The 72,089-nt window shown below is 43.9% G+C and overlaps 1 protein-coding gene and 1 pseudogene across 4 annotated transcripts; both read left to right on the forward strand.

The window, feature by feature from the left end:
- Nucleotides 1-11,765: 11,765 nt before the first annotated feature.
- Nucleotides 11,766-42,177, forward strand: LOC140479181 (lactosylceramide 4-alpha-galactosyltransferase-like). Of its 4 annotated transcripts, none has more exons than XM_072573195.1 (4): nucleotides 11,766-12,038; nucleotides 28,449-28,507; nucleotides 32,055-32,563; nucleotides 38,538-42,177. In XM_072573195.1, exons 3-4 carry the CDS (start codon nucleotides 32,081-32,083, stop codon nucleotides 39,126-39,128), a joined length of 1,074 nt encoding a protein of 357 aa, XP_072429296.1. In that variant the 5' UTR covers nucleotides 11,766-12,038; nucleotides 28,449-28,507; nucleotides 32,055-32,080; the 3' UTR covers nucleotides 39,129-42,177. The 4 variants fall into 4 exon arrangements, with proteins under 4 accessions (XP_072429296.1, XP_072429298.1, XP_072429297.1 ...); XM_072573196.1 differs by lacking the exon at nucleotides 11,766-12,038 and adding an exon at nucleotides 25,881-26,268; XM_072573197.1 differs by lacking the exon at nucleotides 28,449-28,507.
- Nucleotides 42,178-71,241: 29,064 nt separating this feature from the next.
- Nucleotides 71,242-72,089, forward strand: part of LOC140479184 (lactosylceramide 4-alpha-galactosyltransferase-like) — a 16,293-nt pseudogene continuing 15,445 nt past the window's right edge.

Here is a 72,089-nt window from a genome sequence, read left to right on the forward strand (position 1 = left end):
GTTGACATCTTCAGCTTTCAAAGGACAAAGTGATTTGTAGAGCCACTCTCACGGCAGAGGCGTGACCATGCCTGAACATAATGGACTGTTAGAGTAAGGAAGCAACTTGGTGTCAATAGTGTCTCAGTAGGTAGCACTGTATACTTCTGGGTTTGATAAATATCCACCCCTTGGGTTTGTGCAATTAGTCTAGGCTGACGCTCCAGTGGCACTGAGGGAAGGCCTTCTTTTGGATGAGGAAACCATGATAAAGAGAGAGTTAGAGTACATCAGCCTTACTGGCCCAGAAAATAATCCAGTGGCATCAATTTTCTCAATTTCTGGCAGTGTTTCACTCAGTGAGATTCATGTTGAATGGTCTACCATGACCCTTGTCAGTTTTTCACAAACAATCTTCAGCCTGTTAATGATGCAACCAGTCTCCCTGACATCCATCCCATTGGAGTCAGGTGATGGGAGAAGTGGAAGTTCTCCCAGCTTCTGGGACTTTGCCAGCATTTGGAGCCACATCAGTTCCTGCAAGCTGGGAACAGCCCCTCACTCTGTGGTTCTGCCTCATTATTCCAGAGGGAAGTGCCCAGAAAGGGAAGCTCACACCCCATTTCACTGACAGGGATTGGGAGGTGCTGGTGGACAGTGCCTTCTCCTGCTGGCATCCTCTCACCACAGACATGGTCAGTCTGGATGTAGTTGGAGGCCTAGGGAGTGCAGTCTCTCAGGTTGAATGTAATGTCTGGGAGTACAGACAGAGCTGAATGATCTTCTGTACTTTGCAAGGATAAGGGCATATTTTGTTTCTGCTACACACTGTCACAGGGCAATCACTTACTTTAAATATGTCACTGCATACGTCTCTCATCAGGGCTCGTGGATCACCACGCTAACTATTGTAAGGCTCATTTTTCCCTCAATAGCTCCCACCTACCACATTGTCCCAAACTATTAGCCCTTCCTGCTATCTGTGCTTCCGACTGTCTCACTTGGGAGACTGCAACACCTCTCCTACCCCAGCATCACAACTAACTGTCTTCTCGTTCACTTCCATGGTACTAAATACCTCCCTTTGTCTCAAAGCAGATGAAAGCAAAGTTTCATAACCAGGTAGAGAAGGTGAAGACTCAATATGGATGATGAAATAAGGCTCATTTGAGGAAAAACGTTACTTGAGTTGGCTGACTGAGACCATGATCACTGCTATAGGAGGTGTGGAGACCTCCCTGCACTCATTGTGCTCATCTTTCTAATCTCCATCAAGTATAGTCCCAGAGATCACAAACATTCCTCACATGATGTCTCGAAATCACCATTTTGCAGTTTGTTCCAACTTTCCAATTCTCCACCAAGATATTTTCTCATAATGCTGGGGGTTGGGACCTGGCTAGTTCCTTCAGCTTGATGAAAATGTATTGTATTTGGCCTATGTCCCCAGAGTCTGAGGCTAGAATCTCTCAATCCCTCCCCTGTCCACCCACCCCCAGCCCTGTCACCACGACCACCATACCATCCCACTTCACTAAGGCTCAGGGCACATTGCTCACCCCATTCTCTTTATCTCTGCTCCTCCTTCACCTCATCCCAACCAAATTTCACATTCCTCTGTCCCTCTCCCAGACCCATGGCTCTCTCTCAAAGTTCAGCGAGGTGTCTTCCTTGCCTGGCATAGTGGTCTCTTGGTGGCCTGGCAGGATAGTCTTTATTATTTCATTTTTGAATGCATTTTTCTCTAGGGCGGCACGATGGCTCAGTGGTTAGCACCGTTACGTCACAGTGCCAGGGACCCAGGTTTGATTCTCGCCTCAGGCGATAGTCTGTGTGGAGTTTGCACGTTCTCCACGTGTCTGCATGGGTGTCCTCCAAGTCCTCTGGTTTCCTCCCACAATCCAAAAATGTGCAGGTCAGTTGAATTGGCCATACTAAATTGCCCATAGTATTAGGTGCATTAGGAGGGGAATGGGGCTGGGTGGGTCACTTTTTTGGAGGATCAGTGTGGACATGTTGGGCTGTGAGTCCTGTTTCCATACTGTAGGGAATCTAATCTAGTGTCCATGGATGTGCAGGCGAGGTGTATTAAACTTGGGGAATGCAGGATCAGAAGGGATAAGGTGGATTGGGGCGGTGGTGGTGGATCTGGATCGGATACTCTTCAGAGGATCACCGTGGATTTGATGGGCTGGATGGCCAGCTTCCACACTGTAGGGATTCTAAGAATCTGTACTTCGGCACCTTTGTACCAATGACGGCACCATCAGTGATGATCTTTAACTTCTATATAAAACAGTGCAGCACAGTGTTATGACACACGGTAAACCCTCCTGTTTAATTTAATACCAGCGGCACAAAAAAGATTTATCCCATGCAGTAATCTGTAAAAACACAAGTGGCCAAGGCCTGTGTAAAGTAAAAATGGCTAACTTTATTTCTGAAAGTATAATAGAGAATAATTATCTAACCACTATTTAATTTTTTTTTCTCTAACCTAGTTTTACCTTCCCTTCTATAATACTAGTCCAATAAAACTTCCAATAAAGAGTTACAAAACAACACTTTTTATCTCAAAACGAGGCAGCTGTTGGTTCTTGTCTTTGGAACTTCCTGTGTCTTCTTTTCTCCTTGCCAGGAATTTCTGCATCACAGGATACTGATCAAAAAGGTACTTTTAAGAGAGATATTTTTTCAAGCAGTCTGTTACATGCCAGGGCTTGGCAGTTCTCCTCTCAACTGTTCAATTTCCCTTGGTCTTATACCCCCAAAGCATTGGATTGTCATTGGCTTTTAAAATTGTCAATATACTCAATTCAAACTGGATTGGAGTTTGATATTTTTTGAGGTACAGTTTAACCTGGCTGGCCGAATTTGAATTTGTCTTTTGTCTCCAGGCAACAAACTATCAAGTTGTTCGACCCTGTGTTACATTGTTGCCTTACTGAGAACACTGGGTGCTGTGTCCGGTAGTTCTCCTGCTTTTAACTCTCTGAAAGGCACACTTATATCTTCATAACAACAGGAATGGGCTCTTCACTGAACATGACACAAAATGAAACTAAATCTCCTCTGCCTGGTGTCGGTCCATCTCCCTCCATTCCTTGTATATTCATGTTCCTCCTGAAAAACCCCTTAAGTATCCCCATAGTCCCTTCCTCCATCACTACCCCTGGTGATGCATTCCAGATCCCTACTATTCTCTGTGTAAAAAACATGCCCCTCACATCTTCTTTGAACTTTCCCTATCTCATCTCACGTCTCCTAATATTAGACATTTCAGCACTGGGAGAAAGATTCAAAAGTAAACCCTATCTATGCATCTCATAATTTTATAGACTTCCATCAAGTCTCCCCTCAGCCTCTGCCATTCCCGAGAAAAGAAAACCTAGTTTTTCAAGCCTCTCCTTATTGCTCAGACCCTTTAATCCAGTCAGCATCCTGGTCAACCACTTCTGCACCCTCTCCAAGCCTCCACATCCTTGCTGTAATGTGGCAACCAGAATCGAATACAGTGTGGTCTTATAAAGCTGCAACATAACACTTTGACTCTCGTACTCAGTGCCCCAACCAATAACAGCAAGCATGCCATAAGGCTTCTCGACCATCCTATCTAATTCGGTGGCTCCTTTCAGGGAGCGATGGACTTGAACCCCAAGATCCTTCTGAACATGAATACAGTTCAGGATCCTGCCATTAACTATATACTTTTCCTTAATATTTCTTCTCCCAAAGTTCAGCACCTCACACTTTTCACTGTATTCATTTGAGTGTACGTGACAATAAAGTTAATTCAAATGCAAAGAGATTGGTGAGCAGAGTAGTGGGTGCAGGTCAGGGATAGGGGAGAAGAGGCAGAGTGGAGGAGGATGGGGATTGTGTAAGACTAGATTGGGCAATGACTTACGTTTCAAAGATATCATCTCTCATTCTTCTGAACTCTAGTGAGTAGACTCCCAAATTGTTTAGTATTTGCTCATAAGACAATCCCTCCATACCAAGAATCAGCCTAATGAACCTTCTCTGAGCTACCTCCAAGGAAATGGTATCTTTCCTTAAATAAACGAACCAAAACTGCTCATAGTACTCCCGATATGGTCTCCCCAGCACCATGAAAAGTTGCAGTAAGACTTCCGCACCCTTATACTCCAACTCCCTTGAAATGAGGGCTGACTTCCATTAGCCTTCCTGATTACCTGCTGCACCTGTGTACTAACTTTCTGTGTTTCATGCTTAACTACTCCTAACCCCTTGTCTGCAGCATTTCTGTATTTAAATAATACTCTATTCTTTCATTCACCCTTCTAAAATGAACCACTTCACATTTTCCGACATTATAATCCATTTGCCAACTTTTTGCCCACTTGTTATCAATACCTCCCTGTAAACTGTTTGTATCCTACTTGCAACTTGCCTTTCCACCTATTTTTGTGTCATCTGTAAATCTGGCCACAGTCTGTTCACTTCCTTCCACTAAGTCATTAATGTACAATGTAAAGAGTTGTGGTTGCAGCACTGGTCCCTGTGGAACCCCACTAGTTACAGGTCACCAACCTAAAAAAGAACCCCTTTTCCCCACCTGCTGTTTCCTGCCCATTACCCAGTTCTCTACCCATGTCAATATAATAACTCCAACACTGTGAGCTCTTATCTTATGACTTAACATTTTGTGAGATAGCTTGCTGAATCCTTTCTGAAAATCCAAATAGAACACATCTACTGTCTCCAATTTGATCAAGACTTCCTTGATAAACTCAAATCATTTAGACACAATTTTCCTTTCACGAAATGATGCTGATCCCACTTGACTCCATTATGATTTTCCAATGTTTTGCTATCCTCTCCTTGGTAACTGATTATAATACATTTATAACTAAAGATATTAGGTTAATCAGCCTATGGTTACAGGCTGTTCGAACATAATGCTGTTTTGTTTAGGCGATTTCACTAGAATGTGATTGACCAATTGGGGACACTGTTCCTAAAGTGCAAACTTTTAAAATATGTGCTTGCTGTAATGCGATTGCATCACCAACACTTTAAGTGCTGTTTCTAAAGCGCAATTTTCCTATAACACAGGATTGCACAAGAATGCAACTATCATGTTATAGATGAACTACCTGTATCTGCTTTTTGCCTCCATCCCCTTTGAATGGGGTGTCACATTGGCAGTTTTCCAGTACTTGTCTAGAATTCAGAGTTTTGGAAAATTGGAACCAAAGCATCCATTGTCTCTGTTGCTACCTCTTTTCGGATCCAAGGATGCAAGCCATCATAGCTTGGGGGTTTACCTGCCTTTAGCCCATTAGTTTGTCTATTACTGCTTTGCTAGTGATGATGATGATGCTTAATTCCTCCCCCATATTGTTTAATATTAATGATGTCTTCAAAATATCTTCCACCATAAAGACTCGTGCAAAATATGTGCTTCCCTTTTCTGCCATTTCCTTGTTCCCCAAAGCCATTTCCCCAGATCATTTTCTAAGGGGCCTATGTTCACTTTGATCCCTCTCTTCCTTTTCATTTATTTCAAGAATCTCTCACTGTCCGTTTTTATATTCCTCACTAGTTTGTCCTCATAGTTTGTTTTCTTTTCCTTTATTATTTTTAAGTCCTATTTTGCTGGATTCTGAATTTACCCAAGTCTTTGGTGTGATCCCTGACATTTGCCTCCTCATGTGCATTTTGATTCAACTTTATAATCTCCTTAACTTCCTTGGTTAGGCATGGCTGGCTTAACTCTTTTAGAAATTTTCCTCTTTACTGGGATGTATATTTTTCTGGAGAGTTCATGAATTACCTCTTTAAATGTCTGGCACTGCTTGCTTCCTGTCATTCCCGCCAATCTATCTGCCAGTTCACTTTAGTAAATTCTATCCTCAATTCATTGCAGTTCCCTTTACTTCAGTTAAACACAGTCGTTTCCAGCCCAAGTTTCTCACTCTCTAACTCAATATTAAATTCCATTCTGTTATCATCACTGCTGCGTAGGGGGTCTTTTCCCTGAGGTCATGTGTTAAACCTCCGTCATTATCCATTGCCTGTTCCTGGGTCAGCTCCATGACAAATTGCTCTAGGAAACTATCCAACAGTGCACTCTATGAATTTGTTGTCATAGCTACTTCTTCCAATTTGATTAACTCAATCAGTATGAAGATTAAACTCATCTATAATTATTGCTCTATTATTTTAACATGCCCCTAGTATTTGATAATTTATAGCCCTTCCTGGTCACAGTTTGGGGCCTATATTCTTATCAATTTCGTCACACACTTGCTGTTTCCTAACCCTCTGCCCAAAAGGATTCTAGATTATCAGAGTCAAGAGTGTGGTGCTGGAAACGCACAGCAGGTTAGGCAGCATCTGAGGAGCAGGAGAATCGACATTTCGGGCAAAAGCCCTTCATCAGAAATGAGGCTGGGAGCCAATTTCTCATTATATATGAATTCCTCCATCTCCACCACATCTGCACCCAGGAGGACCAGTTCCACCACAGAACACACCAGATGGCATCCTCCTTTAAAGACTACAATTTCTCCTCCCAAGTGGTTGATGATGCCCTCCAACACATCTCATCCACTTCCTGCATCTCCGCCCTCAAGCCCCACCCCTCTAACTGCAACAAAGACAGAACCGCCCCAGTCCTCACTTTCCACTCCACCAACCTCCGTATACATCACATCATCCTCTGCTATTTCCATAACCTACAAATGAACCCCATCATCAGAGATATATTTCCCTCTCCACCCCTATCTGCTTTCTGTAAAGACCATTCCCTCTGTGACTCCCTTGTCAAGTCCATGCTTCCCAGCAATCCTCTGCTCCCGGCACTTTCTTCTACCTTCGCAGGAATTGCAAAACCTGTGGCCATACTTCCCCCCTCACCTCCGTCCAAGGCACCAAAGGAGCCTTCCACATCCATCAAAGTTTCACCTGCACTTCCACACATGTTATTTACTGTATCTGTTGCTCCCAATAAGGTCTCCACTTCATTGGGAAGACAGGTCATCTACTCGCAGAATGCTTCAGAGACAATATCCAGGACACCCGCATCAACTAATCCCACTGACCCGTGGCCAAACACTTCAACTCTCCTTCCCACTCTGCCAAGAACTTGCAGGTCCTGGGCCTCCTCCATCACCACTCCCTAACCACTCGATGCCTGGAGGAAGAACGCCTCATCTTCACCTCCAACCACATCGGATCAATGTGGATTTCACTAGTTTCCTCACTTCCTCTCCCATCATTTCCTTATCCCAGATCCAACTTTCCAACTTGGCACGCCCTGCATAACATGTCCTACCTGTTCCTCTCCCTTCCCACCTATCTGCTCCATCCTCCCCTCTGGCCTATTACCATTACCCCCACCTCCATCCACCTATCACATTCTCAGCTAAGCTCCCCCAGCCTCACACCGCCCACAGCCCCCCCCCCCCCCCCCCCCACCCCACCCCACTTATCTCTCTCCACCCACTTGGCTCTCAGGAATCCTTGGTTGAGGAGAAAGCTGAACATTTCTGAGGCTTCCCCTCCCAAAGGTAGCTATATTAGAATTGATCCAACAGTGATGATGAAATTGCGAGAATGGAATGCCACCCTTACATGAAGCAACTTGTGAGGATTTATAGCCAAGCTGATCTCAGACAGAAACATTGGCAAGGAGCCCTGTATCCAATCTGTCACAACTGTTTTCATGTTACACAAATCCCTTCCCGTTCTTCTGAACACCAGAGAATACAGACCCAATCTTTCTCATAAACCTGCCATCCCATAGCGCATCCAGGGGACCTTTGCTGCACCCCCTCACAAGCAATATTATCCTTCCTTGGGTAAGGGGATCATATTGTATACAGTACTCCAGGTGCGATTACACTGAGGCTGTTGGAACCTCAGTAAGATTTCCTTGCTCTGTTTCTCAAACTCTCTTGCAATGAATCATCACAGAACCAATCAGAAGCACTAATACATTATCTGGAACCTGGAGCTTTAAAACAGAGAAAAGTCAATGCTAGAAATGCAACAGAACTGTGTCAATACTTGTAGGTGATTGACAGTGGATTAAAAAGGGTGAGAATCAAAACGTTTTGGTGGCTCAGTCATGATGCATGAGGTTAGGGGCCATAAAGAAGAACTGCTAAAGTTTTTCCCCAGTTCCAAATGAAATAGAACTGTTAGAGTTGTACTGAATAGGTAGCCAACTGAAATGTGTCTGGTTTTCATTGAAATAGTTAAATTTTTTAAAGTGTTTCTCTTACTCCAATTGAGCACACATTGCAAAACAATAATAAGCTTCATGAGGAAGTGGGATTGACTGAACCATTTGCATGGATCTGAATGAGAATGTGAAGTGTATCTGGTAAATAAAAATCAGCTGACCACAAACTTCAGAAAAATATGTGACGTTTTTTGAACTAATTTTTCTCATAACATATCTACCTCTTGGCCAAATCTATGTTGCACACCAAACAGGTTCTAGAATCATAGAGTGGTAGAGATTGACAGCACAAAAAAGACCTTTTGGCCCATCTCATCCATACTAGTCAAAAATAACCATCGTTCTACTCTAAACCCATTTTCTAGCACATAGCCCATAGTCTTGCATGCCAGGGCATCATAAATATGTTGCCGATGTTTGCTTATTTATGACAGGTGGAACTGAATATAGTTCTCGTAGTTTGAGACACATTATGCAATGTTCATGCAAATACTGCAAGTGCTCATAAAGTAATCGATTGTAGAGCATGACGTGGAGGTTCCAGTGTTAGACTGGGGTGGACAAAGTCAAAAATCACAAGAAACCGTGTTATAGTCCAACAGGTTTGTTTGAAACTGCAAGCTTTCTATAATTTATAATAACTGTAGTAATGCACTGATTAAGAAAGAAATACCGGAAAAATATTTTCATCATGTTTTTTGAACATTGCTTGAGGTTGGGCATGTTACTGACTTACTGGACAATGGTTGAGCTCACCTCTCAGGAATGTGAATTTACAAACAAGAAACAACTTCCAATTTCATTTTACTGATTGGTAACACACTAATTGCCAATTCATAATAAATAATTACCAATTTCCTGTCTTTCAATGTAACCTCGAATTCAACCAATAGATCTGAGTTTCACAAAGAATGAGATATTGCTGCAGGAAAGATTAAATGAGAAAGTCAATTACTCATGAAGGCACAATACAGAGCTTACAATCCATTCAGACATTAAATGTTGTCATTTTTAATGTGGCTTTTGCTTGGATATCAAGGGAAAGTGAAATATTGGGGAGAATTTGGAAGAACTAGCTCCCCAGTGTTGTATTTAGTGAAAATTCTTCTGACAGCAAAGATTTTGAAGATTTATGGAAACACCTGGGCCAAATATATGATTGGAAATCGTGGAAATGGTAAATGCTATGAGTGAATGTGTCAAAGGTGAGGAAGCAGACCAAACAGAGATCACAGAACAAGAAGCAGAAAGCAAATGGAAACATATGAAAGAGATTATAGAACATCTCGCAAAGGATGAACTGGCTCGAAGATTGGAGACAGGGAGCGGTGGTGAAGGGTTGCTTTGCAGACTGGAGGCCTGAGAAAAACGGTGTGTCTCAAAGACCAGTGTTGGGTCCACTGCTTTTTGTCATTTATATAAATGATTTTGATGTGAACATAGGAGGTATGGTTAGTAAGTTTGCTGAGGACACCAAAACTGGTGATGTAACGGACAGCAAAGAAGGTTACCTCAGAGTACAATGGGGCCTTGATGAGATGGGCTGATGAATGGCAGTTGGAGTTTAACTGAGATAAATGTGATGTGCTGCATTTTAGAAAAGGCAAATCAGGGTAAGATTTAATGGTCAGGTCCTGGGGAGTGTTGCTGAACAAAGAGACCTTGGACTGCAGGTTCATAGTTCCTTGAAAGTGCAGTCACAGGTAGACAGGATAGGGAAGGCATTTAGTATGCTTTCCTTTATTGGTCAGTGCATTGAATATAGGAGTTGGGAGGTCATATTGCGGCTGTACAGGCCATTGGTGAGGCTGAATACTGCATTCAGTGTTGTGGTTCTGTTCGCCGAGCTGGGAATTTGTGTTGCAAACATTTCGTCCCCTGTCTAGGTGACATCCTCAGTGCTTGGGAGCCTCCTGTGAAGCGCTTCTGTGAAGCTATAAATCTTCTCCCAAACTTTGAACTGCATTCAGTCCTGATCTCTCCACTATAGGAAGGATGCTGTGAAACTTGAAAGGTTTCAGAAAAGATTTTCAAGGATATTGAGAGGGTTGGAGGGTTGGAATGTTTGAGCTACAGGGAGAGACTGAATCGGTTGGGGCAGTTTTCCTTATGGTGTTGAAGGGTGAGGGATGGCCTTATAGTAGTTTATAAAATCATGAGGGTTATAGATAGGATGAATATACAAAGTCTTTTTCCCATGGTAGTGGAGTCCAAAACTAGAGGGCAGAGGCTTCTGGTGGGAGGGGAAAGAACTAAAAGGGACCTGAGGGCAACATGTTCACGCACAGGGTGATACATTTATGGAATGAGGTGCCACAGGAAGTGTTGGAGGCAGGAACAATTACAACATTTAAAAGGCATCTGGATGAGTATGTGAACAGGAAGGGTTTGGAGGGATATCGGCCAAATGTTGGCAAATGGGACTACATTAATTTCAGATATCCGGTCAACATGGACAGTTGGACGGAAGGGTCTGTTTCCATGCTGTACATCTCTGTGACTGTAAATACCAGATTGACAATGTAGACAATGATTGAATGGCAGATAAGAAAGAGCAGCACTGATGATAAAAGTGGAACAATAACTGCCTGGTTAGGGAATGAATTATGTGTAGGAGGAGTGTTCACAATTGTATGTGGATCCAACCTTGTTCCATTGATACTACAATAGAAACCTTTCAGGAATATTTTATGATGCACATGGATAATTTCTTTATGTGGGGCCAGCATCAATGTGTTGGAGGAAAATAAATGTTCAATCGAATTAGGAAGGGATTCAAAATCAGCAGTCAATCTTCTAGATGTTTTGAATATATCATTACCTGATACTTGTATGGTGACAATGTTACCTCCAAACTCCAACATTGCCCGGTTTGAGAGCAAAGACAGCCTCATTATCAGAGGAGTTGTCAATGGAACTGACCATTGTACAGCAAACACGAGCAGTCCCCTTCCCAAGGTGTGGGTGCAATGTCGTCGCTGGGAATGGTTGAATACCATTCGGACTCTTTTGTTCTTTGTCCAGTCTTCCCCATTCCACATAATTCAAACCTGAATCATCTTCCTTCTCAGAGCTAACGTATGAACCTTCCCCATCTCCCTCCACAGAAACTGTCCAACCTGCTCCTCAGTATTTCCACCATTTTCTGCCAAGATACAATTTAAAAGAAGTGCTTAAGACATTGCACCCGCAACCAGTCCCATGTTCCTGAGTAAATTACCCACCGTTTGGAGCTGGCGTTAATTTCCTCATTCAGCAGGAGATTTGTTTTAGAAATTCGGAAATTCTGCTTTAACTGTTCCTTACTTATTCCCAATATACATTCGCAGTCATATGGGAGAAGGGAAAATCATAATTAAAGGCGGATGCTGAGAAAGACAGGTGTACGGGCACACAGACACAAAGACAGATACAAAGACAGACACACAAAGACAGATACAAAGACAGACACAATCACACAAACGCGCATCGCACAAAGACAAAAACAGACAAAATTACTGCAATACACAACACATGCAGCCAGAGAGAAAAACACACACTGACATGAATGATTTTCAAATATCTTTCTCACTCCCGCTCCTTTCCCGAGAGAAGCAGCTCTGTTTATAATTCCCTACGTTTTTGTTCCCAAACTGATTAATCTCGATTTCCGTCGTTTGCAAATTGTCAATAACATTGCATAGACAGAGTTTCCTAAAAGCTCGTCACAGTTTTGGGTCGAAATTCTGTTTTCTCTTGACAATCAGGTGTTGAACGTGAATGTTTGCTCTCCCATCCCCAGCACTTCCTGGATACGAAAACGATTAGCTCCAACCATCCTGGATCACGGACACGTTTCAGCAGGGTAAGGTCACGCTGATGTTCAAAATGTTTCCTTTGGAAGTTTGTTCGTATCCTTCCTTCCTCTTTTCAGCTTCTTTTCACGTTGCTCAGGAACAACACAATGTGTGTCGATCAACTTCATAACGACCACCAGTTTTGGATTAAAGTGAAATGGGTTTTTTTTCAGTGAATGTCCTTCCGGGATTAATCTCTCGCTATTTCTCCATGATTTGGAGATGCCGGTGTTGGACTGGGGTGTACAAAGTTAAACACCACACAACACCAGGTTAGAATCAATGAGGTAAAAACAATGACTGCAGATGCTGGAAACCAGATTCTGGATCAGTGGTGCTGGAAGAGCACAGCTGTTCAGGCAGCATCCAAGGAGCAGCGAAATCGACGTTTCGGGCAAAAGCCCTTCATCAGGAATAAAGGCAGTGAGCCTGAAATGTTGGGCCACGGGGCGGTTTGGTTGATTGGTGCGGGTGTCTCGGAGATGTTCCCTAAAGCGCTCTGCTAAGAGGCGCCCAGCCTCCCCAATGTAGAGGAGACCACATCGGGAGCAACGGATACAATAAATGATATTGGTGGATGTGCAGGTAAAACTTTGATGGATGTGGAAGGCTCCTTTAGGGCCTTGGATAGAGGTGAGGAAGGACGTGTGGGCACAGGTTTTACAGTTCCTGCGGTGGCAGGGGAAAGTGCCAGAATGGGAGGGTGGGTCGTAGGGGGGTGTGGACCTGACCAGGTAGTCACGGAGGGAACGGTCTTTGCGGAAGGCGGAAAGGGGTGGGGAGGGAAATATATCCCTGGTGGTGGGGTCTTTTTGGAGGTGGCGGAAATGTCGGCGGATGATTTGGTTTATGCGAAGGTTTGTAGGGTGGAAGGTGAGCACCAGGGGCGTTCTGTCCTTGTTACGGTTGGAGGGGTGGGGTTTGAGGGCAGAGGTGCGGGATGTGGACGAGATGCGTTGGAGGGCATCTTTAACCACGTGGGAAGGGAAATTGCGGTCTCTAAAGAAGGAGGCCATCTGGTGTGTTCTATTGTGGAACTGGTCCTCCTGGGAGCAGATATGGCGGAGGCGGAGAAATTGGGAATACGGGATGGCATTTTTGCAAGAGATAGGGTGTGAAGAGGTGCAATCCAGGTAGCTGTGGGAGTCGGCGGGTTTGTAAAAAATGTCATTGTCAAGTCGATCGTCACTAATGGAGATGGAGAGTTCCAGAAAGGGGAGCGAGGTGTCAGAGATGGTCCAGGTAAATTTAAGGTCAGGGTGGAATGTGTTGGTGAAGTTGATGAATTGCTCAACCTCCTCCTTCGCATAAACCAAATCATCCGCCGACATTTCCGCCACCTCCAAAAAGACCCTACCACCAGGGATATATTTCCCTCCCCACCCCTTTCCGCCTTCCGCAAAGACCGTTCCCTCCGCGACTACCTGGTCAGGTCCACACCCCCCTACGACCCACCCTCCCATTCTGGCACTTTCCCCTGCCACCGCAGGAACTGTAAAACCTGTGCCCACACCTCCTCCCTCACCTATAACCAAGGCCCTAAAGGAGCCTTCCACATCCATCAAAGTTTTACCTGCACATCCACTAATATCATTTATTGTGTCCGTTGCTCCCGATGTGGTCTCCTGTACATTGGGGAGACTGGGCGCCTCTTAGCAGAGCGCTTTAGGGAACATCTCCGAGACACCCGCACCAATCAACCAAACCGCCCCGTGGCCCAACATTTCAACTCCCCCTCCCACTCTGCCGAGGACATGGAGATCCTGGGCCTCCTTCACCGCCGATCCCTCACCACCAGACGCCTGGAGGAAGAACGCCTCCTCTTCCGCATCGGAACACTTCAACCCCAGGGCATCAATGTGGACTTCAACAGCTTCCTCATTTCCCCTTCCCCCACCTCATCCTAGTTTCAAACTTCCAGCTCAGCACACTCTCCTTGACTTGTCCGGACTTGACGAACCTGCCTATCTCCTGTTCCACCTATCCACTCCACCCTCTCCTCCTTGACCTATCACCTTCATCTCCTCCCCCTCTCACCCATTGTACTCTATGCTACTCTCTCCCCACCCCCACCCTCCTCTAGCTTATCTCTCCATGCTTCAGGCTCACTGCCTTTATTCCTGATGAAGGGCTTTTGCCCGAAACGTCGATTTCGCTGCTCGTTGGATGCTGCCTGAACTGCTGTGCTCTTCCAGCACCACTAATCCAGTAACACCAGGTTATAGTCCAACAGGTTTAACTGGAAGTAAACCAGCGAGCTACTTTGAGCTATTTCTCCAGGCTGGGGAACACCGACCCTCTCTGTAGCTCGGGCGGTGGGACTGGAACATGTTTAGGATATTCTTCTCAAAGGCGAAAGGATATTTACTCAGTTCCACCCTCACCTTTTGTATTCTCAAGCGTGTGTTTTCGCTGTTTTCTAAGCTATAAACGGTGAAGTGTGTGTGAGGGGACTCACTGTTGAGTTTAATGATGAGGAGATGCCTTGGAATGGGGTGGACAAAGTTACAAATCACACCAAACCAGGTTAAAGTCCAACAGGTTTATTTGGAAGCATTGCCCCTTCGTCAGGTAGCAAGTGGGCTAGGAACATAGGACACAGAATTTATAGCAATAGATCACTGATGTATAAAATTGAACAAATCCCGATTGCTGTTAGGCCAATCTAATGCATCAGTGTATGGCACTATAATCTTTTGCGATAAATTCTGTGTCCTTATGATCCAACCCCACACGCTATCTGACGAAGGAGCAGCGCTCCGGAATAAACCTCCAATGGGACTATAATCTGATTTTCACCTTTGCTGAGTTTACAATTGAGGAGAGTTAATTCTTGAAGGTGTAAAGAGCAGTTGAGTAAGACAGAGCAGAAGGGAGTGGCGCTGACTGAGAAACTGCAGGAGGTTGTGAAATCAGGAGGGTCTGTTTTTGGCATTTTCATACACTTTTAACTCTACCCCATTCGCACTCCTTTAGCTGAACCCACAAAGAGAATGATAGAAAATATTTCATTGAATCAATAACTTTGATGTTTTCAAAAAGAGTCTCTGAAGTGTTTTTTAAGCTTTGTCCAGTGTGAGTACAATGCAAGATATTGCTTCTGGAAGAATTAATGCGCCTTCCAATCAGCTGATCTTGTCCATTATTGTGTGGGGAAATGAATCTTGAATGGGTCTATGACTCCCAGAAAGCCTTTTGTTATGAATGGCATTAGATTAGATTACTTATAGTGTGGAAACAGGCCCTTTGGCCCAACAAGTCCACACCGACCCGCCGAAGCACAACCCACTCCCCTACATTTACCCCTTCACCTAACACTATGGGCAATTTAGCATGGTCAATTCACCTAACCTGCCCAATTTATGGATTGTGGGAGGAAACCAGAGCACGCGGAGGAAACCCACACAGACACGGGGAGAATGTGCAAACTCCATACAGAGAGTCACCTGAAGCAGGAATTGAACCAGGGTCTCTGGCGCTGTGAGGCAACAGTGCTAACCACTGTGCCACCGTGCTGCCCATATTACACACCTCCAAACCTCGATTGGGGAGCTGAAGGATTAATGGCTTGATAATCTTTGAGACTGTTAATCTCGACACCTAGATATTGTTCTGGGGACACTGGTTCAAATCCCATCACATCAGGTAATGGAATTCAGTAAATAACTGAAATGAAGGAGAGAACAATAGCCATGAATTGATTGTTGAGAGAGAAATAAAATCAGGTTCGCTAATGTCCTTTAGAGAAGGCAACTCCATTCTTACCCAGTCTGAGACTCCAGACCCACTGCAATGTGGTTGACATTAAACTGCCCTCTGGCCACTTAGGGAGGGGCAATAAATGCTGGCCCAGCCCACATGCTGTGAATCAATTTTAAAAATGCTCTCTTCATTCCTGATTTAACCACAGTTGATTGTCTGGCTTGATGGTATTTCTTTAGATTGCTTTTGATTCACTCAGGGTGTGCCTTTCCCTGCTGAAGTCAGCAGATTGTCTTATCACAGGCTGCCTTTATACTTGAATACGATTCTGCTTTCCCTGCTACTGCTACAGAGTGTTCAAGCATTAAAAAAACAGCAAATAGTGGCAAAAAGTGGTCAAAAGGCAAAATTTGTGCATCTTGACCAAAATCATGTCACATTGAGAATGTAACAGATGAGTTAGTGACACAAATAGAGGATAAGAGGTCTGATTTTACAGCCATTATGTAGATGTGGTTACAAGGAGATCAAACCAGGAACTAAGTATGTGACTTTCACAAAGACAGACAGGAAGGCAAGGGTCCAAAACAGAAATTGCTGGAAAAGCTCAGCACGTCTGGCATCATCTGTGGGGAGAAATCAGAACTGAGTTCACTGGAGTGGACTGGGAAAGGAGTTTACCAGGAATTACAGTTGTGGAATAATAACAATAAGGAAATAGTTCATGACTCACAAAGTTATATCCCAATGAGGAAGCAAGGTCCTGTGAAGGAGATAACGTGACCATGGGTAACCTGGGAAACTAATGATAGAATCCAATTGAAAGAAACAAAAACATAATGTGCCAAAAATTAATGGTAAATCAGAAAATTGGGAGAGTTTTAAAAGGAACAAAATATAACGAAATGTAAATGAAGAGGGAGAAACTAACTATATGACCAAACTTGCAAGAAACTCAGAAATGGACTACAAGAGAATAATTAAATGCATAAAAAGAAGTGAGACCACAATGAACAGAGAGCCCAGAGGTCATGGCTGATAGTTCTGTTAGAATAGTTTGAGGAGGTAATGAGCAAGTTAGTCAAAGGCGAGCCAGTGGATATGACTATTTGAATTTCCATAAGGTCTTTGAAAAAGCACTGCACAGGAGGCTACTAAATATGGTCTGAGCCCAGGGTGTTAGAGGGTCAGGCACTGGTATGAACAGAGGTTTGGCTGACTGGAGGAATGCTGAGAATTGAGGTAAAGTGGTCTTTTTCAGGATAACAACCAGTGACGACTGGAGTTCCACAGGGGGCAGTGTTGAGACCACAATAATTCACATAATTTATTCATGGTTTGAATGAAGGAACTGAGGGCATGGTTGTTAAGTCAGCATATGACACAAAAATATGTGAATGCTGAGGTGGTGTTGTGGGGAGGCTGCAGAAGGATTTAGATAGACTAAGAGAGTGGGCAAAGAAGGGACAGATGGAATATATGGTATGGGAAAGTATGGGGTGATATACTTTGGTAGCAAGAACAGAGACATAGATTATTTTCTAAATGGTAAGGATTCAGGAATCTGAAGTGCAAAAAGACTTAGGAGTCCATGTTCAGGATTCTCTTAAGATTAACATACAAGTTCAGTTGGAATTTAGTAAAGCAAATGCAATGTTAGCATTCATTTCAAGAGTACGAGAATACAAGAGCTGACATGTACAGCTGAGGAGGTATAAGGTTCTAGTCAAACCATATTTGGAACATTGTGAGCAGTTTTTGTCCCTGTATCTAAGAAAGGATGTTCTGATTTTGGAAGGGGTTTTACTAGAATGATCCTGGGGATGAAGGACCTGTCTTGTGAGGAGCAGTTGAGGACTCTATGTCTACATTCAATAGAGTTTAGATGGATGAGTGGGGATCTGATTGAAACCTACAGAATACTGAGAAGCTTGGATGGAGTGGATGTGGAGAAGTTGTGTCCGCTAATAGGAGAGATTAGAGTCCGAGACACAGCCTCAGAATAAAGGGACATAAAGTAAATAGCTGCAGAGATAATGGTAGCACTGGTAATAATTGGTTTGGCCATTATTGGAATACTGCATTCAGTTCTGGTCTCTCTGCTGTAGGAAGGATGCTGTGAAACTTGAAAGGATTCAGAAAAGATTTACAAAGATGTTGGCAGGGTTGGAGAGCTTGGGCGTGGGAATACTTTCCTTGGAGCATCGGATGCTGAGTGGTAACCTTATGGAGCGTTAGGAAATCATGAGGGGCATAGATAAGGTAAATAGACAATGTATTTTTTTCCAGTGGAGGGTGTCGAAAAATAGAGAGCATTGGTTTAAGGTGAGAGGGGAAAGATTTAAAAGAGACCTAACGGGCAATGTTTTCACACAGAGTGTGGTACATGTCTGGAAAGAGCTACCAGAGAAAGTGGTTGAGGCTGGTAGAATTATTATATTTAAAAGTCATCTGGATGGGTATATGAATAAGAAGGGTTTGGAGCGATATGGGCCAAATGCTGGTAAATGGAACTAGACTAACTTAGGATATCTCGTTAGCATGGATGGATGGGATTGAAGGGTCTGTTTTCATGCTGTACAACTCTATGACTCGATGCTTCTAAATGACATAATACGTAACATAGTTTAGAAAGTTCTTAATATAAACAGCAAAATAACACTTTAATCTGCTTTCCAACACTGTTCATTACAAAGACTCGTGTTCAGAGAACCTATTGTACTATTTCAACACTATTTTCTATTTAATTGACTTCTTCCAGTCTTTTTCCTGTGAATTACAGAATTAATTTTATGATTCTATTCCAAGTTTGGAGTCATGGAACTTTCACAATTCCAATGGCCTATTAGTTTGAACGATTTGAAAACTTCTTTACAAGCTCTTCTGGCTTTGAAACTCTGTACAGTAGAAAACATTTTTGCTGAGGTGACTTGTCCCTCTGAATTGAGCTGGACTGTTATTTCTGAACATGTTGATTCGACTGCCCTGAAGTTAAAACAAAACATAGCTTTGTTAGGTTTGCACTGTCTATTATTAACTCACTAAAATAAGCATTTTATCTACAGGTGTTCTCCCAAACACTTGATTGCAGTCACATGCTTTTTAAACACTGATGTATTTAGGTCACTGTTCCAAAACAACTTTCTGACCTTTTCATCAAAACCTTCACCAAACTGACCAAACAGTTTCTGTTTTAATGTCAAACTTTCAAAGATGGTAATTTAATGTTTTTTTCCCCCTTCATCACAGTAACAAATCTGTCAATAAATTTGTAGTGAACTGGTCAATTCTAGTCTCTTGGTGGCTGTTCACAATTCAAATTACTGGTATGGCATGAATTGAAAACTCAAACCACCATCCTATCAATGGAGCTGATTCCAAAGGACTAAACAAGTCTTTCCAATAACGAACTGTGTTATCAATAGCAATAGACTACATGCTGCAATAGGTGTTACACCTCTACCAGAGTCGGTGCCTCACCAGGACCGTGGGAAATGGGTATAAAATAAGAGACCTCTGAAGGAATAGCTTGGATGCAGAAAGGTTAGCGGAGTCTGAAATGCTCATAAATTGTCTGTACAGTGGAGAGAGTTGAGCAGAGGATCATTGCCTCACAATGTGACTTCTTTAATGTTTTATTAAGGCAAACCCAATCTGGATTGTCAGAATGGTCATTGTTGTTAGACTCCTCGGAATAACAATCAGCATCATGGTCAAAAATCTTCAAACCTTCCACTTTCCAATCACTGAGTTCAAAACAAACATTTTCTGAAAGTTGTCAAGCTGCCAGTTCAATTAAAAAGTGGAAGTCCAAGACTTGGGTGGGCAATTAGTGGTAAATGTAAGGTGGTTCTTTCTAGCGTTAAGCTGCCTTTATATTGCATCCTTTTAGAGGACTGCAGTTTGAAAGGGTGAGGTTAATTGGAATTGAGTTTTTGTTCAATAAGGAATCTCTTGGAAATCACATGTCTTGTGATAATTGCTTGTTTACTGCAGATCCCCACCGGAACTGATCACTGTCAGGTTGCAGCCTCTGCTTTGGAGACTGTTTTGATTTTTCTGTCAGTTACCAGCCTGGAAAATAGCTTCACCGTTTAGTTGTCCTTATCCTGAAAGTCCACTTCTAGTGGGCTCAGTATGGTAGCGGGACACCAGTCCAGTCTGAGGCTTGATTGTGCTTTTGGAGAACATCCAGAAGAATCCTCAATACTGTGTTTACTATGTTGTCCTGCTCCCCCACTCTCTGTTGAAACAAAACGTTCAGAGACACTGTATAATTTTACTTCCTTCATCTTTATTCTGGGCCCTGGCAGGGAGAGGGAATGATGGCCCATGTCCACAGAGACATTAATTCACGGTCTTCTCTGGGACAGCAGTTTCTCAATGAATTACAATGTAATTTATAGGGTGGGGCATCCAGATAAGGCAACATACATATCGATTGGGTGGCCTTTACATTTAGTGAGTGTCGACAGTAAAGATTAAGCCATCTTCTGTTACACAATGAATAACTGGCTTCACATTATGAATACTTTTCACCTTGTTAAACTAATCTCACATACTGACTGCTTCCAATCTTGTTAAATGGCTCTAGATAATGACTGCTTTTCATCTTGTTAACCCATTACCATTTCCTGCACCACCCCGTTATTAACTGTACGTTCTTATCGGATCAGAGTCATGCTCAGCTGAACCACTTGTTTCACAAAACTCAGAATTTATCACTTTCCCTGTCTTCACAAAACTCATTACTGAACACTTTCCCTGCCTGCTCATATCCTATAAATATTATCATTCCCTCCTTTTGCCATTTCATGAGAAACAATGTCATTACCAGCTTTCATAAGACTCTGATAGCCAGTATTTAAGCAGGTTATTGAAACACAGCATACAATGATTATTACTAGTCTGTTACAGTAATTAGATTTTGAAGAATCATCCCATGTGGAAAAGAAAGATCATCAGTAATGTTCTTAAGTGTATAGTCCTTAGTGACGACTCCATCCCCTCCAACTCGAGTGGGAATGAGCCCATTCTCCAAAATGTCCTTTAGGTCAAGTCTAACCTTAAAACAAAATTCAGTCTGTCATCACTCCTGTGCATCACTCCACGGTGAAATCTGATTATTGGATAAGGACAGTTAAATGCTTCACAAAACTGACAAGACTTCCATGCTTGTGGAGATGCTTCAGATGGAGGATACCAGCACATCTGCAGTTGCAATCTCGGTGAATGCAGCACTCTTTGCTGCTTCTGCTCCCACTCTGTTATTAAATGTAACAAAGCCAACTGGCGGTGTTGCTGTTAGCTTGATCAGTGATCCTTCATATGATCGAAATACAAGGTAAAGCTCATGTGGTTTAATGTTCTTGGGAAGGCCACTGACGAAACGCGTACCGACCTCTTCTTCACTGTTGTGAACTTCTTCACATTTCCTGCTCATGACTGGGGAGCTGATTGAATCTGTTGGATCAGGTTGTGGAGGGGCAGGTAGTGGTCCGAAGGCATGCTTTACCTGTGAATGGAGAAACTCCAGAGAAGATGTTAGCTGCTGAAAGTATCTTTGCATTTCCTCTCTCGTTCCTTCCTTGCCAAGGTGGGTATCAGTATGATGACAGTCACACAGTGACTAAAGTGTGTCTGCCTATTTCAACATTCTTTGAATTCTTGAAGTCTGTTCATCTGTTCACTATTTATGACATTATCAAGTTTTATACAGTCCATAAACTTCTAAATTGTATTGCCTAAACAATTCAGTCATATATAAACAAGTGGTCCGAAAATCAAACCCTTGGGTACCTCATTCGGGTTATTCAAAAAGTATTTTCTTTCAACAAACTGAAACTTGGCTAATGTGAAAGTCATCAGGAAAAGTAGTTCAAAAGTCTGGAACAGCAAGAAAACAACAAAATGTTTCCTGTACTTTAGCAATCGAAGAGGCAGTTTCAGTTCAGATTTAAATCTCAAATATTCATGGCAAACAAATGCTGAATATTTTAAAATATGTTCTCCAAATGAAACTTCCAAAATAAAACAGTTGAAATTATGGGAGCAATTTTGGAAGAGATAAATATTCTTTGAATTTGCAATATGAAGGAGGCCAATGAAGTCTTAACAATAATTGAAAGACCTGTGGGTGGCACGGTGGCACAGTGGTTAGCACTGCTGCCTCACAGCGCCAGAGACCGGGGTTCAATTCCCGCCTCAGGTGACTCTCTGTGTGGATTTTGCACATTCTCCCCATGTGTGCGTGGGTTTCCTCCGGGTGCTCCGGTTTCTTCCCACACTCCAAAGATGTGCAGGTCAGGTGAATTGGCCATGCTAAATTGCCCGTAGTGTTAGGTAAGGGGTAGATGTAGGGGTATGGGTGGGTTGCGCTTCGGTGGGGAGGTGTGGACTTGTTGGGCTGAAGGGCCTGTTTCCACACAGTAAGTAATCTAATCTTAAACTGAAACAACTCACCCTCAAGTTCTAATATTCTCTAAAATTCTTAACAAAACATCAAACTAAAAATGCACTCTGCTTTAAAAACACAGCAACAAAGATACTTTAGTACAATACTTTCATCTTACTATACTATGACCACTGACGGAACTGTGGTTTGAAACAGGCATTGTAGAACTTTAAACAAATCGGGGCTCAAGGCACTCGATCAATTTGTTTTAAGGTTACAAGTTTGATACTTTCAGAAAGGACATAATGTTGTACAATTTCAATGTGAAAACAAAATCTGCCCCATTACATAGCCCACAAAACTCACTGAATTGAGACCCTGACTCAAACAAGGCAAAACAGTTACTTAAAAGGATTTTCCAAACCAGTATCTTAACAAACCAAAATTTTAAAACATTGTTACAATTTCCATTGAAACTTTCCCTTTTCAACCCAAGTATTAATATAACCTTAATTTCAGCATTTTCTCATTTCTTTTTGCATCCTCTCCCTGAAATTACACCTGTAAAAAGGAAAAGCTCTTACAGTCGACCACATGTTGCTGCAATCCAAGCCACTCTCTTCCCCAGAACAAAGACTCGCAGATCCTCAAATTTCACCACGAGGGGTCCTTAACCTCTTTCTCACTTTACTCCACATGACAGCTTGAACCCCACTTAAACTTGGAGAACTCAAGTCCCACTTAAACATAGAGAACCTAAATTTCAATTAAACACAGAGACCCCAAATCCCACCTAAACACAGAAAACTTAAACCTCAAATAAACACAGAAAGCTCGAACCTCAGCACAGCGTGGAGGACCTGAACCTCAAATCAACACACCGTGTAGACTCAAACCCCAGTACCACGTAGAGGACTTGAACATCAATCACACCCACCCCAGGGTACTCAAACTCCAGTACCGCACAGAGTACTTGAACATCAATTAAACCCACCCCAGGCTACTGGAACCCGAGTACCACACAGCGTACTCAAACCCCAATCATACCCACCCCAGGGTACTGGAACCCCAGTACATCGCAGCGTACTCAAACCCCAATCATACCCACCCCAGGCGACTGGAACCCCAGTACATCGCAGCGTACTCAAACACCAATCACACCCACCCCAGGGTCCTGGAACCCCAGCAGCACACAGAGGACTCAAACCCCAATCACACCCACCCCAGGGTACTGGACCCCAGTACCATGCAGCGTACTCAAACCCCAATCACACCCACCCCAGGGTCCTGGAACCCCAGTACATCGCAGCATACTCAAACCCCAATCACACCCACCCCAGGGTCCTGGAACCCCAGTACATCGCAGCGTACCCAAACCCCAATCACACCCACCCCAGGGTCCTGGAACCCCAGTACATCGCAGCGTACTCAAACCCCAATCACACCCACCCCAGGGTCCTGGGACCCCAGTACCACACAGAGGACTCAAACCCCAATCACACCCACCCCAGGGTCCTGGAACCCCAGCACCACACAGAGGACTCAAACCCCAATCACACCCACCCCAGGGTACTGGAACCCCAGTACCATGCAGAGGATTTGAACCCCAATCACACCCACCCCAGGGTACTGGAACCCCAGTACCACACAGCATCCTCAAACCCCAATCACACCCACCCCAGGGTCCTGGAACCCCAGTACCATGCAGAGGTTTTGAACCCCAATCACACCCACCCCAGGGTACTGGGACCCCAGTACCACGCAGCATCCTCAAACCCCAATCACACCCACCCCAGGGTCCTGGAACCCCAGTACCACACAGAGGACTCAAACCCTAATCACACCCACCCCAGAGTACTGGAACCCCAGTACTATGCAGAGGACTCGAACCCCAATCACACCCACCCTGGGGGACTCAAACCCCAGTACCACGCAGAGGACTCGAGCCTCAATCAAACCCACCCCAAGGGGCTCGAACCCCACTACCGTACAGAGGACTCGAACTTCAATGACACCCCCCCTCTTCCTAATATAGTGCAGAGGACTCAAATCTCTGTCTACCAGTGAGCTTGCGAAACTGTATCTCTTGACTGATCTAATTGCTGTTTGAGGAATCTGTAGAATAGAGAGTAATTGAACGAGGGGACCATCTCTGGCACACTGGAATGTCGAGAGGGACAAAGGTTTAAAATTTTATCTTGTAGACCTGTCCAATTCAAGACACCGATGTTCCAAGCAGCCGCTGAAACCGTCTAATCGTAACTATCCATTTAGATCCTGCCGACTATGCTGATATTGACATCCTGTTTCCCCTCTCTCAGTCAAAAGAAACCGTCAAAGACATCGTATAGTTTTGCTTCCTTCATCTTTATTCTAGGCCCTGGCAGGGACAGAGAATGATGGGCCATGTGCACAGAGACACGAGTTCATGGTCTTCTCTGGCACAGCAGTTTCTCAATGAATTGTATTGTCATTTTACAGGGAGGAGCATCCAGATAAGGCAACATACATAGTGATTGGATGACTGTTACAATTGGCGAGAGTCAACAGTAAAGATTAAGTCATCTACTGTTACACACTGAAGAACTGGCTTCACATAACGAATACTTTTCACCTTGTTATACTCACCTCACATACTGACTGCTTCCAATATTGTTAAATGGCTCAACATAATGACTGTTTTCCAGCTTGTTAACCGATTACCTTTGCCTGCAGCCCCCCATTGTTGACTGTAAGTTCTTATATGATCTGAGTCATGCTCAGCTGAACATCTTGTTTCACAAAACTCAGAACTTAACTCTTTCCCTGCCTGCTTATACCCGATACACATTCTCAACTGAGAAAGCTGTGTTAGTAACGACCTCAGAAATATCTACTCATTTGTGATTGACATCCCTCTTCACATTCCAGAACACTGGAATCACAGTTGCCCGAGCAATTCAATCTTTAACCTTATAACATTTATGAGCTAGGATATGTTGCACCAAAGTGTTTTTCTTTAACCCTTAAAGTGAATTTTGCAAAGCAAAATCTGACTCTTCCCCTTACCCGGTCTATGAGTGTGTTTTGTTGGTGTGCTTTTGGCAATTTAGAGGGGTCAGCATTTCTGAACTTATAAAGTTTGACATCAGCATTAAATAAGTTTTAATAATAATAAATTAATCATTTTGATCCTGGACAAGAATGCCGGTTGATGGATCTCTGCTCCTAATACTAGTGTAGTGAAAGGCCATATCCTATATCCTATATCCTTTGTCCTATATTCTTTGTCTTATATCCTATATCCTTAGCTGAATATTACAAAGAACTTTATGTCATGACCCTGCAGTAAAAGGAATTGAGAAAGACAGTGTACTGCTCCCATCATTGAAAGAGAAGAGGGATGTTGTGTTCTCATCTTTGGGGTGATGTCTCTTTAAGACATCATTGCGCAAATATGAAATGTACCCAGGCCAAAGGGTTTCTGCATTGTACCACTCAAGGCATAGACTTTACCTGGAGATTACTTTATTTTATATATATTAGTCTCATGGTATATCACATCAAGAAAAATTAATCCACATACCTAGTGGTGCTGAATCGACATAACAGAAGAATACTAATACACACACACACACACACACACAGATGTTCAAGCATTTTTTCCTCCCTCTCTCTCCTGTCCCTACACAAACATTTCTAATTACAATATTCCCTCAGGGTCTCTTCCAAAGTCACATTTCAGAATTTTAGGATGGGATATTATCCTGGAGGTTTGACCATAAAGTATCTGATAATATAACACATGCCTACTGATTTCAAATATCATCACATTCTCCACATTTCATTGGGGTTGCTCACATTATTCTGTCTGTCTGTTTGACCATGTTCATAATGTCGCTGGCCTCAATAAAACATCCCACAAAGTTTTGTAAAGGGCAAATCAGCAACAGGGAAAGTCACATGTGACATTGACCTTAGTTTCGATCCTGACACGCCCAGTGTAACCTGATTGCTGAAACATCCGTTGTTTACAGACAGATACATTTCTGACTGCAAGCCCTCTCAAATTATCCAGGCTGGGGATTGGAACATGCACGCACTGACCTGTCTGGGACTGGGATTGAGAACAGCATCAGGGATACTCCTACTTCTTGGAAACAGTATTTGCACTATAGTCCTTTTCCACACCCATTCCCCAGTCTCTCGATGACACCCTCCCCCTTTCCAACTCTCTCACTATATCTCTCCACCTTTTCCACTCCATCTCTCTCTCTTGTTCTCTATGCCTTTACTCATTCTCTTTTTCTCCCTCTCCACCTCACTGTCTGTTATCCCCACTGTCTGTTTGTCTGACTCTCCTTCACTCTTCAAACCTTTAACTGCAGCTCATTTTCCCAGAACAAAAAACCATCTCTGTGAATTTCTGCTACGATTTCTCCCGTTTATCAGCAGTGTCTCAATGGTTTCACAAAGATTTTGTTTTGTCAAAGTTCACTTCTTTCCACACAGTTCAGCTTTCCTGGAGTTTGATTTAAGCAATTTGCCCAGGAGAGGACTAGATCACAAGGGGAACTGTGATGTGCTCTGTGCATATGGATGAGATGCTGGGACTGCAGACTCACAGGAACTGCTGAAGGGTGGGGAGGATCTGCTGTGGGGATGAGGAGGATTGGTCTGGGGGATGGCAGGAACTCCTACATGAGGTTAGGGAACTGATCCTGGGTTGGGGGAATCTGTTGTGAGGGACAGGTGAGGGGAGAGGGCAGTGTGAGTGTGGGGAGTGGGAACTGAAAGAATTGGCAGAAAGTTACAGTCACGGCAATTGAGAATCCCACTGGATTGCTGGCAATCCCAGCAGAGTGACCCCTAAACTGATCACCTGCAATGGAGATGAGCAGAGAGCAGTTTATCTTTCACAGTTCAATCTCCAGCTATTCTGAGTTTCACTCTGAATGAAGAGCAGTATTTGAAATGTGAAAAGATCAACATGTTCAGACAGGTGTAACGTGTTAATCCTGTTTGTCAAGTATACTCTTTCAGTTTAACAAAATATAATTTCTGAGGCTGTTGAACAGATCATAACAAATCATAAAAGAATTAGAATAATGACTGTTGAAATAATGTGCTAGATATATGTGATATGACAAAGAATGACATTTGTGAGGTAATTCAGTTTAAAATGAAACAGTAAGTTTATCACTGTGTTGAAGATTCAGTGGGCAGCTGAGTCACTGAGTCAGACAGATTAGAAGTGGCACTGACTGAGAAACTGCAGGGGATGGTTAAACTGAGAGGTCTGCTCCAGGCTTTTTCCACCCTCACAACTGAACCCACAAAGGCAGAGAGTGTCAGAAAGGCTTCTCTTTAACCCGGAATGTGGGTGTTTTCATGATGTTAATAATCGCCTGACAGCCAATGATGTGGTTCTGAATCTTTCAATTTAATTGTGGAATGTGGGTATTGCTGGAATGCTTGGTGGCAAATGTTTTTTGTATGGATTGTGAGCATCATTGTCAAGGCCAACTTCTGATGCTCATATCTCATTATCCTTGAATTGATTGGCTCTCCTGGTTGTTTTAGAGAGACGTTAAGATTCAACCACACTGCCATGGGTCAGTATTAAATGAATTTACATGTTGAGGGTGTCACTGTCTAGGCTGGCATGTATTCCCCATCTCTAATTGCCCAGAGAACAGTTAAGATTCAACCACATTGATGTGGGTCTGGAGTCACATTTAGGCCAGACCAGGGTAGGATAGCATTTTCCTTCCCTAAAGGATTATGTTGATGGATGTGGATATAGATTTGGTCGCTGAACTGGAAGGTTCATTTTCAGATGTTTCGTCACCATACTAGGTATAATCTTCAGTGAGCCCCCAGACAAAGCACTGCTGATGAATCCTGCTTTCTAGTTATATGTGTGGGTTTCTTTGGGTTGGTGATGTCATTTCCTATGATGATGTCATTTCCAATGGAGTGTCAAGACAGAAGTTGGGCTCTGCTGTACAATGGGTTTCAAGATGCCCTCGATACAGCCTGAGAGGTGCTTACACAGGATTGCATTGCCTGACATGATGGGGCTGTCCTGGTGTGTTGGATTTGTGTATCTTCGGTAAGGCAGTAGACGTCCTATGCATGAGAAGCATGTGGGATGAGAGTGCAAAGGGAAGAGTGAAGAATTGGATCAAAAGTCTTGATCAATCTGTTTAGTTCATGGTGTGTCCTTCGGTCGGATCAGCCAGTAGTTGCCTGTAGTGTTCCTGGCTGTTCAGTTGTTGGTACACTTCCTTGCAGTAGTCCGTTCTATTCTGAATGATGATGGCTCCTCCTTTATCTGCAGGTGTGATGACAATATTGCGATTGGGTTTGAGAGCATGGACAGCGTTGCGTTGTGATCAGGTAATATTTTGCTCTACCTTGTCAGTGTTGCTGATGAATCTGGCCTTGATACATTTCCTGACGGTTTGAGCATACACGTCAAGCCCAGGGCAGCGGCCCTCCAGAGGGCTCCAAATCGACTCCTTCTTTGGTCGCTCCACTACGGATCTCTCTGATGACTGTTCTGGTTTGTTGATTGTCTCGTTAGGATCACTGCTGACATCTTGGAAGAATTCCCGGAGTCTCATTTAGTTGATAAACTCCTCCATGTCTGCTGCACGACCAATGGGGTCCATTTGGTGGTGGGGCAGAAATTGAGCCCATGGCTGAAAACTTCAATCTCTTCCAGTTGCGGTGTGTGATCTGATAAGTTGATGATCAATTTCCAGGTGTGATAACGTTTTCAATTGTGGTGCCAGGGGAGGTTTGGCTCCTGTGAGTGGTGATGCCAAGTTTCTCCAGTTTCTTATTTTTGGAGTGCATGTATATGGTGTAGTTTTGTCAGCTTTCTGCTTGGCAGTGTCTCATAACTGTAATGTTAGTTCTTGAATGCAAGGTGAGAGTGTGGACTCTACCTTGATTTGAAGATTATGGCGCCTGATGTAGAGTTGGTGGACAAGATGATTGAGGAGTTTGTGAGAGGTGTGACGGCAAAGTGTCTCAGCATAGTCTGAACTTCTCAATTATCGCTCACAGCACACAATAGGTTTGGAGCAGGACCTAGCAAAGCAATGTCATTAATGAATGTGACCCAACTTGAATCCCCTGCCATGGGACTCAAACTGCTGGTTTGTTTGAATTGCCTTTAAATATATAGTTTTTGACTTATTATTCATGATTCTATTCTCTTTACTATCCACTGACCTCCAGGTGAGGTATATCTAACACTCAATTTAGAGAAATTTTGAATCATTAAAGGAACATTGTCAATTTTACCAGCTACAGACGGAGTTAAAATGAAATATTCTCCTTCCTGGGAGTTTTCAAACCAGCTAAATTATCTCAGGATAGAACGTATATACAGAATATTATTACATACTTTAATAGAAATAACTTTTTTTTAAAGTTTATCAATTTTTAAGAAGTTGCAATTTCGGAATGATAGGATATTATAGGATCTAATTCTGTATTGCAGACTATAACATGCTCAAAGAAATAAAGACATTTATCAAAAAGGCAAGTATTCTGGGAAAAGCATTCCCGTACTATTGAGTGATCACTGAAGGGGTCCCTGATGCTGTGAGGCAGCAATGCTAACCACTGAGCCACTGTGCCGTTAAGTCCAAGCCTCCCACCAACCTACCCTCCACACCCGGCATCTTCCCTCACTTCTGCAAGAGATGCAAAATCTGCACCCACACTCCCCCCTTACCTTCATTCAAGGCCCCAATGGATCCTTCAACATCCAGTAGAGATTTTCCTGCACATCCAAACAACTCATCTACTGTGTCCATTGCTCGCAATGTGGTCTCCTCTACAATGGGGAGACAGGACGCCAACTCACAGAACATTTCAGAGAATATCTCTGGGACATACGCACCCAACAACCCCACCTTCCAAAGGCCGAACAGTTCAACTCCCCCTCCCACTCTGCCAAGGACATGCAAGTCCTGGGCCACCTCCAGCGCCGAATCCAAGCCACCTTACGACTGGAGGAAGATCGCATCGTCTTTTGCCTTGGGATCCTCCAACAACACGGCATCAATGTCAACCTCACAATTTTCATTATTTCCCCTCCCCACACCTCATCCCAGATCCAACCCTCCAACTCGACCCCGCCATCTTCAACTGTCCTACCTATCCATCTTCCTCCCTACCTATCAGACCCAGTCACCACTCTGACCTATCACCATGACACCCCAACTGCATCTACCTGTTGCCTTCCCAGTTACCCCACCCCCACCCTCCCATTTATCTCAGGAAACTACATGTCAGTTACTTTTACATATTATAGTGAAAATGGATTCCACAATTAGCAAGGTTATAACAGGAAACTTAGTCAACATGATTTTGTGAAAGGGAAATTATGTTTACAGAGTCCTTAAAGGAATTAACAAACAGCATGTATAAAGATGAATGTGATGTATCTAGATTTCCAGGAAGGCATTTATCTCAATGATTTCAGTAAATATGAAGAGCACACAGTGCATCATGATGTCATAGATAGAAGATCAGTTAGTTCACAGTGGATGGAGCAAAGGGAACAGAATATGGGAAAGTGAGAACATAATCCCTCTCATAAGAAATACAAAAGCAGTATACTATTTTGATGGACTGAGTTTGCAAAAACTCTGAAGTGCAGAAGGATCTAATTGTCTTGGTAGATGAGTCACAAAAAGATGGCATGCTAGTACAGCCATTGAAGATAAATGAAATTAAGCTGTTTATTGAAAGCGGAAAGGAATATAAAAGTAAGGAAGTTTTCCCAAAATTGTGTAGGACATTTATGAGACTACATCAGGGATATTTGTCCATCTTTGGTCTCCCCTATTCGGGAAGGACATAACTGCATTGTTGTTGGTATGCTCAGCTGTCTGAGTTAAGGCAAAGTACTGTGGATGTTGGACATGTGGAATATACACAAAGAGAGTACTGGAAAAACTCAGCACGTCTGGCAACATCTGTGGAGAGGAAAATAGTTAATGTTTTGAGTCCAGTATGACTCTTATCCAGAGTTTTCTTCTACAGATTTAAAACACAAACTTACATTTCTTTCTCCTTCAATTTTAGATTAGATTCCTTACAGTATGGAGACAGGCCCTTTGGCCCAACTAGCCCACACCGACACACACCAGACTCATTCCCCTACTTTTACCTCTGACTAACGCACCTATCACTATGGGCAATTTAGCATGGCTAATTCACCCAACCTGCACATCTTTGGATTGTGGGAAGGAACCAGATCACCCCGAGGAAACCCACACAGACACGGGGAGAATGTGCAAACTCCACACAGACAGCCACCCGAGTTGGGACACGGACCCGGGTCCCTGGTGCCGTGAGGCAGCAGTGCTAACCACTGAGCCATCATGTTGCCTCAATGATGCCAGACCTGCTGAGTTTCTCCAGAGCTCTCTGTATCCGTGTTATATTCACTGTGTTCAGAAGAATAAAAAGCAATTTCATTGAAACATAAGATTCTGAAGGATTCAAGGGGATGGACTCTGAGAAATCATTTCCACTATTTGGGAATTCAAGGCCTTTGGTGAACAGCCTCAGGATAAGGACTTCACTCAATGGATCGTGAACATTTGCAGTTTTATATCCCAGAGGGTGCTCCATGATTGATATTTCTAATGCTGAAATAGTCAGACTTATCGTCTTCCAGGGAACTGGGGGGGAATGTGGACTGGGAAGGAAAGTGGAATTGAAACCCAAGATCAGCCATAATTGTATTACAAGATGGAGCAGGCTGGGTTGGTCCGATGTCTCCTTCTGGCTGTATTACCTGTGCTCTTATGTTCCATTTGCTACTTACTGAAATGCTTTGCTTTTGAGCTTGTATGTGTTCCCAAGTATGAGTGTATGAACTGAACTGTTTATAATTGACAATTCTTTCTTCTCACAGTGATCATTACAGAACTATCTTCAGTGATGAAGGGTATTGCAAGATTTGCAGTACTTTTCCTCATGCTGGTATTTGCTCTTGCTGCCTACTTGCTTTTAATTCCCTCTTTGAATGAGGAGATTTTAAAATTAAGTGAGTTGCCAAATACACTGGCAAGCTACATGGGCAATCCAGTTGGCACTGACCGAATTAAATTACCAACATCAAGCTCCACAGTGAGTGTGAAATACCCACACCCATCCACAGACCCGGGAATCATGTTTCTACAGACGTCCAGTCAACTCAACCCTTCCTCACTGGCCATGTGTGGCATCGAATCAGCAGCTAGACTCAACCCAAACAAACCAGTTTATTACTTCATGAAAGCATTCAATGGGAACATATCTGGGTATCAAGAACCTGAGTACAAAGGCATCCGTCTGCTTTCTTCATTCAAGAATGTAATCATCTTGCCCTTGAATCCTAAAGAATTGTTCAACAACACGCCCTTGGCTAGATGGTATGAGAAGGTAAGGAGTTGTTCAGAACTGGCTGCTTGATTTTGTGAATGGTAAAAGCTGCTAATGTCCATCAATCTGAAAAATCAATAGTAAACTTTACACTGACAAGCTAAGTCCCTGTTTCTATGTGTACGATGATGGATAATGCTGAATTGGATGTCCTGTGGGTTTTAAATTAAAATATAAACAGGAAATAGCATCTGTGTAGAGAGAAAAATGGGATTACTTTGAGTCCAATTTAACTTCATCGGAAAAAAACCCAATTCCAGACTCAAATATGAGCTCGGTTTCTTTCCCTACAGTTGCTGCCAGACTTGCTGAGTTTTTCCATCAACTTTTATTTCTACTTCAAATCTCCAGCATCTGCACTATTTTGCTTTTATTGGTGTGTTTTGCAATCAAGTTCAGAACAGATTTGTTTTGTGGTTTGAATGCTGTGGGCAAAGGAAAGATTTCAGGCAATCGTGTGAGAAGTCCAGTGAGGCCAAATTCAATGCTGGTGGCACCTCACTCCATGTTTTGTGCATTCATTGAGAGATAAAGTGAGCTTGTGACCTCCAGGTTGGAGCCTAGGTTCCAAAGTCTCAGGGCACGATCCATGGGTATCGACTACACACACAAACCCACACACACAGACACAGATACAGACACACACACACACACACACACACACACCATGTCAACGATATTGGCTTTCAAGATGCTCCAGCCTTTATGACCCCTTTTGGTACATTTCCAATCCACTTACAGGATGTTTCTGCACTTCAGTGCTATCCCTTGGGCAGCCCCCCTAACTCTCATTGTAATGCTGCATCAAGGACACTATGTGCTCAGGGACACACACTCAGCTCCTGAATACAGAAGATACTCAGCTGTATCTCTGGCATCGTCCCTCACTCTCACAGAGCTCCCTCACTCTAAGCCAACCTGAATGTTCACAGTATCCCTGCCTTGCCTTTTTCACAGAATCATAGAATCCCTTCAGTGTGGAAACAGGCCATTTGGTACAACAAGTCCACACTGACACTCTGAAGAACATCCCACCGAGAGCCATTGCCCTTCCCTCATACTCTACATTTCCCCTGACTAATGCACCTCACCTACATATCCCTGAACACTATGGGCAATTTAGCATAGCTAATTCACCTAACCTGCACGTCTTTGGACTGTGGGAGGAAACCGGAGCACCTGGAGGAAACCCATGCAGACATGGGGAGAATGTACAAATTCCACACAGACAGTTGCCTGAGGCTAGAATCGAACCCGCGTCCCTGGTGCTGTGAGGCAGCTGTGTTGACCACTGACCCACTCAGACAGAGGTACCAGCCACACATTACTTCAGTCTTGCCTTGCCATTCAGTGTAGGCACAGAGCTAGAAAGCTTGTCAGCAGACCTTCAGTAAAGGGGGAATGGCCTTTGCTCAGGGGTCTTCACACATTAAGTCAGGGACAGCCTCTAATATCAGTCCAGGGTCTTGGATATGGTCAGTCAGTACTCGGGACAGTCAGAGACTGAGATCTATCCACATAGTGGAGTGAGGAGCTAAATGTTGGACAACCCACCGTCCAACTGGACCCTTTCTGCCCTACTGTGGACCATTTTCCTTCTGGAATGAGACACAGGCAGGTACCATGGAAGATGAAAGTGGGTGACACAGCGATGACTATTGGTGCAGGTGGGGAGGTGCCCTGATTGAGTGAGTGGGTGGGTAGCAAAGAGGATATACAGGATTAGTGGTGTCAGGGGGTTAGGGTGGGTGAAACTGAGTGAGTGCAGCCAATGGTGAGAATGTCTAAGTCCTGTTTGGAGGTGGTCACACGAGCAGAGAAAGAGTGAGTGCGAGGTCTTGGAGAGTAGATGCTAGCTCCTATCCTGAGTGAAGAAAGTTATTGCTTCCTCCATTGCTGGTGATTCTGGGAACACACCATTGATTCCAGATTCCCCCAGGTTCTGTAAATGTAGGACAACGCTGGCCAATTTCCTGCCAGAAGAGATGAGAGACTTGGAAATACAGCCAAGAGCAATTTCAAACCAACTGCAGTTCATTGGCTCCCGGCCAACGTAATCAAGTTAAAATCACACAAACCAGCGCAGTCACTGTCAACAGGCAGCTGTTCAAACACCGGCAGCATTTTCAAAGTGTGGAGGAAGAAATTACCGTCAGTCTCTAGTATTTTCTCAGCTCCTTTCACTGTCCCAGCTTATCAATCAATCCAGATCAGTCATCATTTCGAATTTCACATTTAGCACACATTCTAGTTCAAACCAATCTCACTTCATTCATTGGAATGATTACCCTGCTGCTCACATTCAAGTTAATGACAGCATGCCAATGTTAACATGCTAACAACTGTTGCAGTTTGATTTTTATCATTTGTAAAGTAGCATTGGTTCCCAATAAACCCTGGAGAAGAAACATTGAGTTTTAGAGTTGTGCAGTTTTAATTATTCTATTGGCTGCAGGCCAGTGTTTCTCCAAAAGTCCTCCACTGTCTTCTATTATTTGTAAACCTTTTCCAGAACTGGATTTTGATGAAGACATGGACTTTCCTGGTGGCAGTCCTGGTGAAAAGAGAAATCTTTTAGTGTTTGAAATGAGCAGTCACCCTGACATTCGAACGATACAAATTGAAAAATCCCAGCTACTTAAATACTTGAGTGTTGGGATGAAACCCACTGATTGTTTATGATCCAGTTTAAGTTTCTAGTCAATAATCTAACAATCTGTCTAGTTTCTAAAGTGGAGATCGGCAGTTTTCTCTTCACTAGAACTGTATTTGTAGAGTTTTCAGGGCTGAATTCAGAGCCATGCTGTTCCCCTTCAAGTTCACTGTCCGGGGTGAGGGTTGATGTAGACATATGAGCCTTGTGTTCTGGGGCTGTGAATTTAAACCTCGGGCAAAACGAACAGATTAATCTGAAGTCAGTCTGACAGAGCAGTGGGGGATTGTTTGTCAGAGATCAAAGGAAAACTGGATGTTTTTCACTGGGAAGTAGGTACAAGATATTTACACTTAGACAGACATGAGTATAAAGACCCAAATATGAAGTCTGTTTTCTCAAGAAAGCTTGAAATGATGTCAGAAAATCAGAAATAGGAGCAGGAAAGGACATTCACTCCCTTAAGCTAGTCAACATAACCATGGTGTGATGTGATTGCACTGGATAGAGTGCAAAGAACATTGACCAGGATGTTGCCTGGTCTGGAGAGTTTCAGTGATGAAGAGAGATTGGACAGACTGCTGTTGTTTTGCTGGAGCAAGGAGATTGAAGGGGGACATGATTGAGATGGAGGAGAAAGTGAGGACCGCGGGTGCTGGAGATCAGAGTTGAGAGTGTGGTGCTGGGAAAGAACAGGCAGCATCTGAGGAGCAGGAGAATTGACGTTTCAGGCATAAGCCCTTGATCAGGAAGGAGGCTTGTGGGCCGGAATGGCTGAGAGATAAATGGGAGAGGGGCTGGGGCTGGAGGGAAGGTTGCTGGGAGGTTGGGCGGCACGGTGGCACAGTGGTTAGCACTGCTGCCTCACAGCGCCAGAGACCTGGGTTCAATTCCCGCCTCAGGCGACTGACTGTGTAGAGTTTGCACATTCTCTCCGTGTCTGCGTGGGTTTCCTCCGGGTGCTCTGGCTTCCTCCTACAGTCCAAAAATGTGCAGGTCAGGTGAATTGGCCATGCTAAATTGCCCCTAGTGTTAGGTAAGGGGTATGGGTGGGTCGCGCTTCGGCGGGGCGGTGTGGACTTGTTGGGCCGAAGGGCCTGTTTCCACACTGTAAGTAATCTAATCTAATCTAATCTAAAGAATGCAATAGGCAGATGAAGGTGGGGAAGAAGGTGATAGGTCAGAGAGGAGGGTGGAATGGATGGATGGGAAAGACAATGGGCAGATCAAGAGGGTGGTGCCGAGTTGGAGGCTTGAAACTGGGATATGGTGGGGGAGGGAAATGAGGAGACTGGGGAAATCCAATTAGTCCCACGTGGTTGCAGGGTCCCAAATGGAAGATGAGGCATTCTTCCTCCAGGTGGCAGGTGGTTAGGGTTTGGCGATGGAGGAGACCCAGAACCTGCATAGTCCTTGCTGGAGTGGGAGGGGGAGTTGAAGTGTTCAGCCACGAGGCGGTGGGGTTGGTTGGTGCAGGTGTCCTGGAAATGTTCCCTGAAATGATCCATAAGTTGGCGTCCTCTCTCCCAGAGGAGAGGAGATCACATCGGGTGCAACGGATACGTAGATGACATTGATGGAGGTACAAGTATATTTCTGTTGGATGTGGAGGCCTTTGTGACCTTGGACAGAGGTGAGGGGTGAGGTATGGGTGCAGGTTTTGCACTTCCTGCAGTAGTGGCTAGGGAAGAAGCTGGGAGTGGGGTGAGGTCTGGTGGGGGGGGGGGGGGGGTGGGAGGGGGGAGGAGGGAGGGTGCATGGATCTGACAAGGGAGACACAGGGAGAATGGTCTCTCCAGATCGCTGATAGAGGTGGGGAAGGAAATATATCCCTAATGTCAGGGTCTGTTTGTAGGTTTACGGAAGTGGCAGAGGATGATGCGATGATGCGACCATCCCCCACCTTTTCCTCCCCTGCATCAATTACTGTATCAGTGCTACCTCATGCTCCCACGAGGAGGTTTAACAGTTCATCGACTTCAATACCTTTTACCCCAACCTCAAATTCACCTGGACCATCTTGGAGACCTCCATTGCCTTCCTGGACCTCTCCATCTCCATCTCAGGTAACTGACTAACCACGGACATCTACTACCAACCCACAGACTCACACAGCTGCCTGGACTATACCTTCTTCCACCCTGTCACTGATAAAAATGCCATCCCTTATTCCCAATTCCTCTGCCTCAACCACATCTTTTCCTAGGATGACAATTCCACCAGAGAAAATCCCAGATGGCCTCCTTTTTCAAAGACCACAATTGCCCTAACCACTCGACGGTGCCCTCCAGTGCATCTCCTCCACTTCCTGCTCCTCTGTCATAGGACCCCACTCCTCCCAACACAACAAGGACAGACCCCCCCTCCCCCCAGTCCTTACCTTCAACCCCACCAACATCTGTATATATCACATCATCCTCCAACAGATCCTGGGCCTCCTTCATTGCCAAACTCTAACCACCCGATGCCTGGAGGAAGAGCTCCTAATCTTCTGCATTGGAACCCTACATCTACATGGGATTAATACAGGTTTCACCAGTTTTCTCATTTCCATTATCCCACTTTATCCCAATCCCAAGTGTCCAACTGGGCACCACCCTCTTGACCTGTCCATCATCTTTCCCATCTATCCGCTCCACCCTCCTCTCCGACCTATCACATTCACCCCCACCTACATCTACCTATCATATTCCCAGCTACCTTCCCCCCCAGCCCCAACCCCTCTCCCATTTATCTCACAGCTCGCTGGCCCAGAAGCCTCATTCGTGATAAAGGGCTTTTGCCTGAAGCCTCGATTCTCCTGCTCCTCTGATGCTTCCTGACCTGCTGTGCTTTTCCAGCACCATAGTCATGATTGAAATGTATACAATTATGACGGAGATGTGTCATTCTTTCAGCTATTCACTGGAAATTTGATCCTTTTTGGCAGGAATGTAGTCAGAAATCCACTCTGGATTCCCACTCAATCTCGAGCCTGAGTGGGTAGTTTTGTATCTGTTTAAATGAAAGTTTTATTAGACGTTTGGCTGTGGTGTGGTTCCCAGGACACTGGCACTTGTGATTGAAGTTGGAGACTGTGCTGGGAGCAATGGGGAAAGAGGCTGCAGCTTTTCTCCATTGAAAGAGTGTGCAGGTTTAAGACTGAACTAGCCCAGGTTCCCATCTCCGCAAGGCCCACCTTGCAGCCTGTTACAAAGTGCTCTCAGGAATTGGTGCACAACCAATGAGCATTGTGTGGAGGGAGAGGACAATATTTGGAGGGAGGGGTGATTTAAAACATCAAACTCGTAATTGATGAACCTCTATTCTAATATTTTACAGGTAGATCCCAGCAAGGAAAGGTACTGGTTCCATGTACTTGCCGATGGCTGTCGGCTAGCCTTACTGTGGAAGTATGGGGGCATCTATCTGGACACGGATATCATTTCAATCAAACCCTTGGAATTCCGAAACTTTATCGGTGCAGAATCAATACGTTTTGCGAATAATGCAGCTTTGGGATTTTACCGTTCTCATTCTTATGTCGAGAGTTGCTTGAGGGATTTTGTTGAGAAATTCAATGGAGCAGCTTGGGGTCATCAGGGTCCTAGACTGATGACCCGGATGGTGAAGAAATGGTGTGGAACTGACAATCTTGCAAGCCTTTTCAACAAAGGATGCAAAGGGATTATGTTCTTGTCTGACAACTGGTTTTACCCGATTCCATTCAACAATTGGAAAAACTACTTTGAAAAAGATCGATGGAACAAAAACAATGATGATATTGAAAAGGAATTCTCAAAGACGAAAGGGTTACATGTTTGGAGTTTTTTATCAAGTCAGCAAAAAATTCCAATCAGAGGAAGTCACTCTTTAGTAGAATACTTCTTCAGTACATACTGTCCAAGCACATATGAAACTCTCCCACAATAGTGTGTGCTGTGAGTGTCAGTTTACATATTGCTTTGAATTTTTCCTACTAAATAACTACCTGTAACAAACCAATCATGATGGGTGGCTCTCAACCTCATCTTACTCTATCTTCATCTGGATCTTTTTACTGTCTTTCAGGCATAGAATGGAAGGGGACAAGTGGGATCCTGCCTCGAGTTTTCCTCTCTAACTTTCTCCCATCTTACCCCATCACCTGCTCCCTCCTTCCCCCAAATAATCCTGGAAACCATCTCCCATTTTAATAAAAAGTAAAAGACTGCAGATGCAGGAAATGTGAAACAAACACCAAGAGCACGGGAGAAACTGAGCAAAGGAGTTCTGGACCCAACGCTGTTTCTCTTCCTCCACGGATGCTGAGAAATATGCTGAGCTCCTCCCACATTCTCTGTCTGCTTTTATTTTTTGTAAAGCTATGTTCAATGTGCTGGGAAATTGTGCAGTAAAAATTACCAAGATACTCTGGCCCTTAGGTTTTGTCACTGGGCTAATAACTTAAAGGTACAGGTTAATTGCATGTGGACATGGGGTAAACTCCCACCATGGAACTTAAATTCAGTTAATTAACTTGGATTGAATGATTGCTCTAAAAATCCATTTGGTCTAAGAATGTCTTCAGGGAGAGAAATCTGCCAACCTTACTTGGTCTGGCCTAGGTGTGACTCCATAGCCATTTCCCTGACATGGCCTAGTGAGCTACTTACTCCATCATAACAAACCACTACAAAGCCTAGAAAAAGGAATGAAACCAGACAGACCACAGACATTGCCCCAGCCGGTGTTAACATCCAGAACTATAGTGCTAGCTCTATCCAGCCTATAAACTCCTTCTTACTAACATCTGTGGATTTGTGCAAAGTGGGAGACTGTCTCACTGACCTATGGTTCCCCATGGTAGGATGATGAAGAAGGTGAAGTTGCATGGGGTCCAGGGTGTACGAGCTAAGTGGATAGAGTACTGGCTGCACATTCTCCCTGTGTCTATGTGGGTTTCCTCCGGGTGCTCTGGTTTCCTCCCACAGTCCAAAGATGTGTAGGTCAGGTGAATTGGCCATGCGAAATTGCTCCTCATGTTAGGTGCATTAGTCCGAGGGAAATGGGTCTGGGTGGGTTACTCTTTGGACGGTCGGTGTGGACGTGTTTGGCCGAAGGGCCTCTTTCCACCCTGCAGGGAATCTAATCTAATCTGAAATAAACAGGAAACAGAGAGTAGTAGTGGAAGGAAGTTTCTCAAAATGGAGAATCCATACTGGGACCACTGTTGTTTGTGATATATGTAAATGATTTGGAGGAAGGTATAGGGGATCTGCTTAACAAGTTTGCAGATGACACTAAGATTGTTGGAGTAGCAGACAGTGAAGGGGACTGTCAGAGAATACAGCAGATTATAGATAGTTTGGAGAGTTGAGCAGAGAAAAGGCAGATGGAGTTCTATCCAGGCAAATGGGAGGTGATGCATTTTGGAACATCCAATGCAAGAGCAAACTGTACAGTAAATGGAAAAGCCCTTGGGGAAAATTGATGTACAGAGAGAACTGGGTGTTCACGTCCACTGTACCCTGAAGGAGGCAATGCAGGTCTATAGAGTGGTCAAGAAGGTATTTGGCATGCTTTCGTTCAAGAAACAGGGTATTGAGCACAAAAGTTGGCACGTCATGTTACAGTTGTATAAGACTTTGGTTCAGCCAGATTTGTAAAATACTGTGTTTAGTTCTGGTCGCCACCTTACCAAAAGGATGTGGTTGCTTTGGAGAGGATGCAGAGGAGGTTGCTGGTATGGAGGGCACTTGCTATGAAGAGAGGTTGAGTAGATTAGGATTATTTTCTTTAGAAAGACGGAGCTTATGTGGGGACTGACTGAGGTCTACAAAATTATGAGAGTTAAAGACAGGGTGGATAGCAAAAAGGTTTTTCCCAGAATGTGGAGTCTCAATTACTCAGGCTCACGAGTTCAAAGTGAGAGGTTTAGGGGAGATATGTATGAGAAGTTCTTTACACAGAGGGTGGTGGGTGCCTGGAATGTGTTGCCAGTGGAGGTGGTAGGTGCAGGCATGACTGCATCATTTAAGATGTATCTAGACAGATACATGAATGGGCAGGGAGCAGAGGGATAAAGACCATTAGGTAAAAGGTGATAGGTTTAGATAGAGGATCTGGATCACTGCATGCTTGGAGGGTCAAAGGACTTGTTCCTGTGTTGTAATGTTCTTTGTACACGTAGAATTATACCTTACACACAGTGTCCCTGACACCACCATCAGCATCCTCAGCTCTGACCTATCCCACTCACTGTGGTGTACATTGGGAAAGAGTTGCCCTGGAAAGAATGTCCTGCTCACTACTATGTAATGGCCTCCTTTGCTCAGCCAATGAGCCAATGTTCCTCCGTGAAGAATACCATGTCGAGTGAGCACTGAAGTAGATAAGGGCACACAGTGAGGCATGGGGGATTTCAATGTCTACCACCAACTACTGATTGTGTTGGAGAAAGTGAGGACTGCAGATGCTGGAGATCAGAGCTGAAAAACGTGTTGCTGGAAAAGCGCAGCTGATTGTGTCGATCAAGTCTTAAAAGCTCTAACTGCTAGACTGAGCCAGCAGCAGGTGGAGAGAGAGAGCTAACAAGAGGAAGAAATCTGCTTGAACTCAACTTCATCACTGCCCCTGTGGCGGATGTATGTGTCCATGACAGTATCACTAGAGATGTACAGGTACATTGTCTTTGCTTGAAGAATACCCTCTATCATGTTGTGAAGCGCAGTCCGATTGTCAACAAGTCAGATTTTGAATACACCTGGCATCTCAAAACTGGGCACCATGAGGCACTGTGGGACATCAGCATCAGGAGAATTATATTGAACCATAATCAGTATCATCATAACCTGAATAATCCCCATCCTGCCATGAGCACTAAGGATTCAAACTGATTCAACAAAAAATGTAGGAGGATAGAAGGTAGTTTTCTGTATGGTTGGTAATGGAGCACAGTGAGGATACAGTGTACAGTGATGGGGGGGTGGGGTGGAAATGGGGGGAGGGGAGGGCAGTGACTGACTTGAGAGTGCCTGAGCTAAGATGATGGGATGTCAGGAGGTCATCCATTCTTGCTGCAGGAATGTTGTTCTGCAGCATTTCAATACTTTACAAGGACTCCTGAGTAATTTGATGAGTTTACAGCTCTACCTCAGTTTCTCTGTCAGAATTCTGGCCCATCATTTTCCAGCAGGTGTCATGGGGAAAAGGAAATGGGAATCCAACCTTCTGTTTTTTTTTCACCCAGGACTTAATCTTCTCTTGAACAATACCTGGTGTTACTTTCTGCTCAGTAAATACTGAGATCTGATCAGGGACAATTAATGTTTGATTCTCTATCGTTCTGCTTCACGACCTCAGGGATTTTCATGGACCTCTCTCTTGGTGGAATCCCACAAGCACTGTGTTCCACCATCTCTGGTTAGTGACTATGTCAGGGATTGATGGAATCGGGGGTTTATGTTAGCAATGCTGCCTATACGGACAATAATGTTATACCTGACACTGAAAATGGGATCTGAATGTCACTTTGATCTGCAAGATTCTTTGTAAGATGCATTTATGAAAGCACATTTGAAGGACAAATATATTTCTATATGTTCATTTTTGTTTCAAATATTCTGAGCTTATATCTTATCCTGGTGGAGAATAAGGTGCTATCTTTTCAACTGTTGTAAAAGTTTAGATTCCCACGTTGTATATTTGGATTAATCTGTTACCAGGTGATAAATCAATCTATTTTTAAAAATGGCTACAGTGTTGATGTGTACATGCAAATCTCTACTAATGATTTTGATTCAATAAATTGGATTATAAAGGGTGGAATTTATTTGTCCCCATTTTTGTTATGTTGATTCACAAGATCTGGGTGTAACGTGTTGTGTCAATATTTAGTGAACATCCCGAGTTGTCGTCTTGAACTCCTGCAGCCCATTTGTGTAGGGACATCACGAATATTAAATTGAGTCAACAGTTTAAAAGATGGTACTTAACATTCCCATCATGGCTTTTAAAGGGTTGTTCTCATGAGCACAGAAATGAACACAAACAATGAGAGTAACCTGATCTGGATGCTACTCTGTCAGTGTTCTTCCACTGATGGGCTGGAAACAGTGGATATCCGTATACATTATCATTTGACTCGCTACAAAGGCATTGGGGCCAGGGAATAATGGTGTTGACATCTTCAGCTTTCGAAGGACAATGTGATTTGTAGAGCCACTCTCACGGCAGAGGCGTGACCATGCCTGAACATAACGGACTGTTAGAGTAAGGAAGCAACTTGGTGTCAATAGTGTCTCAGTAGGTAGCACTGTATACTTCTGGGTTTGATAAATATCCACCCCTTGGGTTTGTGCAATTAGTCTAGGTTGACGCTCCAGTGGCACTGAGGGAAGGCCTTCTTTTGGATGAGGAAACCATGATAAAGAGAGAGTTAGAGTACATCAGCCTTACTGGCCCAGAAAATAATCCAGTGGCATCAATTTTCTCAATTTCTGGCAGTGTTTCACTCAGTGAGATTCATGTTGAATGGTCTACCATGACCCTTGTCAGTTTTTCACAAACAATCTTCAGCCTGTTAATGATGCAACCAGTCTCCCTGACATCCATCCCATTGGAGTCAGGTGATGGGAGAAGTGGAAGTTCTCCCAGCTTCTGGGACTTTGCCAGCATTTGGAGCCACATCAGTTCCTGCAAGCTGGGAACAGCCCCTCACTCTGTGGTTCTGCCTCATTATTCCAGAGGGAAGTGCCCAGAAAGGGAAGCTCACACCCCATTTCACTGACAGGGACTGGGAGGTGCTGGTGGACAGTGCCTTCTCCTGCTGACATCCTCTCACCACAGACATGGTCAGTCTGGATGTAGTTGGAGGCCTAGGGAGTGCAGTCTCTCAGGTTGAATGTAATGTCTGGGAGTACAGACAGAGCTGAATGATCTTCTGTACTTTGCAAGGATAAGGGCATATTTTGTCTCTGCTACACACTGTCACAGGGCAATCACTTACTTTAAATATGTCACTGCATACGTCTATCATCAGGGCTCGTGGATCACCACGCTAACTATTGTAAGGCTCATTTTCCCCTCAATAGCTCCCACCTACCACATTGTCCCAAACTATTAGCCCTTCCTGCTATCTGTGCTTCCGATTGTCTCACTTGGGAGACTGCAACACCTCTCCTACCCCAGCATCACAACTAACTGTCTTCTCGTTCACTTCCATGGTACTAAATACCTCCCTTTGTCTCAAAGCAGATGAAAGCAAAGTTTCATAACCAGGTAGAGAAGGTGAAGACTCAATATGGATGATGAAATAAGGCTCATTTGAGGAAAAACGTTACTTGAGTTGGCTGACTGAGACCATGATCACTTCTATAGGGGGTGTGGAGACCTCCCTGCACTCATTGTGCTCATCTTTCTAATCTCCATCAAGTATAGTCCCAGAGATCACAAACATTCTTCACATGATGTCTCGAAATCACCATTTTGCAGTTTGTTCCAACTTTCCAATTCTCCACCAAGATATTTTCTCATAATGCTGGGGGTTGGGACCTGGCTAGTTCCTTCAGCTTGATGAAAATGTATTGTATTTGGCCTATGTCCCCAGAGTCTGAGGCTAGAATCTCTCAATCCCTCCCCTGTCCACCCACCCCCAGCCCTGCCACCACGACCACCATACCATCCCACTTCACTAAGGCTCAGGGCACATTGCTCACCCCATTCTCTTTATCTCTGCTCCTCCTTCACCTCATCCCAACCAAATTTCACATTCCTCTGTCCCTCTCCCAGACCCATGGCTCTCTCTCAAAGTTCAGCGAGGTGTCTTCCTTGCCTGGCATAGTGGTCTCTTGGTGGCCTGGCAGGATAGTCTTTATTATTTCATTTTTGAATGCATTTTTCTCTAGGGCGGCACGATGGCTCAGTGGTTAGCACCGTTACGTCACAGTGCCAGGGACCCAGGTTTGATTCTCGCCTCAGGCGATAGTCTGTGTGGAGTTTGCACGTTCTCCACGTGTCTGCGTGGGTGTCCTCCAAGTCCTCTGGTTTCCTCCCACAATCCAAAAATGTGCAGGTCAGTTGAATTGGCCATACTAAATTGCCCATAGTATTAGGTGCATTAGGAGGGGAATGGGGCTGGGTGGGTCACTTTTTTGGAGGATCAGTGTGGACATGTTGGGCTGTGAGTCCTGTTTCCATACTGTAGGGAATCTAATCTAGTGTCCATGGATGTGCAGGCGAGGTGTATTAAACTTGGGGAATGCAGGATCAGAAGGGATAAGGTGGATTGGGGCGGTGGTGGTGGATCTGGATCGGATACTCTTCAGAGGATCACCGTGGATTTGATGGGCTGGATGGCCAGCTTCCACACTGTAGGGATTCTAAGAATCTGTACTTCGGCACCTTTGTACCAATGACGGCACCATCAGTGATGATCTTTAACTTCTATATAAAACAGTGCAGCACAGTGTTATGACACACGGTAAACCCTCCTGTTTAATTTAATACCAGCGGCACAAAAAAGATTTATCCCATGCAGTAATCTGTAAAAACACAAGTGGCCAAGGCCTGTGTAAAGTAAAAATGGCTAACTTTATTTCTGAAAGTATAATAGAGAATAATTATCTAACCACTATTTAATTTTTTTTTCTCTAACCTAGTTTTACCTTCCCTTCTATAATACTAGTCCAATAAAACTTCCAATAAAGAGTTACAAAACAACACTTTTTATCTCAAAACGAGGCAGCTGTTGGTTCTTGTCTTTGGAACTTCCTGTGTCTTCTTTTCTCCTTGCCAGGAATTTCTGCATCACAGGATACTGATCAAAAAGGTACTTTTAAGAGAGATATTTTTTCAAGCAGTCTGTTACATGCCAGGGCTTGGCAGTTCTCCTCTCAACTGTTCAATTTCCCTTGGTCTTATACCCCCAAAGCATTGGATTGTCATTGGCTTTTAAAATTGTCAATATACTCAATTCAAACTGGATTGGAGTTTGATATTTTTTGAGGTACAGTTTAACCTGGCTGGCCGAATTTGAATTTGTCTTTTGTCTCCAGGCAACAAACTATCAAGTTGTTCGACCCTGTGTTACATTGTTGCCTTACTGAGAACACTGGGTGCTGTGTCCAGTAGTTGCGCTGCTTTTAACTCTCTGAAAGGCACACTTATATCTTCGTAACAACAGGAATGGGCTCTTCACTGAACATGACACAAAATGAAACTAAATCTCCTCTGCCTGGTGTCGGTCCATCTCCCTCCATTCCTTGTATATTCATGTTCCTCCTGAAAAACCCCTTAAGTATCCCCATAGTCCCTTCCTCCATCACTACCCCTGGTGATGCATTCCAGATCCCTACTATTCTCTGTGTAAAAAACATGCCCCTCACATCTTCTTTGAACTTTCCCTATCTCATCTCACGTCTCCTAATATTAGACATTTCAGCACTGGGAGAAAGATTCAAAAGTAAACCCTATCTATGCATCTCATAATTTTATAGACTTCCATCAAGTCTCCCCTCAGCCTCTGCCATTCCCGAGAAAAGAAAACCTAGTTTTTCAAGCCTCTCCTTATTGCTCAGACCCTCTAATCCAGGCAGCATCCTGGTCAACCTCTTCTGCACCCTCTCCAAGCCTCCACATCCTTGCTGTAATGTGGCAACCAGAATCGAATACAGTGTGGTCTTATAAAGCTGCAACATAACACTTTGACTCTCGTACTCAGTGCCCCAACCAAACACAGCAAGCATGCCATAAGGCTTCTCGACCATCCTATCTAATTCGGTGGCTCCTTTCAGGGAGCGATGGACTTGAACCCCAAGATCCTTCTGAACATCAATGCAGTTCAGGGTCCTGCCATTAACTATATACTTTTCCTTAATATTTCTTCTCCCAAAGTGCAGCACCTCACATTTTTCACTGTATTCATTTGAGTGTATGTGACAATAAAGCTAATTCTAATGCAAAGAGATTGGTGAGCAGAGGAGTGGGTGCAGGTCAGGGATAGGGGAGAAGAGGCAGAGGGGAGGAGGATGGGGATTGTGTAAGACTAGATTGGGCAATGACTTACGTTTCAAAGATATCATCTCTCATTCTTCTCAACTCTAGTGAGTAGACTCCCAAATTGTTTAGTATTTGCTCATAAGACAATCCCTCCATACCAAGAATCAGCCTAATGAACCTTCTCTGAGCTACCTCCAATGAAATGGTATCTTTCCTTAAATAAACGAACCAAAACTGCTCATAGTACTCCCGATATGGTCTCCCCAGCACCATGTACAGTTGCAGTAAGACTTCCGCACCCTTATACTCCAACTCCCTTGAAATGAGGGCTGACTTCCATTAGCCTTCCTGATTACCTGCTGCACCTGTGTACTAACTTTCTGTGTTTCATGCATAACTATTCCTAACCCCTTGTCTGCAGCATTTCTGTATTTAAATAAAACTCTATTCTTTCATTCACCCTTCCAAAATGAACCACTTCACATTTTCCCACATTATAATCCATTTGCCAACTTTTTGCCCACTTAAGTTATCAATACCTCCCTGTAAACTGTTTGTATCCTACTTGCAACTTGCCTTTCCACCTATTTTTGTGTCATCTGTAAATCTGGCCACAGTCTGTTCACTTCCTTCCACTAAGTCATTAATGTACAATGTAAAGAGTTGTGGTTGCAGCACTGGTCCCTGTGGAACCCCACTAGTTACAGGTCACCAACCTAAAAAAGAACCCCTTTTCCCCACCTGCTGTTTCCTGCCCATTACCCAGTTCTCTACCCATGTCAATATAATAACTCCAACACTGTGAGCTCTTATCTTATGACTTAACATTTTGTGAGATAGCTTGCTGAATCCTTTCTGAAAATCCAAATAGAACACATCTACTGTCTCCAATTTGATCAAGACTTCCTTGATAAACTCAAATCATTTAGACACAATTTTCCTTTCACGAAATGATGCTGATCCCACTTGACTCCATTATGATTTTCCAATGTTTTGCTATCCTCTCCTTGGTAACTGATTATAATACATTTATAACTAAAGATATTAGGTTAATCAGCCTATGGTTACAGGCTGTTCGAACATAATGCTGTTTTGTTTAGGCGATTTCACTAGAATGTGATTGACCAATTGGGGACACTGTTCCTAAAGTGCAAACTTTTAAAATATGTGCTTGCTGTAATGCGATTACATCACCAACACTTTAAGTGCTGTTTCTAAAGCGCAATTTTCCTATAACACAGGATTGCACAAGAATGCAACTATCATGTTATAGATGAACTACCTGTATCTGCTTTTTGCCTCCATCCCCTTTGAATGGGGTGTCACATTGGCAGTTTTCCAGTACTTGTCTAGAATTCAGAGTTTTGGAAAATTGGAACCAAAGCATCCATTGTCTCTGTTGCTACCTCTTTTCGGATCCAAGGATGCAAGCCATCATAGCTTGGGGGTTTACCTGCCTTTAGCCCATTAGTTTGTCTATTACTGCTTTGCTAGTGATGATGATGATGCTTAATTCCTCCCCCATATTGTTTAATATTAATGATGTCTTCAAAATATCTTCCACCATAAAGACTCGTGCAAAATATGTGCTTCCCTTTTCTGCCATTTCCTTGTTCCCCAAAGCCATTTCCCCAGATCATTTTCTAAGGGGCCTATGTTCACTTTGATCCCTCTCTTCCTTTTCATTTATTTCAAGAATCTCTCACTGTCCGTTTTTATATTCCTCACTAGTTTGTCCTCATAGTTTGTTTTCTTTTCCTTTATTATTTTTAAGTCCTATTTTGCTGGATTCTGAATTTACCCAAGTCTTTGGTGTGATCCCTGACATTTGCCTCCTCATGTGCATTTTGATTCAACTTTATAATCTCCTTAACTTCCTTGGTTAGGCATGGCTGGCTTAACTCTTTTAGAAATTTTCCTCTTTACTGGGATGTATATTTTTCTGGAGAGTTCATGAATTACCTCTTTAAATGTCTGGCACTGCTTGCTTCCTGTCATTCCCGCCAATCTATCTGCCAGTTCACTTTAGTAAATTCTATCCTCAATTCATTGCAGTTCCCTTTACTTCAGTTAAACACAGTCGTTTCCAGCCCAAGTTTCTCACTCTCTAACTCAATATTAAATTCCATTCTGTTATCATCACTGCTGCGTAGGGGGTCTTTTCCCTGAGGTCATGTGTTAAACCTCCGTCATTATCCATTGCCTGTTCCTGGGTCAGCTCCATGACAAATTGCTCTAGGAAACTATCCAACAGTGCACTCTATGAATTTGTTGTCATAGCTACTTCTTCCAATTTGATTAACTCAATCAGTATGAAGATTAAACTCATCTATAATTATTGCTCTATTATTTTAACATGCCCCTAGTATTTGATAATTTATAGCCCTTCCTGGTCACAGTTTGGGGCCTATATTCTTATCAATTTCGTCACACACTTGCTGTTTCCTAACCCTCTGCCCAAAAGGATTCTAGATTATCAGAGTCAAGAGTGTGGTGCTGGAAACGCACAGCAGGTTAGGCAGCATCTGAGGAGCAGGAGAATCGACATTTCGGGCAAAAGCCCTTCATCAGAAATGAGGCTGGGAGCCAATTTCTCATTATATATGAATTCCTCCATCTCCACCACATCTGCACCCAGGAGGACCAGTTCCACCACAGAACACACCAGATGGCATCCTCCTTTAAAGACTACAATTTCTCCTCCCAAGTGGTTGATGATGCCCTCCAACACATCTCATCCACTTCCTGCATCTCCGCCCTCAAGCCCCACCCCTCTAACTGCAACAAAGACAGAACCGCCCCAGTCCTCACTTTCCACTCCACCAACCTCCGTATACATCACATCATCCTCTGCTATTTCCATAACCTACAAATGAACCCCATCATCAGAGATATATTTCCCTCTCCACCCCTATCTGCTTTCTGTAAAGACCATTCCCTCTGTGACTCCCTTGTCAAGTCCATGCTTCCCAGCAATCCTCTGCTCCCGGCACTTTCTTCTACCTTCGCAGGAATTGCAAAACCTGTGGCCATACTTCCCCCCTCACCTCCGTCCAAGGCACCAAAGGAGCCTTCCACATCCATCAAAGTTTCACCTGCACTTCCACACATGTTATTTACTGTATCTGTTGCTCCCAATAAGGTCTCCACTTCATTGGGAAGACAGGTCATCTACTCGCAGAATGCTTCAGAGACAATATCCAGGACACCCGCATCAACTAATCCCACTGACCCGTGGCCAAACACTTCAACTCTCCTTCCCACTCTGCCAAGAACTTGCAGGTCCTGGGCCTCCTCCATCACCACTCCCTAACCACTCGATGCCTGGAGGAAGAACGCCTCATCTTCACCTCCAACCACATCGGATCAATGTGGATTTCACTAGTTTCCTCACTTCCTCTCCCATCATTTCCTTATCCCAGATCCAACTTTCCAACTTGGCACGCCCTGCATAACATGTCCTACCTGTTCCTCTCCCTTCCCACCTATCTGCTCCATCCTCCCCTCTGACCTATTACCATTACCCCCACCTCCATCCACCTATCACATTCTCAGCTAAGCTCCCCCAGCCTCACACCGCCCACAGCCCCCCCCCCCCCCCCACCCCACCCCACTTATCTCTCTCCACCCACTTGGCTCTCAGGAATCCTTGGTTGAGGAGAAAGCTGAACATTTCTGAGGCTTCCCCTCCCAAAGGTAGCTATATTAGAATTGATCCAACAGTGATGATGAAATTGCGAGAATGGAATGCCACCCTTACATGAAGCAACTTGTGAGGATTTATAGCCAAGCTGATCTCAGACAGAAACATTGGCAAGGAGCCCTGTATCCAATCTGTCACAACTGTTTTCATGTTACACAAATCCCTTCCCGTTCTTCTGAACACCAGAGAATACAGACCCAATCTTTCTCATAAACCTGCCATCCCATAGCGCATCCAGGGGACCTTTGCTGCACCCCCTCACAAGCAATATTATCCTTCCTTGGGTAAGGGGATCATATTGTATACAGTACTCCAGGTGCGATTACACTGAGGCTGTTGGAACCTCAGTAAGATTTCCTTGCTCTGTTTCTCAAACTCTCTTGCAATGAATCATCACAGAACCAATCAGAAGCACTAATACATTATCTGGAACCTGGAGCTTTAAAACAGAGAAAAGTCAATGCTAGAAATGCAACAGAACTGTGTCAATACTTGTAGGTGATTGACAGTGGATTAAAAAGGGTGAGAATCAAAACGTTTTGGTGGCTCAGTCATGATGCATGAGGTTAGGGGCCATAAAGAAGAACTGCTAAAGTTTTTCCCCAGTTCCAAATGAAATAGAACTGTTAGAGCTGTACTGAACAGGTAGCCAACTGAAATGTGTCTGGTTTTCATTGAAATAGTTAAATTTTTTTAAAGTGTTTCTCTTACTCCAATTGAGCACACATTGCAAAACAATAATAAGCTTCATGAGGAAGTGGGATTGACTGAACCATTTGCATGGATCTGAATGAGAATGTGAAGTGTATCTGGTAAATAAAAATCAGCTGACCACAAACTTCAGAAAAATATGTGACGTTTTTTGAACTAATTTTTCTCATAACATATCTACCTCTTGGCCAAATCTATGTTGCACACCAAACAGGTTCTAGAATCATAGAGTGGTAGAGATTGACAGCACAAAAAAGACCTTTTGGCCCATCTCATCCATACTAGTCAAAAATAACCATCGTTCTACTCTAAACCCATTTTCTAGCACATAGCCCATAGTCTTGCATGCCAGGGCATCATAAATATGTTGCCGATGTTTGCTTATTTATGACAGGTGGAACTGAATATAGTTCTCGTAGTTTGAGACACATTATGCAATGTTCATGCAAATACTGCAAGTGCTCATAAAGTAATCGATTGTAGAGCATGACGTGGAGGTTCCAGTGTTAGACTGGGGTGGACAAAGTCAAAAATCACAAGAAACCGTGTTATAGTCCAACAGGTTTGTTTGAAACTGCAAGCTTTCTATAATTTATAATAACTGTAGTAATGCACTGATTAAGAAAGAAATACCAGAAAAATATTTTCATCATGTTTTTTGAACATTGCTTGAGGTTGGGCATGTTACTGACTTACTGGACAATGGTTGAGCTCACCTCTCAGGAATGTGAATTTACAAACAAGAAACAACTTCCAATTTCATTTTACTGATTGGTAACACACTAATTGCCAATTCATAATAAATAATTACCAATTTCCTGTCTTTCAATGTAACCTCGAATTCAACCAATAGATCTGAGTTTCACAAAGAATGAGATATTGCTGCAGGAAAGATTAAATGAGAAAGTCAATTACTCATGAAGGCACAATACAGAGCTTACAATCCATTCAGACATTAAATGTTGTCATTTTTAATGTGGCTTTTGCTTGGATATCAAGGGAAAGTGAAATATTGGGGAGAATTTGGAAGAACTAGCTCCCCAGTGTTGTATTTAGTGAAAATTCTTCTGACAGCAAAGATTTTGAAGATTTATGGAAACACCTGGGCCAAATATATGATTGGAAATCGTGGAAATGGTAAATGCTATGAGTGAATGTGTCAAAGGTGAGGAAGCAGACCAAACAGAGATCACAGAACAAGAAGCAGAAAGCAAATGGAAACATATGAAAGAGATTATAGAACATCTCGCAAAGGATGAACTGGCTCGAAGATTGGAGACAGGGAGCGGTGGTGAAGGGTTGCTTTGCAGACTGGAGGCCTGAGAAAAACGGTGTGTCTCAAAGACCAGTGTTGGGTCCACTGCTTTTTGTCATTTATATAAATGATTTTGATGTGAACATAGGAGGTATGGTTAGTAAGTTTGCTGAGGACACCAAAACTGGTGATGTAACGGACAGCAAAGAAGGTTACCTCAGAGTACAATGGGGCCTTGATGAGATGGGCTGATGAATGGCAGTTGGAGTTTAACTTAGATAAATGTGATGTGCTGCATTTTAGAAAAGGTAAATCAGGGTAAGATTTAATGGTCAGGTCCTGGGGAGTGTTGCTGAACAAAGAGACCTTGGACTGCAGGTTCATAGTTCCTTGAAAGTGCAGTCACAGGTAGACAGGATAGGGAAGGCATTTAGTATGCTTTCCTTTATTGGTCAGTGCATTGAATATAGGAGTTGGGAGGTCATATTGCGGCTGTACAGGCCATTGGTGAGGCTGAATACTGCATTCAGTGTTGTGGTTCTGTTCGCCGAGCTGGGAATTTGTGTTGCAAACATTTCGTCCCCTGTCTAGGTGACATCCTCAGTGCTTGGGAGCCTCCTGTGAAGCGCTTCTGTGAAGCTATAAATCTTCTCCCAAACTTTGAACTGCATTCAGTCCTGATCTCTCCACTATAGGAAGGATGCTGTGAAACTTGAAAGGTTTCAGAAAAGATTTTCAAGGATATTGAGAGGGTTGGAGGGTTGGAATGTTTGAGCTACAGGGAGAGACTGAATCGGTTGGGGCAGTTTTCCTTATGGTGTTGAAGGGTGAGGGATGGCCTTATAGTAGTTTATAAAATCATGAGGGTTATAGATAGGATGAATATACAAAGTCTTTTTCCCATGGTAGTGGAGTCCAAAACTAGAGGGCAGAGGCTTCTGGTGAGAGGGGAAAGAACTAAAAGGGACCTGAGGGCAACATGTTCACGCACAGGGTGATACATTTATGGAATGAGGTGCCACAGGAAGTGTTGGAGGCAGGAACAATTACAACATTTAAAAGGCATCTGGATGAGTATGTGAACAGGAAGGGTTTGGAGGGATATCGGCCAAATGTTGGCAAATGGGACTACATTAATTTCAGATATCCGGTCAACATGGACAGTTGGACGGAAGGGTCTGTTTCCATGCTGTACATCTTTGTGACTGTAAATACCAGATTGACAATGTAGACAATGATTGAATGGCAGATAAGAAAGAGCAGCACTGATGATAAAAGTGGAACAATAACTGCCTGGTTAGGGAATGAATTATGTGTAGGAGGAGTGTTCACAATTGTATGTGGATCCAACCTTGTTCCATTGATACTACAATAGAAACCTTTCAGGAATATTTTATGATGCACATGGATAATTTCTTTATGTGGGGCCAGCATCAATGTGTTGGAGGAAAATAAATGTTCAATCGAATTAGGAAGGGATTCAAAATCAGCAGTCAATCTTCTAGATGTTTTGAATATATCATTACCTGATACTTGTATGGTGACAATGTTACCTCCAAACTCCAACATTGCCCGGTTTGAGAGCAAAGACAGCCTCATTATCAGAGGAGTTGTCAATGGAACTGACCATTGTACAGCAAACACGAGCAGTCCCCTTCCCAAGGTGTGGGTGCAATGTCGTCGCTGGGAATGGTTGAATACCATTCGGACTCTTTTGTTCTTTGTCCAGTCTTCCCCATTCCACATAATTCAAACCTGAATCATCTTCCTTCTCAGAGCTAACGTATGAACCTTCCCCATCTCCCTCCACAGAAACTGTCCAACCTGCTCCTCAGTATTTCCACCATTTTCTGCCAAGATACAATTTAAAAGAAGTGCTTAAGACATTGCACCCGCAACCAGTCCCATGTTCCTGAGTAAATTACCCACCGTTTGGAGCTGGCGTTAATTTCCTCATTCAGCAGGAGATTTGTTTTAGAAATTCGGAAATTCTGCTTTAACTGTTCCTTACTTATTCCCAATATACATTCGCAGTCATATGGGAGAAGGGAAAATCATAATTAAAGGCGGATGCTGAGAAAGACAGGTGTACGGGCACACAGACACAAAGACAGATACAAAGACAGACACACAAAGACAGATACAAAGATAGACACAATCACACAAACGCGCATCGCACAAAGACAAAAACAGACAAAATTACTGCAATACACAGCACATGCAGCCAGAGAGAAAAACACACACTGACATGAATGATTTTCAAATATCTTTCTCACTCCCGCTCCTTTCCCGAGAGGAGCAGCTCTGTTTATAATTCCCTACGTTTTTGTTCCCAAACTGATTAATCTCGATTTCCGTCGTTTGCAAATTGTCAATAACATTGCATAGACAGAGTTTCCTAAATGCTCGTCACAGTTTTGGGTCGAAATTCTGTTTTCTCTTGACAATCAGGTGTTGAACGTGAATGTTTGCTCTCCCATCCCCAGCACTTCCTGGATACGAAAACGATTAGCTCCAACCATCCTGGATCACGGACACGTTTCAGCAGGGTAAGGTCACGCTGATGTTCAAAATGTTTCCTTTGGAAGTTTGTTCGTATCCTTCCTTCCTCTTTTCAGCTTCTTTTCACGTTGCTCAGGAACAACACAATGTGCGTCGATCAACTTCATAACGACCACCAGTTTTGGATTAAAGTGAAATGGGTTTTTTTTCAGTGAATGTCCTTCCGGGATTAATCTCTCGCTATTTCTCCATGATTTGGAGATGCCGGTGTTGGACTGGGGTGTACAAAGTTAAACACCACACAACACCAGGTTATAATCAATGAGGTAAAAACAATGACTGCAGATGCTGGAAACCAGATTCTGGATCAGTGGTGCTGGAAGAGCACAGCAGTTCAGGCAGCATCCAAGGAGCAGCGAAATCGACGTTTCGGGCAAAAGCCCTTCATCAGGAATAAAGGCAGTGAGCCTGAAGCATGGAGAGATAAGCTAGAGGAGGGTGGGGGTGGGGAGAGAGTAGCATAGAGTACAATGGGTGAGTGGGGGAGGAGATGAAGGTGATAGGTCAAAGAGGAGAGGGTGGAGTGGATAGGTGGAACAGGAGATAGGCAGGTCGGACAAGTCCGGACAAGTCAAGGAGACAGTGCTGAGCTGGAAGTTTGAAACTAGGATGAGGTGGGGGAAGGGGAAATGAGGAAGCTGTTGAAGTCCACATTGATGCCCTGGGGTTGAAGTGTTCCGATGCGGAAGAGGAGGCGTTCTTCCTCCAGGCGTCTGGTGGTGAGGGATCGGCGGTGAAGGAGGCCCAGGACCTCCATGTCCTCGGCAGAGTGGGAGGGGGAGTTGAAATGTTGGGCCACGGGGCGGTTTGGTTGATTGGTGCGGGTGTCTCGGAGATGTTCCCTAAAGCGCTCTGCTAAGAGGCGCCCAGCCTCCCCAATGTAGAGGAGACCACATCGGGAGCAACGGATACAATAAATGATATTGGTGGATGTGCAGGTAAAACTTTGATGGATGTGGAAGGCTCCTTTAGGGCCTTGGATAGAGGTGAGGAAGGACGTGTGGGCACAGGTTTTACAGTTCCTGCGGTGGCAGGGGAAAGTGCCAGAATGGGAGGGTGGGTCGTAGGGGGGTGTGGACCTGACCAGGTAGTCACGGAGGGAACGGTCTTTGCGGAAGGCGGAAAGGGGTGGGGAGGGAAATATATCCCTGGTGGTGGGGTCTTTTTGGAGGGGGCGGAAATGTCGGCGGATGATTTGGTTTATGCGAAGGTTTGTAGGGTGGAAGGTGAGCACCAGGGGCGTTCTGTCCTTGTTACGGTTGGAGGGGTGGGGTTTGAGGGCAGAGGTGTGGGATGTGGACGAGATGCGTTGGAGGGCATCTTTAACCACGTGGGAAGGGAAATTGCGGTCTCTAAAGAAGGAGGCCATCTGGTGTGTTCTATTGTGGAACTGGTCCTCCTGGGAGCAGATATGGCGGAGGCGGAGAAATTGGGAATACGGGATGGCATTTTTGCAAGAGATAGGGTGTGAAGAGGTGCAATCCAGGTAGCTGTGGGAGTCGGCGGGTTTGTAAAAAATGTCATTGTCAAGTCGATCGTCACTAATGGAGATGGAGAGTTCCAGAAAGGGGAGCGAGGTGTCAGAGATGGTCCAGGTAAATTTAAGGTCAGGGTGGAATGTGTTGGTGAAGTTGATGAATTGCTCAACCTCCTCCTTCGCATAAACCAAATCATCCGCCGACATTTCCGCCACCTCCAAAAAGACCCCACCACCAGGGATATATTTCCCTCCCCACCCCTTTCCGCCTTCCGCAAAGACCGTTCCCTCCGCGACTACCTGGTCAGGTCCACACCCCCCTACGACCCACCCTCCCATTCTGGCACTTTCCCCTGCCACCGCAGGAACTGTAAAACCTGTGCCCACACCTCCTCCCTCACCTCTATCCAAGGCCCTAAAGGAGCCTTCCACATCCATCAAAGTTTTACCTGCACATCCACTAATATCATTTATTGTATCCGTTGCTCCCGATGTGGTCTCCTGTACATTGGGGAGACTGGGCGCCTCTTAGCAGAGCGCTTTAGGGAACATCTCCGAGACACCCGCACCAATCAACCAAACCGCCCCGTGGCCCAACATTTCAACTCCCCCTCCCACTCTGCCGAGGACATGGAGATCCTGGGCCTCCTTCACCGCCGATCCCTCACCACCAGACGCCTGGAGGAAGAACGCCTCCTCTTCCGCATCGGAACACTTCAACCCCAGGGCATCAATGTGGACTTCAACAGCTTCCTCATTTCCCCTTCCCCCACCTCATCCTAGTTTCAAACTTCCAGCTCAGCACACTCTCCTTGACTTGTCCGGACTTGACGAACCTGCCTATCTCCTGTTCCACCTATCCACTCCACCCTCTCCTCCTTGACCTATCACCTTCATCTCCTCCCCCACTCACCCATTGTACTCTATGCTACTCTCTCCCCACCCCCACCCTCCTCTAGCTTATCTCTCCATGCTTCAGGCTCACTGCCTTTATTCCTGATGAAGGGCTTTTGCCCGAAACGTCGATTTCGCTGCTCGTTGGATGCTGCCTGAACTGCTGTGCTCTTCCAGCACCACTAATCCAGTAACACCAGGTTATAGTCCAACAGGTTTAACTGGAAGTAAACCAGCGAGCTACTTTGAGCTATTTCTCCAGGCTGGGGAACACCGACCCTCTCTGTAGCTCGGGCGGTGGGACTGGAACATGTTTAGGATATTCTTCTCAAAGGCGAAAGGATATTTATTCAGTTCCACCCTCACCTTTTGTATTCTCAAGCGTGTGTTTTCGCTGTTTTCTAAGCTATAAACGGTGAAGTGTGTGTGAGGGGACTCACTGTTGAGTTTAATGATGTGGAGATGCCTTGGAATGGGGTGGACAAAGTTACAAATCACACCAAACCAGGTTAAAGTCCAACAGGTTTATTTGGAAGCGTTGCCCCTTCGTCAGGTAGCAAGTGGGCTAGGAACATAGGACACAGAATTTATAGCAATAGATCACTGATGTATAAAATTGAACAAATCCCGATTGCTGTTAGGCCAATCTAATGCATCAGTGTATGGCACTATAATCTTTTGCGATAAATTCTGTGTCCTTATGATCCAACCCCACACGCTATCTGACGAAGGAGCAGCGCTCCGGAATAAACCTCCAATGGGACTATAATCTGATTTTCACCTTTGCTGAGTTTACAATTGAGGAGAGTTAATTCTTGAAGGTGTAAAGAGCAGTTGAGTAAGACAGAGCAGAAGGGAGTGGCGCTGACTGAGAAACTGCAGGAGGTTGTGAAATCAGGAGGGTCTGTTTTTGACATTTTCATACACTTTTAACTCCACCCCATTCGCACTCCTTTAGTTGAACCCACAAAGAGAATGACAGAAAATATTTCATTGAAGCAATAACTTTGATGTTTTCAAAAAGAGTCTCTGAAGTGTTTTTTAAGCTTTGTCCAGTGTGAGAACAGTGCAAGATATTGCTTCTGGAAGAATTAATGCTCCTTCCAATCAGCTGATCTTGTCCATTATTGTGTGGGGAAATGAATCTTGAATGGGTCTATGACTCCCAGAAAGCCTTTTGTTATGAATGGGATTAGATTAGATTACTTATAGTGTGGAAACAGGCCCTTTGGCCCAACAAGTCCACACCGACCCGCCGAAGCACAACCCACTCCCCTACATTTACCCCTTCACCTAACACTACGGGCAATTTAGCGTGGTCAATTCACCTAACCTGCCCAATTTATGGATTGTGGGAGGAAACCAGAGCACGCGGAGGAAATCCACACAGACACGGGGAGAATGTGCAAACTCCACACAGAGAGTCACCTGAAGCAGGAATTGAACCAGGGTCTCTGGGACTGTGAGGCAACAGTGCTAACCACTGTGCCACCGTGCTGCCCATATTACACACCTCCAAACCTCGATTGGGGAGCTGATGGACTAACGGCTTGATAATCTTTGAGACTGTTAATCTCGACACCTAGATATTGTTCTGGGGACACTGGTTCAAATCCCATCACATCAGGTAATGGAATTCAGTAAATAACTGAAATGAAGGAGAGAACAATAGCCATAAATTGATTGTTGAGAGAGAAATAAAATCAGGTTCACTAATGTCCTTTAGAGAAGGCAACTCCATCCTTACCCAGTCTGAGACTGCAGACCCACTGCAATGTGGTTGACATTAAACTGCCCTCTGGCCACTTAGGGAGGGGCAATAAATGCTGGCCCAGCCCACATGCTGTGAATCAATTTTAAAAATGCTCTCTTCGTTCCTGATTTAACCACAGTTGATTGTCTGGCTTGATGGTATTTCTTTAGATTGCTTTTGATTCACTCAGGGTGTGCCTTTCCCTGCTGAAGTCAGCAGATTGTCTTATCACAGGCTGCCTTTATACTTGAATACGATTCTGCTTTCTCCTGCTACTGCTACAGGGTGTTCAAGCATTAGAAAAACAGCAAATAGTGGCAAAAAGAGGTCAAAAGGCAAAATTTGTGCATCTTGACCAAAATCATGTTGCATTGAGAATGTAACAGATGAGTTAGTGACACAAATAGAAGATAAGAGGTCTGATTTTACAGCCATTATGTAGATGTGGTTACAAGGAGATCAAACCAGGAACTAAGTATGTGACTTCCACAAAGACAGACAGGAAGGCAAGGGTCCAAAACAGAAATTGCTGGAAAAGCTCAGCAGGTCTGGCATCATCTGTGGGGAGAAATCAGAACTGAGTTCACTGGAGTGGACTGGGAAAGGAGGTTACCAGGAATTAGACACAAGGTGGATGAGCTTGAGGCTCTTTTGGAAATTGGCAGATACGATATTGTGGGGATAACTGAGACGTGGCTTCATGGGGACAGGGCCTGGGAAATGAATATTCAAGGCTACACGTGCTATTGTAAGGACAGACTGACGGGCAGAGGGGGTGGGGTGGCCTTGTTGGTAATGGAGGATATTCAGTCCCTTGCGCGGGGGGACCTAGAGTCAGGGGATGTAGAGACAGTGTGGATAGAGCTTCGAAACACTAAGGGTAAAAAGACCCTCATGGGAGCCATCTACAGGCCCCCAAACAGTAGTCTGGATGTCGGATGTAAGTTGAATCAGGAGCTGAAATTGGCTTGTCGCAAAGATGTTACTACAGTTGTTATGGGGGATTTTAACATGCAGGTAGACTGGGAGAATCAGGATGGTATCAGGCCTCAAGAAAGAGACTTTGTGGAGTGCCTCAGAGATGGATTTTTAGAGCAGCTGGTGCTGGAGCCGACCAGGGATAAGGCGATTCTGGATCTGGTATTGTGTAACGAACCAGAATTGGTCAGTGACCTCGAAGTGAAGGAGCCATTGGGAAGTAGTGACCATAATACAATAAGCTTCAATCTGCAATTTGAGAGGGAGTGGGTACAATCGGAAGTGACAATATTTCAGTTGAATAAAGGGAAATATGGAGCTATGAGGGAGCAACTGGCCAAAGTTCAATGGTGCAATACCTTAACAGGGAAGACTGTGGAGGAACAATGGCGGATATTTCTGTGTATAATGCAGAAGTTGCAGGATCAGTTCATTCCTAAAAGGAAGAAAGATCCTAGGAGGAGACATGGGCGGCCGTGGCTGATGAGGGAAGTAAAGAAACATATAAAGTTAAAAGAGAGAAAGTATAACTTAGCGAAGATGAGTGGGAAAACTGAGGACTGGGAAGCTTTTAAAGAACAACAGAGGATTAGTAAGAAGGAAATACGCAGAGAAAAAATGAGGTACGAAGATAAACTGGCCAAGAATAAAAAGGAGGATAGTAAAAGCTTTTTTAGGTATGTCCAAGGCAATAAAATGGTTAGGACAAAAATTGGGCCCTTGAAGACAGAAACAGGGGAATATATTACTGGGAACAAAGAAATGGCAGAGGAATGAAATGGGTACTTCAGATCTGTGTTCACTGGGGAAGACACAAGCAATCTCCCTGAGGTAACAGTGGCTGAAGGACCTGAACTTAAGGGAATTTATATTTGCCAGTATTTGGTGTTGGAGAGACTGTTAGGTCTGAAGGTTGATAAGTCTCCGGGACCTGATGGCCTGCATCCCAGGGTACTGAAGGAGGTGGCTCGGGAAATCGTGGATGCGCTGGCGATTATTTTCCAGAGTTCAATAGAATTGGGGTCGGTTCCTGAGGATTGGAGGGCAGCTAATGTTGTGCCACTTTTAAAGAAGGGTGGGCGGGAGAAAGCAGGAAATTATAGACCAGTTAGTCTGACCTCAGTGGTGGGAAAGATGCTGGAGTCTATTATAAAGGATGAAATTACGGCACATCTGGATAATATTAACAGGATAGGACAGAGTCAGCATGGATTTATGAAGGGGAAATCATGCTTGACTAATCTTCTTGAATTTTTTGAGGATGTAACTCGGAAGATGGACGAGGGAGATCCAGTGGATGTAGTGTACCTGGACTTTCAGAAAGCTTTTGATAAAGTCCCACACAAGAAGTTAGTGAGTAAAATTAGGACGCATGGTATTGGGGGCAAAGTACTAGATTGGATAGAGAATTGGTTGGCTAATAGGAAACAAAGGGTAGTGATTAACGGCTCTATTTCGGAATGGCAGGCAGTGACCAGTGGGGTACCGCAGGGATCCGTGCTGGGACTGCAGCTTTTTACAATATATGTAAATGATATAGAAGATGGTATCAGCAATAACATTAGCAAATTTGCTGATGATACAAAGCTGGGTGGTAGGGTGAAATGTGATGAGGATGTTAGGAGATTACAGGGTGACCTGGACAAGTTAGGTGAGTGGGCAGATGCATGGCAGATGCAGTTTAATGTGGATAAATGTCTGGTTATCCACTTTGGTGGCAAGAACAGGAAGGCAGATTACTACCTCAATGGTATCAAATTAGGTAAAGGGGCTGTTCAGAGAGATCTGGGTGTTCTTGTCCACCAGTCAATGAAGGCAAGCATGTAGGTACAGCAGGTCGTGAAGAAGGCTAATAGCATGCTGGCCTTCATAACAAGAGGAATTGAGTATAGAAGCAAAGAGGTGCTTCTGCAGCTGTACAGGGCCCTGGTGAGACCACACCTGGAGTACTGTGTACAGTTCTGGTCTCCAAATTTGAGGAAAGACATTCTGGCTATTGAGGGAGTTCAGCGTAGGTTCACGAGGTCAATTCCTGGAATGGCAGGATTGCCTTACACGGAAAGACTGAAGCGACTGGGCTTGGATACCCTTGAGTTTAGAAGACTGAGAAGGGACCTGATTGAAACGTATAGGATTATGAAAGGATTGGACACTCTGGCAGGAGGAAACATATTTCCGCTGATGGGGGAGTGCCGAACCAGAGGACACAACTTAAAAATATGGGGTAGACCATTTAGGACAGAGATGAGGAGAAACTACTTCACCCAGAGAGTGGTGGCTGTGTGGAATGCTCTGCCCCAGAGGGTAGTGGAGGCCCAGTCTCTGGATTCATTTAAGAAAGAATTGGATAGAGCTCTTAAAGATAGTGGAGTCAAGGGTTATGGAGATAAGGCTGGAACAGGATACTGATTGGGAATGATCAGCCATGATCATATTGAATGGCGGTGCAGGCTCGAAGGGCTGAATGGCCTACTCCTGCATCTGTTGTCTATTGTCTATTGAATTACAGTTGTGTAATAATAACAATAAGGAAATAGTTCATGACTCACAAAGTTATATCCCAATGAGGAAGAAAGGTCCTGTGAAGGAGATAACGTGACCATGGGTAACCTGGGAAACTAATGATAGAATCCAATTGAAAGAAACAAAAACATAATGTGCCAAAAATTAATGGTAAATCAGAAAATTGGAAGAGTTTTAAAAGGAACAAAATATAACGAAATGTAAATGAAGAGGGAGAAAATAACTATATGACCAAACTTGCAAGAAACTCAGAAATGGACTACAAGAGAATAATTAAATACATAAAAAGGAGTGAGACCACAATGAACAGAGAGCCCAGAGGTCATGGCTGATAGTTCTGTTAGAATAGTTTGAGGAGGTAGTTTAGAAAGTTCTTAATATAAACAGCAAAATAACACTTTAATCTACTTTCCAACACTTTTCATTACAAAGACTTGTGTTCAGAGAACCTATTGTACTATTTCAACACTATTTTCTATTTAATTGACTTCTTCCAGTCTTTTTCCTGTGAATTACAGAATTAATTTTATGATTCTATTCCAAGTTTGGAGTCATGAAACTTTCACAATTCCAATGGCCTATTAGTTTGAACGATTTGAAAACTTCTTTACAAGCTCTTCTGGCTTTGAAACTCTGTACAGTAGAAAACATTTTTGCTGAGGTGACTTGTCCCTCTGAATTGAGCTGGACTGTTATTACTGAACATGTTGATTCGACTGCCCTGAAGTTAAAACAAAACATAGCTTTGTTCTGTTTGCACTGTCTGTTATTAACTCACTAAAATAAGCATTTTATCTACAGGTGTTCTCCCAAACACTTGATTGCAGTCACATGCTTTTTAAACACTGATGTATTTAGGTCACTGTTCCAAAACAACTTTCTGACCTTTTCATCAAAACCTTCACCAAACTGACCAAACAGTTTCTGTTTTAATGTCAAACTTTCAAAGATGGTAATTTAATGTTTTGTCCCCCCTTCATCACAGTGACAAATCTGTCAATAAATTTGTAGTGAACTGGTCAATTCTAGTCTCTTGGTGGCTGTTCACAATTCAAATTACTGGTATGGCATGAATTGAAAACTCAAACCACCATCCTATCAATGGAGCTGATTCCAAAGGACTAAACAAGTCTTTCCAATAACGAGCTGTGTTATCAATAGCAATAGACTACATGCTGCAATAGGTGTTACACCTCTACCAGAGTCGGTGCCTCACCAGGACCGTGGGAAATGGGTATAAAATAAGAGACCTCTGAAGGAATAGCTTGGATGCAGAAAGGTTAGCGGAGTCTGAAATGCTCATAAACTGTCCGTACAGTGGAGAGAGTTGAGCAGAGGATCATTGCCTCATAATGCTTCATTAAGGCAAACCCAATCTGGATTGTCAGAATGGTCATTGTTGTTAGACTCCTCGGAATAACAATCAGCATCATGGTCAAAAATCTTCAAACCTTCCACTTTCCAATCACTGAGTTCAAAACAAACATTTTCTGAAAGTTGTCAAGCTGCCAGTTCAATTAAAAAGTGGAAGTCCAAGACTTGGGTGGGCAATTAGTGGTAAATGTAAGGTGGTTCTTTCTAGCGTTAAGCTGCCTTTATATTGCATCCTTTTAGAGGACTGCAGTTTGAAAGGGTGAGGTTAATTGGAATTGAGTTTTTGTTCAATAAGGAATCTCTTGGAAATCACATGTCTTGTGATAATTGCTTGTTTACTGCAGATCCCCACCGGAACTGATCACTGTCAGGTTGCAGCCTCTGCTTTGGAGACTGTTTTGATTTTTCTGTCAGTTACCAGCCTGGAAAATAGCTTCACAGTTTAGTTGTCCTTATCCTGAAAGTCCACTTCTAGTGGGCTCAGTATGGTAGCAGGACACCAGTCCAGTCTGAGGCTTGATTGTGCTTTTGGAGAACATCCAGAAGAATCCTTGATACTGTGTTTACTAAGTTGTCCTGTTCCCCCACTCTCTGTTGAAACAAAACGTTCAGAGACACTGTATAATTTTACTTCCTTCAACTTTATTCTGGGCCCTGGCAGGGAGAGGGAATGATGGCCCATGTCCACAGAGACATGAATTCACGGTCTTCTCTGGGACAGCAGTTTCTCAATGAATTACAATGTAATTTATAGGGTGGGGCATCCAGATAAGGCAACATACATATCGATTGGGTGGTCTTTACATTTAGTGAGTGTCGACAGTAAAGATTAAGCCATCTTCTGTTACACAATGAATAACTGGCTTCACATTATGAATACTTTTCACCTTGTTAAACTAATCTCACATACTGACTGCTTCCAATCTTGTTAAATGGCTCTAGATAATGACTGCTTTTCATCTTGTTAACCCATTACCATTTCCTGCACCACCCCGTTATTAACTGTACGTTCTTATCGGATCAGAGTCATGCTCAGCTGAACCACTTGTTTCACAAAACTCAGAATTTATCACTTTCCCTGTCTTCACAAAACTCATTACTGAACACTTTCCCTGCCTGCTCATATCCTATAAATATTATCATTCCCTCCTTTTGCCAATTCATGAGAAACAATGTCATTACCAGCTTTCATAAGACTCTGATAGCCAGTATTTAAGCAGGTTATTGAAACACAGCATACAATGATTATTACTAGTCTGTTACAGTAATTAGATTTTGAAGAATCATCCCATGTGGAAAAGAAAGATCATCAGTAATGTTCTTAAGTGTATAGTCCTTAGTGACGACTCCATCCCCTCCAACTCGAGTGGAAATGAGCCCATTCTCCAAAATGTCCTTTAGGTCAAGTCTAACCTTAAAACAAAATTCAGTCTGTCATCACTCCTGTGCATCACTCCACGGTGAAATCTGATTATTGGATAAGGACAGTTAAATGCTTCACAAAACTGACAAGACTTCCATGCTTGTGGAGATGCTTCAGATGGAGGATACCAGCACATCTGCAGTTGCAATCTCGGTGAATGCAGCACTCTTTGCTGCTTCTGCTCCCACTCTGTTATTAAATGTAACAAAGCCAACTGGCGGTGTTGCTGTTAGCTTGATCAGTGATCCTTCATATGATCGAAATACAAGGTAAAGCTCATGTGGTTTAATGTTCTTGGGAAGGCCACTGACGAAACGCGTACCGACCTCTTCTTCACTGTTGTGAACTTCTTCACATTTCCTGCTCATGACTGGGGAGCTGATTGAATCTGTTGGATCAGGTTGTGGAGGGGCAGGTAGTGGTCCGAAGGCATGCTTTACCTGTGAATGGAGAAACTCCAGAGAAGATGTTAGCTGCTGAAAGTATCTTTGCATTTCCTCTCTCGTTCCTTCCTTGCCAAGGTGGGTATCAGTATGAAGACAGTCACACAGTGACTAAAGTGTGTCTGCCTATTTCAACATTCTTTGAATTCTTGAAGTCTGTTCATCTGTTCACTATTTATGACATTATCAAGTTTTATACAGTCCATAAACTTCTAAATTGTATTGCCTAAACAATTCAGTCATATATAAACAAGTGGTCCGAAAATCAAACCCTTGGGTACCTCATTTGGGTTATTCAAAAAGTATTTTCTTTCAACAAACTGAAACTTGGCTAATGTGAAAGTCATCAGGAAAAGTAGTTCAAAAGTCTGGAACAGCAAGAAAACAACAAAATGTTTCCTGTACTTTAGCAATCGAAGAGGCAGTTTCAGTTCAGATTTAAATCTCAAATATTCATGGCAAACAAATGCTGAATATTTTAAAATATGTTCTCCAAATGAAACTTCCAAAATAAAACAGTTGAAATTATGGTAGCAATTTTGGAAGAGATAAATATTCTTTGAATTTGCAATATGAAGGAGGCCAATGAAGTCTTAACAATAATTGAAAGACCTGTGGGTGGCACGGTGGCACAGTGGTTAGCACTGCTGCCTCGCAGCGCCAGAGACCGGGGTTCAATTCCCGCCTCAGGTGACTCTCTGTGTGGATTTTGCACATTCTCCCCATGTGTGCGTGGGTTTCCTCCGGATGCTCCGGTTTCTTCCCACACTCCAAAGATGTGCAGGTCAGGTGAATTGGCCATGCTAAATTGCCCGTAGTGTTAGGTAAGGGGTAGATGTAGGGGTATGGGTGGGTTGCGCTTCGGTGGGGAGGTGTGGACTTGTTGGGCTGAAGGGCCTGTTTCCACACAGTAAGTAATCTAATCTTAAATTGAAACAACTCACCCTCAAGTTCTAATATTCTCTAAAATTCTTAACAAAACATCAAACTAAAAATGCACTCTGCTTTAAAAACACAGCAACAAAGATACTTTAGTACAATACTTTCATCTTACTATACTATGACCACTGACGGAACTGTGGTTTGAAACAGGCATTGTAGAACTTTAAACAAATCGGGGCTCAAGGCACTCGATCAATTTGTTTTAAGGTTACAAGTTTGATACTTTCAGAAAGGACATAATGTTGTACAATTTCAATGTGAAAACAAAATCTGCCCCATTACATAGCCCACAAAACTCACTGAATTGAGACCCTGACTCAAACAAGGCAAAACAGTTACTTAAAAGGATTTTCCAAACCAGTATCTTAACAAACCAAAATTTTAAAACATTGTTACAATTTCCATTGAAACTTTCCCTTTTCAACCCAAGTATTAATATAACCTTAATTTCAGCATTTTCTCATTTCTTTTTGCATCCTCTCCCTGAAATTACACCTGTAAAAAGGAAAAGCTCTTACAGTCGACCACATGTTGCTGCAATCCAAGCCACTCTCTTCCCCAGAACAAAGACTCGCAGATCCTCAAATTTCACCACGAGGGGTCCTTAACCTCTTTCTCACTTTACTCCACATGACAGCTTGAACCCCACTTAAACTTGGAGAACTCAAGTCCCACTTAAACATAGAGAACCTAAATTTCAATTAAACACAGAGACCCCAAATCCCACCTAAACACAGAAAACTTAAACCTCAAATAAACACAGAAAGCTCGAACCTCAGCACAGCGTGGAGGACCTGAACCTCAAATCAACACACCGTGTAGACTCAAACCCCAGTACCACGTAGAGGACTTGAACATCAATCACACCCACCCCAGGGTACTCAAACTCCAGTACCGCACAGAGTACTTGAACATCAATTAAACCCACCCCAGGCTACTGGAACCCGAGTACCACACAGCGTACTCAAACCCCAATCATACCCACCCCAGGGTACTGGAACCCCAGTACATCGCAGCGTACTCAAACCCCAATCATACCCACCCCAGGCGACTGGAACCCCAGTACATCGCAGCGTACTCAAACACCAATCACACCCACCCCAGGGTCCTGGAACCCCAGCAGCACACAGAGGACTCAAACCCCAATCACACCCACCCCAGGGTACTGGACCCCAGTACCATGCAGCGTACTCAAACCCCAATCACACCCACCCCAGGGTCCTGGAACCCCAGTACATCGCAGCATACTCAAACCCCAATCACACCCACCCCAGGGTCCTGGAACCCCAGTACATCGCAGCGTACCCAAACCCCAATCACACCCACCCCAGGGTCCTGGAACCCCAGTACATCGCAGCGTACTCAAACCCCAATCACACCCACCCCAGGGTCCTGGGACCCCAGTACCACACAGAGGACTCAAACCCCAATCACACCCACCCCAGGGTCCTGGAACCCCAGCACCACACAGAGGACTCAAACCCCAATCACACCCACCCCAGGGTACTGGAACCCCAGTACCATGCAGAGGATTTGAACCCCAATCACACCCACCCCAGGGTACTGGAACCCCAGTACCACACAGCATCCTCAAACCCCAATCACACCCACCCCAGGGTCCTGGAACCCCAGTACCATGCAGAGGTTTTGAACCCCAATCACACCCACCCCAGGGTACTGGGACCCCAGTACCACGCAGCATCCTCAAACCCCAATCACACCCACCCCAGGGTCCTGGGACCCCAGTACCACACAGAGGACTCAAACCCCAATCACACCCACCCCAGGGTCCTGGAACCCCAGCACCACACAGAGGACTCAAACCCCAATCACACCCACCCCAGGGTACTGGAACCCCAGTGCCACGCAGAGGATTTGAACCCCAATCACACCCACCCCAGGGTACTGGAACCCCAGTACCACACAGCATCCTCAAACCCCAATCACACCCACCCCAGGGTCCTGGAACCCCAGTACCATGCAGAGGTTTTGAACCCCAATCACACCCACCCCAGGGTACTGGGACCCCAGTACCACGCAGCATCCTCAAACCCCAATCACACCCACCCCAGGGTTCTGGAACCCCAGTACCACACAGAGGAATCAAACCCTAATCACACCCACCCCAGAGTACTGGAACCCCAGTACTATGCAGAGGACTCGAACCCCAATCACACCCACCCTGGGGGACTCAAACCCCAGTACCACGCAGAGGACTCGAGCCTCAATCAAACCCACCCCAAGGGGCTCGAACCCCACTACCGTACAGAGGACTCGAACTTCAATGACACCCCCCCTCTTCCTAATATAGTGCAGAGGACTCAAATCTCTGTCTACCAGTGAGCTTGCGAAACTGTATCTCTTGACTGATCTAATTGCTGTTTGAGGAATCTGTAGAATAGAGAGTAATTGAACGAGGGGAGCATCTCTGGCACACTGGAATGTCGAGAGGGACAAAGGTTTAAAATTTTATCTTGTAGACCTGTCCAATTCAAGACACCGATGTTCCAAGCAGCCGCTGAAACCGTCTAATCGTAACTATCCATTTAGATCCTGCCGACTATGCCGATATTGACATCCTGTTTCCCCTCTCTCAGTCAAAAGAAACCGTCAAAGACATCGTATAGTTTTGCTTCCTTCATCTTTATTCTAGGCCCTGGCAGGGACAGAGAATGATGGGCCATGTGCACAGAGACACGAGTTCATGGTCTTCTCTGGCACAGCAGTTTCTCAATGAATTGTATTGTCATTTTACAGGGAGGAGCATCCAGATAAGGCAACATACATAGTGATTGGATGACTGTTACAATTGGCGAGAGTCAACAGTAAAGATTAAGTCATCTACTGTTACACACTGAAGAACTGGCTTCACATAACGAATACTTTTCACCTTGTTATACTCACCTCACATACTGACTGCTTCCAATATTGTTAAATGGCTCAACATAATGACTGTTTTCCAGCTTGTTAACCGATTACCTTTGCCTGCAGCCCCCCATTGTTGACTGTAAGTTCTTATATGATCTGAGTCATGCTCAGCTGAACATCTTGTTTCACAAAACTCAGAACTTAACTCTTTCCCTGCCTGCTTATACCCGATACACATTCTCAACTGAGAAAGCTGTGTTAGTAACGACCTCAGAAATATCTACTCATTTGTGATTGACATCCCTCTTCACATTCCAGAACACTGGAATCACAGTTGCCCGAGCAATTCAATCTTTAACCTTATAACATTTATGAGCTAGGATATGTTGCACCAAAGTGTTTTTCTTTAACCCTTAAAGTGAATTTTGCAAAGCAAAATCTGACTCTTCCCCTTACCCGGTCTATGAGTGTGTTTTGTTGGTGTGCTTTTGGCAATTTAGAGGGGTCAGCATTTCTGAACTTATAAAGTTTGACATCAGCATTAAATAAGTTTTAATAATAATAAATTAATCATTTTGATCCTGGACAAGAATGGCGGTTGATGGATCTCTGCTCCTAATACTAGTGTAGTGAAAGGCCATATCCTATATCCTATATCCTTTGTCCTATATTCTTTGTCTTATATCCTATATCCTTAGCTGAATATTACAAAGAACTTTATGTCATGACCCTGCAGTAAAAGGAATTGAGAAAGACAGTGTACTGCTCCCATCATTGAAAGAGAAGAGGGATGTTGTGTTCTCATCTTTGGGGTGATGTCTCTTTAAGACATCATTGCGCAAATATGAAATGTACCCAGGCCAAAGGGTTTCTGCATTGTACCACTCAAGGCATAGACTTTACCTGGAGATTACTTTATTTTATATATATTAGTCTCATGGTATATCACATCAAGAAAAATTAATCCACATACCTAGTGGTGCTGAATCGACATAACAGAAGAATACTAATACACACACACACACACACACACAGATGTTCAAGCATTTTTTCCTCCCTCTCTCTCCTGTCCCTACACAAACATTTCTAATTACAATATTCCCTCAGGGTCTCTTCCAAAGTCACATTTCAGAATTTTAGGATGGGATATTATCCTGGAGGTTTGACCATAAAGTATCTGATAATATAACACATGCCTACTGATTTCAAATATCATCACATTCTCCACATTTCATTGGGGTTGCTCACATTATTCTGTCTGTCTGTTTGACCATGTTCATAATGTCGCTGGCCTCAATAAAACATCCCACAAAGTTTTGTAAAGGGCAAATCAGCAACAGGGAAAGTCACATGTGACATTGACCTTAGTTTCGATCCTGACACGCCCAGTGTAACCTGATTGCTGAAACATCCGTTGTTTACAGACAGATACATTTCTGACTGCAAGCCCTCTCAAATTATCCAGGCTGGGGATTGGAACATGCACGCACTGACCTGTCTGGGACTGGGATTGAGAACAGCATCAGGGATACTCCTACTTCTTGGAAACAGTATTTGCACTATAGTCCTTTTCCACACCCATTCCCCAGTCTCTCGATGACACCCTCCCCCTTTCCAACTGTCTCACTATATCTCTCCACTTTTTCCACTCCATCTCTCTCTCTTGTTCTCTATGCCTTTACTCATTCTCTTTTTCTCCCTCTCCACCTCACTGTCTGTTATCCCCACTGTCTGTTTGTCTGACTCTCCTTCACTCTTCAAACCTTTAACTGCAGCTCATTTTCCCAGAACAAAAAACCATCTCTGTGAATTTCTGCTACGATTTCTCCCGTTTATCAGCAGTGTCTCAATGGTTTCACAAAGATTTTGTTTTGTCAAAGTTCACTTCTTTCCACACAGTTCAGCTTTCCTGGAGTTTGATTTAAGCAATTTGCCCAGGAGAGGACTAGATCACAAGGGGAACTGTGATGTGCTCTGTGCATATGGATGAGATGCTGGGACTGCAGACT

The sequence above is a fragment of the Chiloscyllium punctatum genome, chromosome 6 (genome assembly GCF_047496795.1).
Source record: "Chiloscyllium punctatum isolate Juve2018m chromosome 6, sChiPun1.3, whole genome shotgun sequence".
Lineage (NCBI taxonomy): Eukaryota > Metazoa > Chordata > Chondrichthyes > Orectolobiformes > Hemiscylliidae > Chiloscyllium > Chiloscyllium punctatum.

Coding starts and splice junctions, on each gene's coding strand:
- LOC140479181 (XM_072573195.1), top strand. CDS start 32,081: ATGAAGGGTATTGCAAGATTTGCAGTACTTTTCCTCATGCTGGTATTT. Junction 32,564..38,537: donor TGGCTAGATGGTATGAGAAG/GTAAGGAGTTGT, acceptor AATATTTTACAG/GTAGATCCCAGCAAGGAAAG.